General features: G+C 35.0%; 4 protein-coding genes across 26 annotated transcripts; 3 read left to right on the top strand and 1 right to left on the bottom strand.

Moving 5' to 3' along the window:
- Window positions 1-4,037: 4,037 nt before the first annotated feature.
- Window positions 4,038-8,269, top strand: LOC105336171 (tenascin-X). The gene is made up of 4 exons (XM_011440389.4): window positions 4,038-4,160; window positions 4,388-4,507; window positions 4,892-5,020; window positions 5,232-8,269. The coding sequence occupies exons 1-4, from the start codon at window positions 4,106-4,108 to the stop codon at window positions 8,207-8,209; spliced, it is 3,282 nt and encodes a 1,093-aa protein (XP_011438691.3). The 5' UTR covers window positions 4,038-4,105; the 3' UTR covers window positions 8,210-8,269.
- Window positions 8,270-13,625: 5,356 nt separating this feature from the next.
- On the top strand, window positions 13,626-18,347 carry LOC105336170 (cell death abnormality protein 1-like). The gene is made up of 6 exons (XM_066085280.1): window positions 13,626-13,753; window positions 13,879-13,982; window positions 14,334-14,459; window positions 14,842-14,994; window positions 15,259-16,326; window positions 17,647-18,347. Exons 2-6 carry the CDS (start codon window positions 13,928-13,930, stop codon window positions 18,345-18,347), a joined length of 2,103 nt encoding a protein of 700 aa, XP_065941352.1. The 5' UTR covers window positions 13,626-13,753; window positions 13,879-13,927.
- A 3,060-nt stretch (window positions 18,348-21,407) lies between these two features.
- On the bottom strand, window positions 21,408-27,695 carry LOC105336166 (MYG1 exonuclease). Its single transcript, XM_034460180.2, has 9 exons — window positions 27,564-27,695; window positions 27,182-27,278; window positions 26,923-27,091; window positions 26,512-26,607; window positions 26,056-26,286; window positions 25,115-25,193; window positions 24,562-24,684; window positions 22,671-22,852; window positions 21,408-21,709 (listed from the first exon to the last, which is right to left on the bottom strand). Exons 2-9 carry the CDS (start codon window positions 27,240-27,242, stop codon window positions 21,535-21,537), a joined length of 1,116 nt encoding a protein of 371 aa, XP_034316071.2. The 5' UTR covers window positions 27,243-27,278; window positions 27,564-27,695; the 3' UTR covers window positions 21,408-21,534.
- Window positions 27,598-57,420, top strand: LOC105336167 (myoneurin). Of its 23 annotated transcripts, none has more exons than XR_901402.4 (6): window positions 27,598-27,711; window positions 31,788-32,008; window positions 32,408-33,606; window positions 33,780-34,054; window positions 44,262-44,728; window positions 44,950-45,087. XR_901402.4 is itself a non-coding variant. In XM_066083630.1 (6 exons), the coding sequence occupies exons 2-5, from the start codon at window positions 31,874-31,876 to the stop codon at window positions 49,441-49,443; spliced, it is 1,965 nt and encodes a 654-aa protein (XP_065939702.1). In that variant the 5' UTR covers window positions 27,598-27,711; window positions 31,788-31,873; the 3' UTR covers window position 49,444; window positions 49,681-49,819. The 23 variants fall into 23 exon arrangements, 20 of the variants coding, with proteins under 20 accessions (XP_065939702.1, XP_034315939.2, XP_065939704.1 ...); XR_010713781.1 differs by lacking the exons at window positions 44,262-44,728; window positions 44,950-45,087 and adding exons at window positions 43,104-43,578; window positions 43,655-43,776; XR_002200442.3 differs by lacking the exons at window positions 44,262-44,728; window positions 44,950-45,087 and adding exons at window positions 38,794-39,218; window positions 39,689-39,815.
- Window positions 57,421-72,089: the final 14,669 nt, after the last annotated feature.

The following is a 72,089-nucleotide window of genomic DNA, read 5'->3' as shown; positions in this document are numbered from 1 at the left end:
TTGCCTTACCATAAAAATGCTTTGTGCCAAATTCGGTTAAAATTGGTCACACGGTTTTAGAGAGAAGTTCAAAATGTAAAAAGTTTACGGACGGACGATGGACAAAATGTGATCAGAATGGCTCACTTGAGCTTTCAGCTCAGGTGAGCTAAAAGTGATGAAAGTTACTGCAAGGAACAGATCCCTACTGCAAAGTCTCGGCCGAGCTCTGTCGAAAATGTTAAAAAGGTTGCTATTTGAACCACCCTGAAATGTTGCCATGTTTTTGCACTATATCACCAAGGCAAAAATATATAAATGGTCCGTTTCCGAGCTCTGTCGAAAATGTTAAAGAGGTTGCTATTTGAACCGCCCCGAAATGTTGCCCTGTTTTTGCACTATATTAGTAATGAAATCAAGGCAAAGATAGATAAATAGTCCTTTTCTTAACCCAGCCTGTAAAACAGGGTCAGTCATTCCGAAACATCATATTGTTTAAACAAGAGTTTATTTTATTCTCAAAGGGTCTTGGGAATAATTTTGCTTGAAATTTCCCTTTTCCCATTTGACCCTCCCCCCCCCCCCCTCGATCCGCGCTTTTAGCATCCTTTAAACAACCTATCCTTTGGACCTAGCTATCAATATTGCAAAATAGTAGAAAAATCTATGCCAAATTCTCAATAGGTGGCATTCTTCTCATGATTTCTGAATTGATTATGTTAATTGAAGTATTGGATGTTGAAATCTACTTTGGCTACTATAAATATCTATCTTCTTTGGATGTTTAGATATATTTTCTTTGGATGTTTAGATCTATTTTCTTTGGATGTGTGGATCAACTTTGGCTGTATAGATTTATCTACATTGGCTGTAAAGCTGTTTAGATTAATCATTTTTCAATCTTACTACCCTGACTGTTAAGATCAATCTTGGTTGTTTAGAACAATATTGTTTAAATTGTTTTGGATGTTCAGATTTATCCAACGTGGCTTAGGTCTGCTTAGATCCACCTTGTGTGTTGATATCGTCTATTTCACATCGGTCTTCCGTTGGAGAAACTAGATACACATGGTATCTGTGCTGTTGATGTCTACTTTGACTGTATAGATCTATCCTCTTTGGATGGTTTAATTTACTTTGGCTGTATAGATCTATCCTCATTATACGGTTAGATTTACTTTGGCTGTATAAATCTATCGTTGTTGGATGGTTAGATTAACTTTGGCAGTATAGATCAACCCTTTTTGAATGGTTAGATTTACTTTGGCTGTATAGATCCATTCTCTTTGGATGGTAAGATTTTTTTGGCTGTATAGATCTATCCTCTTTATACGGTTAGATTTACTTTAGCTGTATAGATCTATCGTCTTTGGATGGTTAGATTTACTTTGGCTGTATAGATCTTTTCTCTTTAGATGGTTAGATTTACTTTGGCTGTATAGATCTATCGTTTTTGGATGGTTAGCTTTACTCTGGCTGTATAGATCTATCCTCTTTGGATGGTCAGATTTACTTTGGTTGTAAATATCTATTCTCTTTATATGATTATATTTAGTTGGCGTCTTTATGCGGTAAGATTGACTTTGGCTGTATAAATCTATCGTCTTTATACGGTTAGATTTACTTTGGCTGTGTAGATCTATTCTCTTTGGATGGTTACATTTACTTTGGCTGTATAGATCTATTCTCTTTGGATGGTTACATTTAATTTAGTTGTATAGATCTATTCTCTTTATATGGTTAGATTTACTTTGGCTGTATAGTTATATCGTTTTTATATGGTTAGATTTGCTCTGGCTGTATAGATCTATCCTCTTTATTTGGATGAATTAGCTTCGGTTGTATAGATCTATCCTCATTATACGGTTAGATTTACGCTGGCTGTATAAATCTATCATCTTTGGATGGTTAGATTAACTTTGGCTGTATATATCTATCCTTTTTTGGTGATAAGATTTATTTTGGCTGTATAGATCTATCCTCTTTATACAGTAAGATTTACTTTGGCTGTATCGATCTATCCTCTTTATATGGTTAAATTTACTTTGACTGTTTAGATCTATCGTCTTTATACGGTTAGATTTTTTTTAGCTGTATAGATCTATCCCCTTGGATGATATGATTTATTTTGGCTGTATAGATCGATCCTCTGTGGATGGTTAGATTTTCTTTGGCTGTCTTGATCTATCCTCTTTATACAGTTAGATTTACTTTGGCTGTATAGATCTATCCTCTTTATATGGTAAGATTTACTTTGGCTGTATAGATCTAGTCTCTTTATATGGTAAGATTTACTTTGGCTTTATAGATCTAGCCTATTGGGACTGTATCATTTACTCTGGCTTTATAGATCTATCCTCTTTGGATGGTTAGATTTACTTTGGCTGTTTAGATTATCCTCTTTGGATGGTTAGATTTTCTTTGGTTGTTTAGATCTATCCCCTTAGATGATTAGATTTACTTTGGATGAATAGATCTATTATCTTTATACAGTTAGCTTTACTTTGGCTGTAGAGATCTATCTTCTTTATATGGTAAGATTTACTTTGGCTGTATAGATTTATTCTCTTTGGGTTGTTCGATTCACTTTGGCTGCATAGATCTATCGTCTATGGATGGTTAGATTTACTTTGGCTGTATAGATCTATCCTCTTTGGATGGTTAGATTTACTTTGGCTGTTTAGATCTATCCTCTTGGATGATTAGATTTACTTTGGCTGTATAGATCTATTCTCTTTATAAGGTTAGATTCACTTTGGCTGTATAGATCTATCGTCTTTGGATGGTTATATTTACTTTGGCTGTATAGATCTATTCTCTTTATATGGTTAGATTTACTTAAGCCGTATATATTTATCCTCTTTGGATGGTTATATTTACTTTGGCTGTATAAATCTATTTTCCTGGTTGGTTAGATTAACTTAGGCTGTAAAGATCTATCCTCTTTGGATGGTTATAATTTCTTTGGCTGTTTAAATTTAGCCTCCTTGGCTAAATAGATGTAGCTGTTTTGGATGGTTAGATTTACTTTGGCTCGATGGATCTATCCTCTTTATATGGAAAGATTTACTTTGGCTGTATAGATCTATCCTTTTTGGATGGTTTAATTTACTTTGGCTGTATAGATCTATCGTCTTTATACGGTTAGATTTACTTTGACTGTTAAGATCTATTGTCTTTGGATGGTTAGATATACTTTAGCTGTATAGATCTATCCCCTATATGTGCTTAGATTTACTTTGGCTGTTTTCATCTATCCTCTTTATACGATCATCTTTGGATAGTTAGATTTACTCTCGCTGTATAGATCTATCCTCTTTAGATGGTTAGATTAGATTTTTTTTGACTGTATAGATCTATCCTCTTTGGATGGTTAGATTTACTTTGGCTGTATAGATCTATCGTCTTTATACGGTTAGATTTACTATTGCTCTATATATATTTTTCTCTTTATACGGTAAGATTTACTTTGGCTGTATAGATCATCCTCTTTATACGATTTACTTTGGCTGTTTAGATCTAGCCTTTATGGTTGGTTAGATTTACTTTGGCTGTTTAGATCTAGCCTTTATGGTTGGTTAGATTTACTTTGGCTGTATAGATCTATCCTCTTTGGATGGTTATATTTACTTGGCTTGGGTACTTAGAAAAGCTTAGACTGTTCAGATTTCTTGGTCGGTGGATTTTTTCTATTCCGTGTTAGGTTCCTGCGAGAAACCAATATGCTTCAACACTGTGGTTCATATTCAAGATTCATCAGACATTGTACATGCTTAGGGATTTGGGAAAGGTTATATTACGTGCAGTCGGATATTGGACTTTTGATCTTGATATATGTAGGTCTGGTTACACTGTGTATGTATATAGGTGTAAAACATCGGAATTAAAATTAACAATGCTTACAAATTATCATAGAAACCGGCTCTTGTCCATTCACGGGGCGCTATCGACACGTAGTTATCTTTATCCAAGCGAGAAAACAACATTAACAACCCCCCCTTTTTTGTGTACTCACTTGTACTTACTGTTGTATGAATAGTAAGTGGTACCAGAAAAATGAGCCGAAACATTAATATCGATTCAAAAGGGTATAAAACACGACTTAGGAAAGACCCTGCCAGACTAAATGATGGGAGCAATAACAACTGCGTTGGTGCTCTTTGTCTTTTTACAATTAGCAAGTAATGCAGTTGTATCTTGTATTTCAATTAATATTCATTTTAAAAATCTTAAATTATCATAAATAATCAGAATTTCGTTAGTTTCTGTTAATTGTAACTGTTGCTGCTTGCTACTTTAAATGAAATGTGTGGTTTTTTTAATGAACAAAGTGTTCAGTTACGGTATTATTTGGTTAAAGTTTATTTTCTTAAAACATTTGTTAGAATTTATCATTTTTTTCTTTTAGAATGCAGTAATGTGTGCAAATTTGGCGCTCTGACTGACCGCTATGGAGTAACGGTGAAATGTGTCCACAAGAACGGGTGTCCTGATGGGTTTTACTGCGAAAGAGAATTTTGCTGCGCGGGTAGGTTTTTTTTTAATCACTTAAAAAAAGAAGTTATTGAATAGAGTTTATATTAAGGGAGACCATGTTGACTACATAAATGAACGTTTTTCCTTTTCTATAGAAAACGTATTTGTAATTGTAAAATATAAAGAAATAATAAAAATGCTTATTATATTTTTCTTCTCTCATTTCGTCTTCTATTAAAATCATATGCTATTCCAGATATATTCATTTCAACAGATAAATCAAAATGATCAAATTATGATTTTTTTCAGATTAAGATAAATGCTGACAGAATGAATTGTAGAATAACTTAAAAAACGACGCGTATAATACAGGATTACAAAAACTATTTTCCTCAAAGGCCAAGTTTTAAGTGTCCTATTTTCTACATTTTTTTAGCGCGAAATCCTTGTTCGTATAGTACTCCATATTTGACCACGAATGGCGCACTCTTCAAATGTTCCAAGGAAAAGTGTCCATACGGCTTTAGTTGTACTGACACCTGGAAAATCAAGGTCTGCTGCCCAGGTGAGTTAAAAGAAAAACAGCCATGTAGATAACCGAAATAACTGTGCGACAAATTTACATCTATCTAGAGAAAAAATTTTGCCATCTAATAAAAAATTCAATGAATCACATTGATTCATCTCTATTTGTTTGGATTTAGGAGGAAAATTGTGCACTAGTACTATTAGACTCCAATTAATATCCCAGCCTCTTTTCCTCTTCTTTTTAATAGAGCCTAAAAATAAATGTCCTCCTCCGGAACCCTGTCGAAAGAGGCGATTCTGTACGGTAGAGCCTAAACTAGAACAAACCAAATACGGGCTCTGCCAGACCGGATGTACATACAAGTGTACCTGTCCCAAACCGCCGGTCTGTCGACGCCCCCACTCCTACTGCACGGTATCCTATAGGTACATCAACATCTACGGGGGCAAGCGCTGTATGGTCAGGTGCAAGTATTCATGTCGACTACCACCTGTACCGAAATGTCCAACCTATACTGGGGAATACGGAAACCTGTGTCACCCAAAGTACACTTACGCCACGGTCTACGGAGGCAGGTACCCCACCAAGTGTAAACTTGAGTGTAGCTGCCCACCCTTCCCAAAGTGTCCTGCCTATCCCCCCGTATACGCCAATTACGGACAACTCTGCTACAGGCGCTATATCTATAAAGATATTCACGACAAGAAGTGTGCTGTCCAATGCCGAACCATCTGTGCCTGCCCACCTGCTCCAAAATGCGAGATCAAGTACCGTGGATATTTGAGGTATTGTCCCAGGATCTACAGCTACAAACGCATCAACGGCAGGAAGTGCCCCGTCAGCTGTGTGTCCAAATGTTTCTGTCCTCCTCCACCACAGTGCCCAGACCTGAAGTACTATAACCAATTCAGCCTCTGTCGCCACGTTTATGAATACGAGATGCGCCATGGCAAACGCTGTCCTATCAAATGTAAAGTGAAGTGCGGATGTCCCCCTGAACCAAAATGTCCAAAGGCGTATTCCAACTACGAAAATTACTGTTCTCCCGTTTACACGTACAGAGACTTTGACGGCAAGAAGTGCCCTGTCAGATGCGACCTCACCTGTAGATGCCCACCCTTCCCGAAGTGTCCGGTCAACAGGTACACCGGCGGATACAAGGGACTCTGTAGACCAGTGTTCTCTTACAAAGACATCCACGGCAAGAGGTGTGCTGTGTCTTGCAGGAATATCTGCCGCTGTCCACCGGTCCCAAAATGTCGCAGGAAGTACCGAGGCTATGTGGATGTATGCAAGCCCTACTACAAATATAAAGAAATCCACGGCAACAAATGTCCAGTGAGCTGTAGCTATAAATGTAAATGTCCGCGTATTCCAAAATGTCCCTCTCTCGAGAAATATGGCGAGTACTCCCACCTATGCCAGAGAGTTTACAAATCCAAGAACATCCACGGCAACTTTTGCCCCATATCTTGCCACATTAAGTGCAAATGTCCGCCTCTCCCTGAGTGTCCAAAGATGAGAGAAATCGAGCGTGGTGTTTGCAAGCCTCACTATACCTACCAGGAAATCCATGGAGAGCTTTGTGCTATCAAGTGTGTGGAGAAATGTTCCTGTGACCCTAAACCCGAATGTCCAGACATTAGCAAAGAGAACGCGCACCTGTGTCGAGAACGGTTTCTGTTCACGAAACCTAAGTACGGAATCAGCTGTCCCTACAAGTGTATTGTGGAGTGTCGTTGTCCTCCTTTACCGGAATGTCCTGCTCTTCCTCCTGCTTACGACAGCATGCAGGACCTCTGCTACCACGACATTAAATACGATTCCTTCCATGGAAAGAGATGTGCTGTTTCATGTGATGTCAAGTGCCGATGTCCCCCACTACCAAAATGTCCCACGAAGTACGCTAAAACATGCCACCCCGTCTATAGTTACAAGTCTATCAACGGTTTGATTTGTGCTGTCGATTGTAAACTGAAGTGTAAATGTCCAAAACCTCCAAGATGTGCTCCCACTACTTACCATTCTGAGTACGGAAGACTGTGCACAAGACAGTTTGTCTACGAGACATACCATGAAAAGAGATGTCCAGTCAAATGTATTACAAAATGCCACTGTCCGCCCTTCCCAAAATGTCCGGTAGTCAACAGGAAGCTGTGCCAGCCGACTTACGAATACAAGGTCCTGAATGGATTGACTTGCGCCGTCAAGTGTAACGTCAAGTGCAGATGTCCTCCGGTACCTGAATGTCCGACCATGCCAACATACGCAGGCTCGTCTAGATACTGCAAACCGAAATACCTGTACAAGCGTATCTATGGAAACCGCTGTCCGGTGAGATGCGTACCTGACTGTTTCTGTCCACCACCTCCCACCTGTCCAGAAATCTTGGAGTCGGATAAGCATTTGTGTACACCGAAGTTTACGTACAAACAGATTGGTTCCCTGTCTTGTCCCATCAAGTGTGAAGCCGTGTGTCATTGCCCACCCCCTCCTCTCTGTCCTTCCTTGGAAAAACACGAAACGTACGGCGCACTGTGTCACCCCGTGTTCAAATACAAGATGGTCCACAACAAGAAATGCGCCATCGCCTGTGACATGGAATGTACCTGTCCACCATTGCCTAAGTGTGAAAAATACAAAGAGTATGATAACCTATGTAAACCCGTCTACCAATACAAGACCATATTTGGCAAGGTATGCGCAGTGCGTTGCGTCAGGGTGTGTCACTGCCCACCCAAACCCAAGTGTCCCCCGGTAAAGACGGATGTTGGGTACCAGGGCTTGTGTGTCCCTGTGTACAAGCACAAGGTCATCCATGGACTCACCTGCCCGATCAAGTGTACCCACAAATGCTACTGTCCCCCGTCCCCCAAATGCCCGCCCATTCCTCGCTACAAGAAGTACACAGGTCTCTGTCAGCAGGTCTTCACTTACAAGTACGTCAATGGTCGACAGTGTCCCCTCGGCTGTAAACTGGACTGTAAGTGTCCCCCCAAACCTGTGTGTCCCCACCCAGACGAATACTGCACTGTCCAGTATAAGTACGTGAGGATCGGGAAGAAGAGGTGCCAGGTGGGATGTAAGTACTCGTGTCACTGCCCGGAGCCCCCACAGTGCACCAACCACCCCCACTGCGACGCCAGGTTCGTGTACAAGATCATCCACGGACAGAAGTGCGCGGTGGACTGCGCATACGACTGTAAATACGGCCTGCAGAAGTAGAGACAGTCTCCTCAGTTTGTGTAATATATGTGTACATGGAATAAAGCCATTCACATTGATGTCCACGTGTGCTCTTTCCTTCTCTTTTTCTTTGTCCTTATTTATTTCTTATTAATGTAAATAGAATCGGTAAGAAAGTGGGCCCACAGGATTGTAAGTATGCAGGAATCATTGGGATTTAAATGTCTATAGCCTTGAAATGCTCTGGCTCAAACAAAAATTGACAACTCAGATATTATAAGGTCTTTTTCATGAGAGTTCTTGTACAAGTATATTCCTGCTATATTAAAAAAACTTACACGCTTTCTGAAAAGGGTCATGAGGAGTAAATCAAAAAATAGTTGTATTATATTAAATTTTCACATGTTAATGCATATCAATTTCAATGCAGTTATATTGTTTAATTTAATTTTGTATCATAGTATATGCACACTGTTTTCTGTTCTTATTGCTAGTAATACACTAGCAATAAGAACAGAAAACAGTGTGCATATACTAGAAGCTGAAATCAATAACGACAAATTCAAACATTTTCAATAGTTCAACAAGTTATATCAACAAACATTTAAACACAATTTTTTTTTAAAAACACCAGCAGGATTTGTAACCAAAACACAAATCCAGCACGAAACCAGTGAGCCAAGAGTGACTTTGGACCTTTTTTTTTCCTTCCAAAAAAAAAATTTGAAAAAAGTATATCACTCGCTATCTCTGGGTCACCTCTATCTTTTTTTCTAAAACGCAGCAAATTTTATGTTGAAATATGACATCTTTACACTTTTCAAATTCGTTGAGATTGAACCAGAAGAAAACAAAATCATTTGAAAACAGCTTTAAATAAGTAGGATTTTGCATCAATTGCGTTGTGTTGCTATAGTCAGCCCCATATTATGATAAAACCGTTTGCATTTTAAATATCTTTCTACCTATTCCACTTCCCGAAAAAAACTAAATAAAAATAATATTCGAATAACGTGCAAAATAAATTGATGACATTTTCACTCTCCCTGTTCTCCCAGATTCCTGACCATTCTACATCTTTACCACTTTCTGTACAATTATTTTTATCATAATAAAGCAGTGAATATAACATTGTTTACCACTCATGGGTAATAATGAGGCGAGTAACTCTATATTGTAAATATGTGATATTGAATCCAGAATCTTCATTATATTTGGAGGGTAATTACATATCGTAGTAAATTATTCAACATACATACGTCGGATCGCATTATAATGCAATTTTTTCGTTGTCATTTTCCCCCTGTAGCCTACTATTCTATATATAACGCTAGTTATTGCAAATATAATTATCTGTCATAACTAGGATCATTCACATTTTTACATTAAATGTTCTTACTGACGAATTGGTCGATACTGCTATAAACTTCTGTCTTTAGAGACTATAGAGACGTTTTGTTACATGTACAGTTAAGAAGAATCTGCCAGATGTGTTTCATCTTTTGACCTCTGTATGCAGGAAATGAACAGCATCTGTGGATTTTTAGTAACCTCTTTTTCTCGGAATAATAATGCTTCGGGTATCATCTGATATAAGAATTATCTAATTTAAGACATCGTGTTTTCAATACTACAGTAGGTTTTCTCGCACTCTTGCGCAGTAGCGTTACATGCAAATGGCCGATAACATTAATATTCATCAGACGTGTAGCAAAGTTTAGAGACAAATAACTAAAAAAAGAACATGGTTTACGGGCTTAGAGTTTGTAAAGCGTTTAATTATAAGAAGCATGATGTATATTTTTACTAAAACTCATGTCAAAAAATTTACTCCAAATGCGCCACATATACCTTTAAACAATTACAAACATATTATAGTATTGAATTAATGCCAACACTAGACCCGTCAAACCTACATTTCACTTTGTCGTTAACCAATAGTAGATGACTCCAGAAATTTCAGCCCCTACCCTTGAACACTTGTATATTTGAATAATGAAATTTGAATTCCACAGTGCGGTTCCTGGGTGCCTACGATTCCGATGATTTAGCTTTATTTTTCCCCGGTGTTTTATGATAAAGTTAGTGAATAGATGTATACAGATTAAGGAATTATAAAAAAAAAAAAAAGAGAAGGTATTGTTAGGAAACGTGATATGCATTGGTAAAGTGGGAAAAAAAACAATAAAAATATTGATATCTATGCATGCACATAGATTATTTACACTATACTTGTGTTATCATATGCCAAAAAAAAATACGTTCAAATACATTAAATTGCTCCCAGAAACAGTATTGTGACTGTGACATCTTTGCAGGTGATTCATTTATTCTCATTGTCTATCTTGCTTCAATTACGCTATAAAAAGCACTCGAAATGATAATAGATGAATTTAAACCATTAAGAGTTGAAATATTAAAGCATGACGTTTTTTCAAACTCTATATAGGTTTGGTGTGATTTGCAAATAGTAAAAAGGTCCTTGCATGTTAAACTTTCGGAACCCCAAAAGAAGGAAAGAACAACAACAACTTCTCATCTGTATGATGAAATACATGGAACGGAGTCCTTAATGCAATCATGAAATAAGAAGACAGTGCTAGTGTTTACAGATAGATTTTCCAACAAATCCATCACATAATGCAAAATCTGACTCAAGCTGCATTGTTTATTCCAAATTAATGACATGTTTTCTCAGAAAGTTCAAACGTTGGTGGAATTTACGTCTTCGTCATAATGAAACCAGAACTTACACTTTAACTTATAAAAGTTTTTAAAACCAAATATAAATGAAAACTTAACAGCATAAAACATGTAATTAATGTTATGCTTTGTTGATTTTAGAATCAATATAAGTTCTTCTCGTTACATATCTAATGTAACATATAACATTTTGTTTTTATTGTATTCTCCATGAATATACACAAAACTAATATCCACTAAGTGTCCAGACATTATTATCTATATGTATTATGAATAAGTTTACTTATCAAATATGAATATAGGAACTTTTAATTTCTTATAGTTATTCTTATTTCCGTTGCCACAATCAACAAGAGGCCCATGGACAACATCGTTCCCCTGAGCAACAATGATCATAATGAAATCAGCTTTATGGAGTCATATATAACAAATATGAAGACAATGTAGTGAATAAATTCTGTATAAAAAAAAATCTAATTTCCCAACATCACATATTGAGCATTGTAGTTCTCAAGAAGATCTTAAACAACTGTTCATATATGTGATATAAACCTACATCAAACTTTGGAACCATTGTGGGGGCCAAGAATTGATCAGGGGCCATAGTTTAAACAATATGTCAAAATGCTTGCATACAAGTAAAACCATATACTAAGTATACCAGTAATAAAATTTGATTTCTTGAGAATGATTATTTTCTTCCTTTTAAAGAAGATGGGTGAATAAGGCGTGTAAAATGCCCATTTGAGGAATAATTAGATACTGCAAAATTAAAACATCATTTAATCTGATACTTTTAAAAACAATGATTAAAAACAATGTATATTTAACGTGACATCGGTTTGTAACCCTTCAAAATTTTAAATACTTGCATTAGGTTGATTTAAACTGGCGTATGCGTGTCAAAAGCTCCAAATATTGTCATTTTTATAACTTCAATGCCTTTCTTTTATAGAGTGGGTCTGAGCTCCATATTTTTGTCATAGTCTAAATGCAGGTTAATGGAATTTAAACCGATTTTAATCAACAAAAATGTGGAGAGATGACCCACTATACTTTAAAAATGTCATTTTGTAGCCCAACAATTGAACGTTATAGAAAAATAATGCCGTAATATAAGTCCGTAAATTCGTGGCCAATGTCTCATATAGCATTTAAACAACGCACTCTATTGTGAATGAAATGGCTCAGTGGTTAGAGCACCGAACATTTTGTAACTGTATAGAACTTGGGATTTTAGGTTTTGGGTTTGATGCCACTAAAACTTAAGGATTTATTATTTTTTTAATCGTTTTTTTGTAATATTTCAAACTGAATATAGTTGGAAATTATCCTTTTGTAAACTTGTATTATAACATATCAAATATATTTACTTGAAAAAAAATGTTAAATTTTAAGTTGTATTTTACGGCTAAACCAAATGGACAGTTGCGCCCTCTTCTTCCCCCATCTTCTTTAATCCCTAATGTGGCTCCACCCCTACCCTGAAGATTAGGATTTTGAAAAATTTAAATCTACACTATCTGAGTATACTTTCACAAGTTTCAGCTTTTCTAAACATTTTTGGGAGTTGATTTTAATCAACTCTTCTATGCAGTTACTCAGACAAACCGAAAGAGAAACAGTGTTTGGACCTCAGCACAAATCATTGCTGCTGACAAAACTTAGTTCTTGAAAATAATTGATAAATTCGATGTAATGTATGCTAAAGCATTGTTTTTCAAGGAAACTTATTTATAAATACCTTGAAAATAGTCAAATTTTAAATGGTACGAACAATTTAAATATTTTTTTAGTCGTATATATTCCTACGCCAGAGTTCAATATAGTCTCGTTCAACTCGACGCTCGGCTGTCTCCGTAAATCCTTGTCGGAGATTTTCGGTGTCAGCCGAGCGTTTGGTTGAACGAGACTAGAGTTCAATATTGCTTGGATCCATATAATTTTCGAGAAATATTTCTATTACTGATACATAGTTTGATTGAATTAATTTTATCTTTATATTATTTAACATGATCCATAGGGGGGTTTCTCGACATTCTTGTCGAAAAAGTCCAAAAACTCATATTATAAAAATGTGCGTTATTCTAATTAGAAACTACATGTACTTGTCATGCAAAATAACATATCATTGATTTTAAAATAAATAAACATGGACAAAATCAACTCCCGTCCGTTCTTCATTACTTTGATTTAAAAGAAGAGTTTTATATTACACTCCTTGTAAAAATTCTTCCCCCATTGTGACCCCACCCCAACCCTGGGAATCATGGTTTGATTTAAATCAAAATAATATAAATACAAATTTTAAAAAGGGGATGTTATTTGAATATTTTTGTACACTAATTCAAATCAATATAGTTCAAGTATTGAACCTACTTAAGGGTTACAAAACAATGTTATGTTTAACATACATTTTTTGACAGAATAATCAGACACAGCATGTGGTTGGGTTTTTTTTCACTTTTCAGTATCGTATCTGTCTTAATATAGACATTTTATTTGCCCTATTTCCCGATTTTATTTTACATAAAACTTTTTCTCACTTACTTTACATTTATATTTCTTCCATATTACTTCCAAATAAATTGACTACTTATTGTTAAATCGAACAGGTGTGTTTGAACTTTCTTTTTCATTTGATTTTCAGCTTCAGCCCTTTATAATCAATGATCCCCAGAGTGTAAGTATAAAGAGACCTATACTCGGTAATGCAGAAATCCTACATATACCAACCAATTGCCTTTTGTAATTCATCCTTGAATGAACACCAAACATGTTTGGGACGTTTCAGAAGTTACTCTCCGCCACATGTTCTAACATCAGTCGGTCATTACTCCAACGAATCGCGTAAATAAGAAAAGGAATTTACTTAGAAAGGTTCGGGATTTTCTTTAATTTACAATAGAATTTTCTGGGTTTTTTTAAACAGTTCTTTTCATTTCTTTAATCAATAGGAAATTGTCCTATGTTGGAATGCCTTAAGTTTCCGTTGTATTTATTAGGATTCGAACTCTCGACCACACAGTCGCTCCGTCGGTCGTCTCCCTGAAGATGACGCGGCGAACACTTTATATCTCCTTCTGTTTCTTCCTCTGCTGGAAAGCGGGTAATTTTACCTTCATAATTAGTTCTCTTAAGAGGACGGGAATCATGATTATAAATCGTTTAATCTAGTGACAGATGCGTTTTTAGAATTACTGTTTGACCAGTTTCGAAACATTGATTCAGTGAAAGTTGTTACAGTTTATCTAACGGAAGATTTTTGGTAAAGTCTCAGAAGTTTGAGCATGTTTTTTCTTTAAGCTAAAAAAAATCGTTAAGTGTTACGTTAGTCAAATATAACACAGAAACCCAGAGATTTAATTACTGAATAAATAATCTGCCGGAATGAATTATTGTGACCTGATACTTGAATATACATTAACAGTCATTATATTTTTGTAATCATTTCGTAAAGCTGCGTTTGATCCGGCCGCTGGACCATACGGGTACCTCACGGACAAAGATGGCCGGAAAATCCGGTGTAGAACTTCCAGATCCTGTCCGGAAAGATCCGTCTGCTATCAGAGGACCTGCGCTCTAGGTACGTAACGTGAATTTGAATTCAAAATGGCTAGAAACATCTTTGCAGTACAATTCTTTGCAGTTAGTGGTATTTATTAAACATTTTGCTTGCTTTTAAGAGTAAGGGGTGTTTTAGAGTATATGTAATGAGAATCGGTTTTATCAATCGTCTTTACAATTTCAATTTTTAGCAACCATCTAAATCAATAAATTTTCTTAACTAAGTCGTTGTATTCCTTGTAATATATATGTATACTTGAATCAAAATTTACAAATGTTTCTATATTGTTTTGAAATTGAATTTCATTTTTGAAATAGCAAGGATCATCTAACCTCTTTAAATATATTTGATTTTGATTGTGTATCTTTGACCTACAAAGTAGTTTTCCTATAACTTATAGCATTTAATCCTTGTGAAAGAAAGACTCCATTCCTAACGAAGGCTAATACACTGGTCACGTGTTCGAGTGACACACCCTGTCCACGTGGATACAAATGTACCACCGTGGAGGGATTATCGCTAACCGTCTGTTGCTCACATACTTCTCGTGCAGGTAAGTCTTAAATACACGGGCCAGCCTTGTGAACTAAAATCAAACATGAATACATAATCTGCTATGATTTGTCCCGTGGAGCTCTTAATATTTGTTGATATTTGTAGATAGTTATCTTGAGATTTAATTTTTCCCATAATACGTCAAATTTCAATTTTTCTAACAGAATATACGCAGGATTTCTATTACATTTCATTCCACTGTTGATTACATGTAAGGTCACAAAAATAAATCAGATGAAATCTTCGGGTTTTATTATTTCAGAATCTCGGCCGAGGCCAAGAAATCCAAGGAATAACTGTCCACCACGACCCGTCTGTAAGAAACCTCACAGCTATTGCAAGGTGTCCTTCACGTTAACCACAGTCGGCGGGAAACAATGCCCGGTGCATTGTAAGTATAGGTGCTCCTACCCTCCTGTCCCAACATGTCCGGCTCCAAAAGGTAAATACGGCCATCTGTGTCACCACCGATACGTATACGCCACCATTGACGGCCACCGTCGTCCGATCAAATGTTTGCTAAATTGCTTCTGTCCTCCTCTGCCAAAGTGTGCAACTCCTCCAAAGACCAAAGGTTTTGGCCAACTCTGTTTCGAGCAATACCAGTATAAGGAAATCAATGGTAAAAACTGTCCCGTCAAATGTAAAACTGTATGTTCTTGTCCCCCAAAACCGCCATGTGTGGGGAAGCATAAGGGCAGAGACTGTCAGCAGGTTTACGAATTTCTGAAGATCAACGGTAAGACATGTCCAGTGAAGTGTACACGAAAATGCTTCTGCCCCCCTCCCCCTCGCTGCCCACCTATTCCAAACGACGGAGAAGTTCGATTCTGTCAACCCGTGTATGAATATCAGAAAAGATTTGGTAAACTGTGTCCTGTTCAGTGCAGCATTCAATGCGGATGTCCACCTGCTCCAAAATGTCCAAAGCCGCCGAAAGGTCAAGAAAATCTGTGCTCGCCTGTTTACGCTTACAAACGTGTAGGTTCTTACAGATGTCCAGTCAGATGTAAACTGGATTGCAGGTGTCCTCCATTTCCAAAGTGCCCGCCTCAAAAACCTGATGAGGCCAAGCTCTGTAAACCTTTGTATACGTATAAAGATTACCAAGGTAGAAGCTGCGCAGTGAAATGTCAGTTGGTGTGTAGATGCCCACGTGTTCCAGTTTGTAAACCAGTAACGGGTCGATATGCTAGTCTGTGCAAACCTCAATACTCGTACAAAATGATCCATGGCAACAAGTGCCCTATAAAGTGCGACAATAAATGCGAATGTCCACCAATTCCAAAATGCCAATCTTTATCACACCTAAGCAAACACAAGGATCTTTGTCAAAAAATATTTGTAAATGCGAAGATAAATGGGATTTTGTGTCCAATAAAGTGTACGTTTCGCTGTCAATGTCCTCCACTACCAAAATGTCCCCCACTTCAGAAGCCAAAATACGGGACCTGCACTTCTGTTTATGCATACAAGGAAATAAACGGGATTGTTTGTGCTGTTAACTGTACGAGTAGTTGTCACTGTAATCCTTTACCAAAATGTCCACCGATAAGCAACAACGCCACCCATCTGTGCAGAACAAGATACATTTTTTCAAAACCGGATCGTGGTCTGGCTTGTCCCATCAAATGTGTGGTAGAGTGCAGGTGCCCGCCCATTCCTCGATGTCCCCCGCTACCGGAGAATAAAAACCATACCAATCTATGTAAGCACGTCGTCGAATACAAAACGATCAACAAAAAGCAATGCGCCGTGAGTTGTCATGTGGATTGCAACTGTCCTCCTTTGCCAACACTTCCAAAAGTTATTCCTAAAAATTGTCATGTAATTTATATATACGAAAACATAAACCGACTTCTTTGTGCCATTAAGTATAAACTGAAATGTTTATGTCCAAAACCACCCACATGTCCCAAAATAAAGCAAGATCCAAAATACGGCAACCTTTGTGTCAACCAGTTTACATACAAAATTATTGGTAAAAGGAAATGCCCTATGAAATGCTCCACCATTTGTAATTGTCCTCCGGTCCCCAAATGCCCGACACATGGACAAGGATTGTGCCAGCCTGTTTACAAATATGAAAAGATCAACGGCCTTACATGCGCAGTTGGCTGCAATGTCACGTGCCGCTGTCCACCGGTTCCAAAATGTCCGCCGATTCCTAGTAACAGCACGGCCGCCAAGCATTGTTTTCCTACGTACGCTTACGAGAAAGTATATGGTAACCATTGCCCGGTTCGATGTAATATGGATTGTTTCTGTCCCCCGGCTCCCGCATGTCCAAAAATATTGGAGCAATCCAACTCTAGTTGTACTCCAAAATTCACCTTTGAGAATATCAACGGGGTTCCCTGTCCCGTGAAGTGTGAAGCCGAATGCGAGTGTCCAAAGTTTCCCGTCTGTCCTTCGCTTGATAAGTATAAAGGTTTAGAAGACTTCTGTCGTTTTACCTTTACTTACAAGAAGATAAACAACAAGCAATGTGCAGTGAAATGCGCCGTGGAATGTTCCTGTCCGCCTCTTCCAGAATGTCAAAGAATTGATAAGCCGAGTGCAGCCTTGTGTAAACACGTGTATAGATACAAAGATATTGGGGGCAGGAGGTGTGCTTATAGATGTGACAGAGTTTGTCACTGTCCCCAAGCACCAAAGTGTCCACCCTTGAAAACTCACCCTAAGTACAAAGACATATGTAGCTACGACTACCATTATACCTATATACACGGTATAAGATGTCCAACCAAGTGTAACATTGGCTGTTTCTGTCCCACTTTACCCAAATGCCCCGATCTTCCCAAAACTTCTGGCTTTGAAAACCTTTGTCGCCATGACTTCGTCTATAATAATCTAAACGGCCGCATCTGTCCTGTAAACTGCACCGTCAAGTGCAACTGCCCCCGGCTTCCGGTGTGTCCGGATATCCCCGTGTACAAGGAATATCCGGGAGTTTGTCAGAAGGTTCTCCAATACAAGACCATCAATGGGCTTCACTGTGCTTTCTCCTGCAAAATCAAGTGCAAGTGTCCACCTAAACCAAAGTGTAAACCTCAAGGTCATGGTCACGTGACTTACAGATACGAAGAGTTTCACGGCCAGAGATGCCCTGTGAAGTGTAACTACGAGTACAATCCACATCCTTCCCGTCCTGGCCTCCCCCCACGGCTTAAAGTGGTGCCCCATATCATCACCCATGGCCGACGATTTGAGGGCATGTCCTATCCAGGATTTAGGTCAAGTCCTGAATTTGAAGACGAAGACGGTGGCCACGATGCTCATGGACAGTCCGAAGATGAACGAGAATCTGACAACGACCTGACAGAGGACAGTGGTTATCCCGAGTATTAATCAGTTTTCTGTACGATATACTAATGTCAATAAATCGTAATTCTCCTCTTTTTATGTTGCTACTGAATTATTTTAGTATGAAATACAAGATATTACCCCCTCCCCTTGAAAAAAAAAACTTGGTCCATTAATTTCTTGGGACTTAAGAATATTTTTGTAGCGACATATTGACTGTCACTAATTATGTTCTTTATTTCTAAGAAAATCGATCATCACTGAAAATACAATTAACAAAATCTAGTCAGATCAATTATTTAAAACATTTCGCCCAAGTATGGAAAAACTCATCACGTGAATTACTTTTATTACATCAATTAGATTATCGTGTTTATTGTTTAATGAATAAAAATATTTGGTTAACTTACTGGTATTCAAAAAAATTGAGATTTATTATTATGTTGGACTATTCTATTATCAATTATTATCAATAAATGCAAAAAATCAGACTTCCAAACATTGTAGTAGATTCCGTTATAACCTCCAGATTAAATTAACGATTTTTATCTCCCTGTACACATAAAAATTTAGTGGAAATTAAAAGAAACAAGAGACCCATGGGCCACATCGCTCACCCGAGCAACAATAGCTATTATGAAATCAAATTTATGAAGTCATATACAAAATATCTGGACAATGCAGTAGAATAGATCCTGTATATTCATTACTGTGAATTCCTTATCTAACGCAAAGAATAAATATCCGCATAAAATCGCGAGAAGCATTACTCGCGGATATTAAAATCTCGCTTTAATTTTTTAGACAGTTTTGAGCCATATGAAACTATAACAAACAATTGGTGCTCACGATTTCATTTTCTCGCGATTTGTTGCAAAACGGCGGCATCGCGGAATTAGGTACTCGCGTAAAATAAGGAATTTACGGTATGTTAAACATTAAGCCCCTTTTGTTACAGGATGATTTAATAGTCATAATACAAAATGAGTCTGAAAAAAATATCTTTTTGAGAAGATTTTTGAAAAATACCAATGTATTTTCAATCATTCTTTATCATCTTCCCTTGAAACAGGGCATTACTCTTCATTTTAACAAACTTGAATCCTCTTCACCCAACAATACTTAGTGCCAAGTTTGGTTGAAATTGGCCTAGTGTTTCTAGAGAAGAAGTCGAAAATATAATTTTTTTTATTAAAACAAGACACAAGTGTTCTGATCAATGTAGAGAAACTGAACCAGCTTATGCAGGACTTAATCATCAAATCTGACCAAAAACTTTTCTTCCAAAATACTACTATTTTCTTGCATTAATACAATTGAACTTTAATTCCTTAGATAATATCTCAAATACCACATATATTTTTAAATAAATCAGAATTCCCATGCACTGTTTCTTTGGCTGATACATGTATACGTTTTCCACCTTTGCATCTCAAATCCTTGTATATTTTGATGATTATGCTTAGTCATATTGAGTTTGAGAAAATAAGGTTTAAGTGTATTTCTGCTAGCAAACATTGGTTGTTTAAAGATACTTAACTTAAAACAAACCTTAATCTTTTGCTTTGTAAGTACAGAAATCAGTGTAACATTTGCTAAATACTCATCTTAACAATACATTAAGCTTTTGCAACAAAACATATCTGAAGAAAACAAAACTGATGCTCCTTATAAGTAAAACTGGACATACCATAATAAGTAAAACTGGACATACCATTCATAACTAGAACTGTCCTAATGGGACTAATACCCCCGCTAGGCTAATTTCAAATGGGACAAATAATTGAATTGAATAATAAAGGTTTGGAACACATACAAAAAAAAATTTCTAGAATTGTAAAAAAAAAAAAAAAATTAGTTAACAAAGAAAAAATAAAATCAAAATTGTCAGAATTTCACTGTAAATACATATCTATAACAGTAATACATTTACAAATGTATGTATTTGATGATATATTTTCTTAATTTAATTGATTTAAAGAAAAACCAACAAAATGACAATAACCCCTCCCTTTGCAGTGAATAGAAATACCGGTAGCCAAGCAATGCTCTTCTGTTGATAAAACTTTCAATATCTTACTAATAAGAGTCTTGACAGATGCAATTAGTTGTTTCAAATTTTCCTCACTTTCTCCTATGGCACAATGGAACTCCATATCAGAAAATTGATCCCATAGGACTATGATTTTCTTTGATGAACTTGTTAAAATTAATAAACTCCCAAAACATTACCATACTATGTAAAAATATGTAAAAAAAAGAAAATTGAATATTACAAACAATTTTAAAATTGCCAAAACACTACAATCATATCAGTAATTTTGAATTTCATTTAAATTAATGCCCAGTAGGGTCACTTCATCAATTTACTTGACAAATAAATTTAAACAACCTCTAAAAATAGTTTAACTTCTTTATTAATAATTATATTATTTATTTCCTTATAATGATAGACCTTTTGGTTTACATGAAACAGTTTTAAAATAGCCCCAAAACCATCACCCACTTTACAGATTATCAATTTCCCCTAAACACATGCTCCATCTGAACCATGGCTCAGATAATGGCTCCCTTGGGACAAATGAATTCAGCCACACTTGTCTTTGATGTTCTTATTAGCTCCTAAGAATTTATCATTGACAAACAAAAACTTTGCATTGTCAGTTGATAGAATACTTATAAAAAATAATTTTTTTTTATTAATTAAGACATAAAGACAAAAAACTTCATCTGGATGTATTTATATAAATATATTTTAGAGTGTTTTCTATTAATTAATTAATAAAATCTGTAAGGATTACCTCCCTTACTTTTCAACATTAGTGTACAATATATAGAATAAGGAAAATGAAAACTGTCATAAAATCATTAAATCTTGTCTGATCTTAAAAAAAATTGCAGGTGCACATCTTCAGATGGTGTTCAACATATGTACAAATTTTCAAACTGTTCCACGCAGTAATAAAAAATTCTATAGGGGGGACAAAGTTGCGTCTACGGACAGACGGACGGACAGACAGACGGACAGACGGACAGACGGACAGGGTGAAACCAATATACCCCCCTAAACTTCGTTTGCGGGGGTATAATAACAAACAGATTAACCAACTTTGATAGTTATTTTTTATTTTCATGAGATTCAGCTATGGCAGTGACTTGATACAAATACAATGCAATAGATGAAACAACCTGAGCACAATTGCAATGGAGTAACTGTCTTTGATGTTGAACACTAGGTCTTTTTTTCTGCCATCTTCAGACTTTTCTTTGCCATCTCTAGAGCACCCTCATAAGTGTGATTCCCACCAATAAAACCGCCCGCATGAACAAAGATACATCCCTCAATCCCAGACTTCTCTGTAAGGACATCATCTCTCAGGCCTCGCCAGTCCTCTGGCAACGACAGTCTGTACACATAAATACATGTATATACATATGTACACAAACAGCCAATATACATAAATATTTCATATTCATGAATGTCCAGCCTCTAATCCCATATACCGTGGAATCATTTTTAATTGTGGGGGTCATGATCAATATTCATGGGTAGCCAAATTTTTCTTGTTTTTTTTTTTTCGTTGGTAGCAAGTTTTATTTTGTAAAAAAATATTAAACATATGCTTGCAAATATGTATATATATACGTTCGTGGGAATGTAAATTCGTGGGCAAAGGTTACCCACAAACACATGTCACCTACCAACAATGATGATTCCACAGTTCATTACTTAGGGGTAAAAAAAAACTACTCTTTAAAGAGGCAAGGTCACCATTTTGGTCAAAAATTATTTTTCCCATTTTAATGTTTACAATGCTTCAGTAACGCATTGTTAATAAACAGTCAACATTTTAGTGTCATTCGTTGAGTTATAAGGGAGTTACAGTGCTTACAGTTCTTTGCTATGTAAACAAAGCTTAATTTTGTTTGAGGTGAAAATTCCAGTTTTAGATCTAAAATGTATGTATATAATGTTAGGAACTGTCTATTTATGCTTAAAATGAATAAGAAAATAGGCAAATCAGCTTGAAAAAGATTTTTTATTGGTATATTGAACAAATATAAACAAAAACAGGGCACAAGACTTGTTTACATGTCAAAGACTTGTGAGTCCTGTATCTTTCTTATAACTCTAATACTTACTCTCAAATGTCATTTGATCATTAGAAATGCATTCCTAAAGCTTTGTAAATAATAAAATCAGAAAAATAGAATTTGACCATTCCCCTTTAAAGTCATTAGTAAGATTATTGTGACTCTTTACCTTGTATGACAAAAGGAAGAATAAATTTAGATGTAGCATAATGCTAATATGGATAGGAAACAAACTGATTTCAAATTAAATTGTACGACTTTTGATAAGCTTACCTGTTTGAAAAAGACACTAGAGATTCTGGCACACACTGTATCCTCCATTTGTTAGCTTGGTCTGTGTATAGGACGTATTTGATTGGTGGGTTGATATCAAGCTCCGCCTCTAAGTTAAACAGGTGGTCCTTCCAGGGACAGCCCCCCGTCTTAAACACCACTATCTCCCCACTAGGGTCTACCTGTACAAACCAAAGAAATATAATCCGAAATTCCTCCCTCATTGGTAATTAATTGGATATTTTGTTGTGCTCTGGTTGGTTAAAGAAGTACTCCAAAGAATATGTGGTAAATGTATATGTGACAATGTCTAAAAAACAATTTTGCAGGTACCCATTGTTCTTAATACATGTATCAAAAAAATTCACAATTGTTATTGTGAACATTAAGGTGGCTCTATACACCCACAGTTTAATCCAATTTTCAATAGAAGACCACAAAACATATACTTATCAAATATTAAAATGATGATAGGGATACTATAGGTATTTTTAAAGAATTTTCAAATGTTTTTTCGTGTTTTTGTAAATTAATTTTTAAAAAGTTAACTATTAACAAATTGAGAGAAATTTGTTTGTCATATGATGGATATTTCATTCGGACACCTAAAAATAAATATAATACTTCTTACATTCAAAAATTTTATTATTGCAATTTTTTTTAGTACATGTATTTCCCCAAAACAGAATTTTTCATATTTTTTCTTACTCTGTTGACAAATCATCTGAAAAAGCTGCTTGATGTTATAAGAAAATGTATTTTAATAACTGTGACATAAAAAATTTGAATAAAAATCATTGCAAATAAACACAAAAAATATTTTAAATTTTATTTGGTATGAAAGTTCCTCAGGTAAGAGTTATCATTCCGAAGTCCCAAGGCCCAAACATCTTGGGGACTTTTCATTTCTGAGTTAAAGAAAATTTCCTAAATATCACGATGGAATGATAAATACATACATATTTCATTATAGGCCTATATAAGTGAATTTATTCGCTTTAATGCAAAACTAAGTCAAATAAATAAAGGGGAAAATTAACTAATAGGATTTATGTATCCCAACCTGAGAGAAATTCAAAGCCACTTTCCCATCCCCTTATGATGGTTAGGAACATATCTGTCAATATTAATGTGGATTAAAGTATATTATAATTAAAATACTTTCCTAGGTTTAGAATTTTCTTTCACAGTATTCAACCCAAAAATAAGTTTTATAAAATTTTGGAAAGTTAAAAATTTTATTGTCCTTAACAGGATTCGAACTCATGACCTACAGGTTTGTAGTGAACCCACTAACCCACTGTGCTACGCTGTAAGATATCGAAGATTGGAAAGAAACTATTTTAAAAAAATTAAACTTGATTTAATTGTTTTATATGATAAATAATACAACACAATGTGAAGGTGTCACATTACTTGTAAGTAATGATTTTTCCAATAAACAAATTAAATCTAAGACTATTCATTTAACAATTTTTTTAAAAGAGCGGTCCACATACGCCTCAGTTTAAATCAGCCAGTACCGGAATTGCATGCTTCCAGATTTACTTTTTTGCGTACTGCGTCATCAAAAAGTGGTGTATAGAGCCACCTTAAGACTTGCAATATCAACAATAAGGAATATGAAAAAAAAAATTCCCAGAAAATATTTTTAAAAATATGTGAGAAAGCAACATGTCTTTCATAAAAACAATTTCTACACCAGTAAATCAGCTGATTAGTTAACACAAGAGTTTATCAACCCCAAAGTACCCGCAGTTACATGTATATGTATTATCTTTTTCTGAATTTAACCGCATCAAAAAAATAATGATTGCATTTTCTCACAAGGTAGAGCAGTCTTAATACAAATCATATAATCAGCAATGAATACAACTTGAGAATTGTTTACCTCTGTTCTCCCTTTGACGGCTTCTTCCACTAGCTCTCTAGCTGGTAACCATGACTTCTTGTAATACAAGACTTTGTCCAGAAACTCAGCTCCCACCATCTTCATCGCTTTCAGAAAACCAGCCTATAAAACAGAACCAGTTTGCTGGACTTAGTGCTTCGTTAATATTTAAGATTTTTGCAAATTTAGCAAACAAAGAAACAAACATTTATTCTTAATTTTACATGCCCTTGTTATTTTCATAATTTAAGAACAACAGTTTTTCACAATTACTGATATTATTTCTGTGTGTTTAATTATTTACAATATTAAAATAATCTCAAAATAAGCAACAAAAATAGATTTTAATGAAAACACCTGATATAAATACATAGTACTATATTAAAGCAAATAAACAATCTATATTTTGGCAATGAAATTTACTTTATAAAAATGAAATTCATATCGCACTGTGCTGCACAGAAAAATTGTTTGTCCTCATAGATGGGATACAAATATTGTAAAGAAGTAGTTCTCTTTTCATATTAATGTTTTGTGCACTATGGCTTCTTACCATTTCATCAGCATTTGGTTCGTTCCACAGAGGATTGAAGTGACTGACCCGGATGCTAATGTTTGTGGATATCTGGTACCTGTATCAAAATCAAGAACACATACATTCATTACCTACTCTGATCGTACATATACATGTAATATATATAATGTCTACTGCTGCTAGAGTAAATCAAGAAGAGTTTGTTAGACTATTTAAATAATGTTAATTCCTTATTAAATGCTAGAATATTTAATTGTGTAAAATCGCAAGAAGCAACCCTCGCAGATTTCAAAGCTGAAACTCTCGCTTTTATATCTCAGATAGTTTGAACTTTAAAAAAAAATAACAAAAATATTGGTGCTCACGATTTTATATTCTCACGATTTGATTCAAAACTGCAGAATCGCAGAATTAAGCACTTGCATAAAATAAGGAATTTACAGAAATACATGAAATATACTGTTTAATTTATTTCCTAAAAGTGTAACTATAACAATAGTTTCAATTATTTACTTCTTCACCAAATAAAAGCCTTCACAGGGCAAGAAGATGGTACCTTGAAAATACAGTCAAACTTTGTTATCTCAAACTAAATGGGACAGTCGGACTGTTTAAAAACTTTGAGATATCCTAGTATCCAAGATAATTATCAAGGGTAAAATACTTTAAAAATAAGTGGTTGGGACTTACAAATCACTTTGACATATCCATTGAATTTGAGATATCAGGGTTCAAGACATTAAACTTCAATTGTACAATGTACTCATATGATGTCATATACATCATATACATACAATACAGAAGACCTTGATAAATAAGTGGAGTACATGTGCATGTGTGTATATATTTTCAAGGCCATTCAGTGTCACTAACCAATGCTAATTTGAGTTCAGACATGATTCAAAAATATTTTCACTTTAATTAATTTAATGAAAGGCCGGAGAGGATAATAGAATCACCTGGGTTCCCCGTCGTATTGATTAATTCCGTTGTCAATAGCATCAATCTCCTCCACGAAGTTCTCGTACACTTTGTCGTACACGACATCTGTTATTGGGTCTCCGACTGGAAGCTCTAGGATCTTACTCACGATCTCCCGCCCAAAGTGACAGTACACCAGTCCTGCACTGCTCAGCTTTGTTGTCCATTTCTTGGGCGGATTGACGGTGCTCATTGACTCGTTAAATGTCCTGAAATATTTCACATTATGCCAATTCAATAAAAAAAAATTTGAACCTCAAAAATCAACCTTAGGAGTTTCTAATACCTTTAAAAAAATGAATATCAATCATTCATATTCAATAAGACTAGCTAGTAGCTAAATAAATTTCATTCATTATATAAAGACAAATTTTAAGCCTCAACTAGTGTTCCATAAACAAGAATTGTAATTTAACTGTCCAGCATAACTCTACCTTTGGTGATGGTCAAATCTATTTTTAGCTGGGTCATACACTCCCCCAACATCCACAACCACATCACATGTGTCCAGGACTGCTGGGTCTCTAGTCCTAATAAAAACAAAGAAAGGTGTGAAGGTGTCAGACATGTTTAAAACTTATGCCTTCCATCGTGAATCAATACACAGTACCATAATAGTTACCAAACTGTATCTGTACCTAAAAAAGCAATGTCCCCATTTAGTTATCTCATTATCAAATTACTGTGGTTGTGTCAGGTATATGGCATTTCTACTAGCTCTGGCTAGTGAGTGAACCCTTTAGATCAATATTGGTAGAGTGTTAGATTTGCTTGCCACAGGACCCAGGTTCAAACCCCAACAGAGGCAATATTTGTCTCTTACATTACAATATAATCTGGTATACCTGATAACTTCAGCATCAGCATACTTTGGAAGCTGTCTCAGCATGAAGCATGCCAGAATCTCGTCACAGTGAAAGGAGCCATTGTGTGTCCCTATCTTCATGCTGTCTATAAGTCTAGGTTTCTTGTTCGGAGATTGGTCCTCGCTCATGAATGCTTGGGCTGTGTTCACTGTATTAAACATAGGGGTGTCAGTACATTATAGTTTCACTTTGTGACCAATCAAATAAAAGATGATCATATTCATACAACATCCCCAACCTTTCCTGGCAATTACCAATGTATAAAAGGATAACTTTGTATTCCTTGCCAGTAAGTACATCTGATGGTTCACTTTTAACTTTATAACGATGACATCCTAATAATAGAATCCACAGACTTTTGTAAAAATAAAATATAATCAATAAATTGCTAAGGAATTCAAATAAACAGCATTACAGCATGTTCTATAAACATAAACACTGTGAAAGTGAAAGTACACTGGACCGGTGTTAACACGAGGTACGTGACTGACATAAATCTACATCAATTTTAACAACATAAAATTTCTATGTACTATATGAAATAAAAGATATACATTTATTTCCAGACGACTTATCATTGATAGTATCAAACGTTACCTAAGCCCGACTAAAATCCTTACCGTCTGGAGACAAAGCAGTGTAGGAACAAACCACAATTTCCGGGTTACTGGTCCGCCGGTGGTTTTAACTATTAGTGCAAATTTTATGATAATGGCAGTTGTCGCAGATGCAGCTACTCCGAGTTTGCTATAAAATTAGCAAGAAGAGGTAACTTACAATTTCAATCATAGAAAGAATAAGCCATCTGATATTTATGCAATACATAAGCTAACGTTTGTCGTTTATTTCGAGGTATTTATCCGGATATTTGATGAATTTCTCAATGGCGCACTGCGCTATGACGTCACGCCTTTGTGTTTCCTGCAAAGAGCTCGCGTCCATATTTTTTTTACAGTTTTCATATAGATCATGATGCCGATTCAAAATTTTCCTTTGAAATTAAAGTATGTTTTAATGCAGAAGGAATATTTGAGATTATATGCTTACCAACTCAAAATTTTTATATGTTTTCCAGCTTTTATTGTTTTAAATATCGAATTTGAATATATTAAAGTTAAAATCTTACTATGCCAGACTAAATATATATCATATTGATATAAGTTATATAATTGTATTATAGTCATCATTTACAAATTTTTATTTATAGTACCAGTTCCAGCACAATCTCCTGATTAATAGCCATATAGCTTGAAAATCTATATAGCTTAATAAAGCTGTGCAGAATAGCTTGATAATGCTACAGAGTTCTTGAAATCTTTTTTCCACTGTCAGCCATTTGGACTGACAACCATCAGGAGTTTGTCAGTCCAGACTGATTTCTGTCAGTCCAAACATTTTCAATAGAAAGATGAAAAAACTACATGTACATGTATATTTGCCTTCTAATTTCTCTCATTTTTACCTTAATTGATCTGATTTCTCCTAACTTTCACATTCTGCCTCCTGATAACATTCTTATTTATCACTTCATTAATTATTTTTATTTCCTTCCCTCTCTCATTATCAACTTTCTTCTTTCTCGTTCTCTTTCTGCACATCTCATACATGTATGTAACTAGGGCTCGGTTGTCAGATAGCGGAGTTCTCATTATTTCCCGAAAAAAATTATAAATGATTACATTGGGATTTTTGTATGTGTTTTTCTGTGTATTGCAATAAAACATTCACTGAAAACCCTGTTTCGGTGTATGCAATGTACATTGAAAAAACGTACCGAGACAACACTCGCCATCTTTGATTTATATAGGGCCCTCAGTTCACGCTATGTTTTAAACAAGTTCTCCAATTTTTCCCATGATTTCTGATGAAATCTAGGTTGGAAAATGATTGAAAGACTTATTCCTATTGTCTGACTACATCTGTTAGCTGCATTATAAACGCACCGTTTCAATATTTACGAAATACTTGCCAAACTTATCGAAAGCAACGGAAGTAATAATTACTGAGGTGTTCCGAAAATGTATGATAAGTCTAGAGAGAGCGAAAAAACCGCGAAAAACTCCTCTAGATTTATCCTATGCGTTCGGATCTCCTCAGTGATTACACAGAGGCTAGAGTTTTCATCATATTTCTGTTGCTTTTGTACGAAAATTAGTTATATTTTCGCAAGTGACTCTGTCCATATCTACCGGTCATTTGGACTGACAGGCAACCTCAAGTAATCGGTCCTTGGTTATTTTTATCGGTCTTGCCGACAGGACCGAAAGATTTCAAGAACTCTGATGCTATTTATGTGCAGTTTTTCCACAAAAATGTAAATTATCAGATATATACAAAAAATCGCAAGTTAATTACTACTCATATTTATACCATGGATCATACATGTTAACCTCCAGTGATGAAAAATAGGTAGAATTTGAACTCAAAAGCGGTAGCATTGCTACAATAAGAAATATGAAGGAATGCAATAAATGAAACAATAACACTATTATCACATGCAAAGCAAGATTTATTTGTGTTCATTGGTGTATGATTTTGTAGCTAGCTTTGCTTTTCTTAGAGTGGTCTTTTCTGGAATTGATTCAAAACAACTTTTGTTATTATTTAACTTGGTGGCCAAAATTGAAGAAATAGTGTCATTTGATAGTTCAGATCTGAAACTTGTCTGTATTTTTTTCAAATGAGAAAACACCCTTTCACATTCTGCATTTGAGTTGGGAATAGTCATGGCCACTGTTATAATAGAACAAAGTTTGAGAAATCTAAGTTGATCGTTTGCCAACTTCATCCTTGACATGTCCAGCCAAAATCTGTTGATGTTTTAGTCTTCAAATGATGGTAGGTCATCATCAGGGGAAACAGACAAATCATGACACTCATCACCCAAGGCATCCAGATCCTCATCATCCAGAATCTTGAATCTCTTGGCCAAATTCAAAGCTGAATAAGATGTGCAGAGCACTGAGTTCATATTTAGGAATTAATAGAAAACACTTTTAAAAAGTTTATTCTCTGTTTACAAAATCAATGAAATCATAAAACTGTAAAGATATATTACCTGTTTCAGTTGTAACATTTCCTCTATTTCTTGGATCAATTATCCCATGGTCTTGTATTATGATATCTTTGAATGGAAATTTCTTCATCATTTTTCAAAGTTGACTGTTGAAACCTGCGCTTGTATGAGTCCCTGTGTTTCTCCGTGCTTCTGTGTTTTTCAGTGTCGTTTTTCCCCCTATGGCTTATTGAGAAATCGGTATTACAAAACGCATACTGTTCCACCTTTTTTTTATCTATGAAGAAAGTCAAATACTTTCAGCCAGTCAGCGTTAAACTTTGAATAATATCTTTTCCTTATTCGAGGCGGTGATGTCAATGACATTTTTGTAACTAATGTAATCAATGAGAAGTGTTCACCACTCATTGTCAAACGCATGCTTGAAACCCACATTATTATCACTATGTAAAAAACGTCTGAATGTTCCCGACTCAAGTCACACGATATCTAAAGAACTAGCGAGATTTTATAGCTAGAATGGCTTCCAAAATGGCTATCCAAGCGAGGCAAAATTGAATTTTTGAAAAATCAGTAGATTTTCAATTAAAAGCGGTAGGTGGGAAATGGGGTCAAAAAGAGGTAGACTTCCGCGAAAATCGGTAGAGTTAACATGTATGCTATGGACCATTAAAACTGATTAAAGAGCAATCCTAATTGAAATTAGTGCTGCTTTTGTACACTTCTAAGCAAAAAATATATATTTCCATTGTTTGGGTAGCTGTCCACAAACTTGTGTGCACTAAGACATGGATAAATATCTCTTTATATTGTGCTGAATGATTACCAATCAATTATCTTGTTTACCATATATCTGACCTTTATATTTCATTCAAGAAGTAACTGTGTGGTCATGAATCATTGTTTACAGAACAGTTTATAGTTGAAAACTATCACAACACTGAAGTGCGATTTTATGTACATGCTGAAAAAAATAAACATTTAAGAAAAAATGAAAGACAAAAAAACTTAATCAAGCTATTCTAAAAAGCTTTGTTAAGCTATAATTATAGCTTTTCAAGCTATATACCTAAATAAAGAGACTGTGCTGGACCTGAGTACACTGTCAGGTCCAGTACAATCACAAGATTTAGCCATTTGTAAGCAACATGGCTTGAATTACCTACATAGCTTTTTTTACCTGAAGAAGGTTTATTTGGCTACCTTTTTTCAATTTTGCTTTTTGTGTCAAACAGACAATAAGTCGCAAGAAACTGTCAACCTATAACTAGCAACTCAGAGCAAAAAAAAGTACCAAAAAACATCACTGGTTTGAGAGGTTTTAAGTAAAACATGAATTTCTATTGTCTAAGTTACTGTATGACACCTTGTGTGTGATGAGGCATGAATTAGTGTGATTAATTCACAAATTATTTCTAATCAAGATGTTAACCAGAACTGTTCTTCTTTGTTTGATATTTCATTAGGTAATTGAAGCTTTGTAGCTATATCTAGTGATTGTACTGGACCTGTCACTGTCATGTGGGGCAAATCCCTTTCTCCCTCAAAGTAAATAAAACTGATAAATGTAATGAAAGTAGTAACAAACAATGCAACAGATATATATATATACTTGTACATGTAAGTTCAGTGTATATGTATGTCCATGAAGTGTATGTAATAATATGCCTTGAGTAATGTATAGCTTGAAGCAATATTTAAACAGCATGTTTTTCCCTCGTATTATCCATGTATGTAAGAGATATTTATTAATTCAGCTGGTCAGGAGTTTTGTTATTTTTTTTCCTTCTGAAAAAAAAATTTTTTACAAATATTTTTTGAATTGCAGGTTTGAGTTTGGACTTGCAAGGAATTGTCATCTCTTGTAAACAAAATCACAAATTATAGTGTTGAAATTGGAAAATCAACAGAAAAATGAATCCACAAAACTACCACAAAGTTTACATGAACCATGTTCATTCGAGCACTCTTCTGTCCCAGTTGTCCACCATGTGGAAGAGCCAAACTCTGTGTGATGCCATGATAAAAACTGGAGCTGTGACAACAAGAGTAAGTGACGTGATAATGCTAACTGGAAATATCACTCCATCGCCATTATTTTATGTCATATGTTTTGCTTAGTTTTGTCATAAAAGAATTTATTGGTTTCTTTTTGCACTATAACTTTGGCATCATTGACGAAATTCCATAACAGATGAATTTTATACTATTGATTTGGTTTGTTGAGAATTTTGATGCAAAAAAACCAAGTTTTGAAAAGATAATGAAATATATCTGGTTCAATGTGGAATAAAATGATTGTTTGCAAGTAAACATATGAATATTTAGAATAGAGAGATTATTCTTAATAACTTTAATTGATGACCACTGTCTAGAATCTGAAAAGATGGAACTCAATGTTGCATAATTCCATAGCTTTTGTATAATCATGTACATGTATATTTTCAGGCTCATAGAGTAGTCCTTGTGGCAGCCTGCCCTATGTTACAGACTATGGAGAACGCTACATCTGGGTCTCACCTGGAGGTCCGGCTAGCCTCAGATATCAGTCAGGAGTCTGTCAACACATTTCTACAGTATCTGTACGAAGGCTACATGATTCTAACTGAAGAAAACTGCAGCGAAGTGGAAAAAATTGCAAGGCTACTGCAGGTGGACAGCATTACAAAGTGTTGTGCTGACTTTAACAAAACTATCAATAAATCAGCTGGCGCTCAGTTCCGGTACAGCTTTCAGGACCAGACAGACTTTAAACACATGAGAGTTTCAGACCTGTTCAAAAAGCAGGAGAGATCTACAAAGAGAAGCAATGAAATGCATCGACCCCTCAGTCCCAGTGTAAAAAGACAGAGGATACACACTTCATCAAGTCCAAAAATCCACGATACAAGCAGTATGGCGGAGAGCTATGGTGCCACTGCAGATCCATGGGACAGAGTTCCAAGGCTGGGGTCAGGATTTCAGGGTCCAGGAGTAGTTGATATCAGAGAAGATGGATTTGAATTGGTACAGACAGAGCCTCCTAAAAAAGATTCCAGTGGCAGTGTTCAGGAGCCAGTCAAAGTCCAGACCAGTGTGTCTCTCTCTGTGTCTAGTCAGCATAATCATTCGTCAGATTTACGGGTGGTGAATGTCTTAGGTGACCCGGGACCCCCAGCTCCTGACCGGGCGGGTAAGTCTTCACAGGCAGCTCCCTCATCCTCTGGTGCATCGAGTCGTGATCCCATCACTGTCAGTCCCCTCACCTTCCAAGACTCCCCATCCTCATCTTCATCATCAGTGGACATCAGCCGCAGCATGGGGCTACATGACAAAACGCCTCACAAAAAAGATGCCGATAAATCAACCCATCCCAAGGTACACATACCAGACTACTCAGAGCAGCAGTTCAGCAGTGAGATGATGAATTCCAGCTCCATGCCTCGCAGCAGTGAGGACTCTAGCTCCTCTTATAGGGCCCCATATCCAGTTGCCATGACACAGATACCAAGGCAACCAGCTCCGAAACCATTTGCTAGTGGAAGTGCTTCTCAGTCCTTGCCAGTCTTTCCAGAAACTCTCTGTTCTCCATCCTCACAGAAGTCTCAGTCCACCCCTAGAGAAAGCATTGAAAGGCCACCATCCATTGGCAGGGGTGGAGAATCTGGGTGAGTCAAGTCTTCATGTTTTACTTTGTGTCTTTTTTGCTTATTTTTTGTTTAAATGCTTTAATTGATTATTTGTGAATCTTTATCCAAGGCCTCTAATTTTTACTGACTCTAAATACCACTTTTATGAATAATATCTAATCTTACCATTTCATTTATGTTTCTACCTCCAGTAAAGAAAAAGGTGATGAGCAGCCAGATTTAAGTATTGTCAAAATAGAGACAGCCACCGAGAGAGACATGAGCAATCTTGAAATGTACATGGGAGGGGAGGAGTCATTTGGTAGTCATGGGCACCCACCAATCCGGACCGAGGAGGATGACCCTGGTCCTGACTACAGTGTAGAGGAGCCCCCCACAGACTGGCAGAGAGAGGACGCGTCCAATGAGGGCAGCAATGTGAGCGGGATGGACAGCAGCGGCAACTGGTACATGGGACAGATGAAAGGTAAGGACAAGATTTCTTGGTGTCAATGGTGAAGAATTCACACAGGTCACATTGGAATGTCAGGAGGAATTGTAAATATTTAAGGAAAGAAATGCAATAACTGCCCTCAACCAATTTAATGTTTTAACTTTGGGATGGTATGCAAGAAATTTAATTTGTTTTCAAAGCTGCACAAAAATTAAGATAGAAAAATAACAACTTGATATTAAAAAAAAAATCTCACATTGTTAAAAAATTCCGGTTTGGGTTGCTTTCCATAAAGGACGAGTGCACTTATGGGCCCCGGTAAAAAGTGAAAAAATAAAGAATCAAATTAAGCATATTTTTTCCCCTAACATTATCTATTGATATCTATTCCATAAGAATTAACAAGTTTTAGCGCTGAATTTATTGTTTATAAAAAGCACGAAGCTTTAAAACATATTAGGGGTCAGCAGACATTCTTGATTTTGTATAGTAAATCGAGGACAGGCATTCATTTTAAAGCCTTTGTTTACTGTCAGCCTAACCGAGTACAAACGTGTGGAAAAGACAAAATACGCATTATACATTTAGAAAACTCCTGTGAAAGTAAGAAGTTTGTACTCGGTTAGGCTGGTACCTAAAAAATGAAAAACGTATGAAAATTTCAAAGTTTTTCCTATAGCAAGCGAAAGCTATTACCTGCGTGACCCATGTTTGAACTCACGCATGGATTAAATTATTTCAAACAATCACGTGGTTTCTATCCAGGTAAACGTTTGTCAAATGTGCTCACTGTAAAACATTGACACGTTTTAGATCGCTTTCCATCATCTTTGTATTGTCAGGAATGTTTGTTTGTCACTATGGAAATATGCAACTTCCAAGCTTCATTCGATTTTTTTTCAGACGTAAAATAATACATAAAGTATAATTCAGCAAACGCGCCAATCGATCCACCAACAGAGCAATGTTGATTTAAATGTCTCCTCCCTCTAATTTAAATAGACACAATTCAAGTAGGTTCGGTTCGATTTTTCCGGATTTAGATTATTTATAGGCATTTAAAAATCCTCAATTTTTTACATTGTATGCTAATTTTGGTAAAATTAAGCGTGCATATAAATCAGAAGTATCCATGAGTGCTTAACTTTTACGAGAAAAAAGCAATTTGTTGATATTTTCTACATATAAACGGCACTGAAAAAGGGCCCATTCTCTATAGCTTAAGTGCACTTGTTCTTTGTCAGAGACGGAAAAAACTTTAAAAAGTTGGCTCGTCAGTTGAAAAATTTAGTGGATTTTAGCAATGAATTGTTAAAAAGAAACCAACTGCTGATGTCAAATGGAGAAACAATGAAAAATGTGGGGGAAATTAATTTGTAGTTTAAAAAGCCTGACATTTGGTGACTTCTGTGAATTCTCTTTGTAAAACTCATATGTAGGTGTACAAGCATTAAATCTAATGTAAGACTTGTTAAAAATAAAGTAATAATTGGCTAACCAAAATCACTTATAAACACTACATGCACAATCTAAATTCCTTACCTGTGGAAAAATTTGGGGGAGATTGTGTAAGAAAAATTACATCTGTGTAAAGATATTTAAGAAATCAATCTAAAAAAAACCATAACAGCATGTACAATTACATCATGAGTTTTACAAAATAAAATTTTATAATGTGTTCTAGAATTGAGAAAATTTTGTGAAATATACAAAAAAATCTAATAGATTTTCTGTTTATTGTAATTGAAATATTATTTGGAAAGACTCACCTTTTCTCAATTCACTAAAGACCACTACAAGCTCAATTTTGCTAACATTATTATTATTACAAAGAAAGTTGTATTAAATTTGAATAAAGGTAGATAATGATCAAACTGTGATGCATGACTTAAAGGTAAATTGTTTGAAAAGTTGTGTAAAAATCAATCAATTGAAGCAAAGTTTGAATATTTGAAAAATCATTATATATAATATGGGTAAGTTAAAGCAATATTCCATAGAGTTGATCACTGTCTGCCATTGATTTGAATGTCTGAAGGGACACATGCTTCAAGTATCCGTCACTCTAACCTGTAGATATTTTTTTCTGAGAACTGTAAGAGATGTTTTACAAAGGATTTTCTATTAACATGTGACAGATACTAGCAGAATTCCCTACAGATTGTTAACTTTTTGTGTTTGTGTACATGTAAGCATCTTCTTGGTCACTAAGTGAAGTGAATCACAGGTGTATGAAAACTAGCCTCAGAATACTGTATCAGCTTATTAGAACATAACTGAGAGATTTGTAAATAGTTAAGTACATGCTAAGTTCCCATGAAGATGTTTACATGGATGTTTGTTGATCATTCTTCACCATCCATTGCTCTTCCCAGTCTCTGTCTGCTTTGGTTTTATCTTTTATTTTTATAAGTTTCATTAACTTTGGTTTGCTAGGCTGGCAATAGAATCTGGTTAGGTTCAGGTCTTGATTTCTGTCAGGAGTAATGGTTCTTTACTTGATGAGGATATAATGCAAGATAAGTTAGCATTGGGTATGGTTTCTAAAATCTTGATTTAGTAGTAGGTTGTGCAGGCATTTAAGGAAACTTCCTAGTGTGTTCAGGGTTTATTGTGGATATGGTGAGGAATATATTCTTTGGTTCTTGAAGACAAAAGTTAAGATTTGCTGATTTTGATTGCTACCAGTTCTGAAGTTAGTCAACTGTGGTATTTTGATGTTTTGATGGTATTTTTGAGTCTGTGTAAGGAGTTCATAATAGGATTCTTTGGGAGAGAAAATCTGTTGCCACAGAAAAAGATCCTGTGAATCTTGTTGCAAACAGACTATCCTATAGGCTAGGGAATAAGGAACCAACCCATTGACACATAAGAGTAAAATATCTGGGAATAGCATTGGATATGGTCCTGAAACAGAAATCGCAAGTGCATCTTGCACAAGATCTTCTATTGAAAATGGAAACAGTATCATCAGAGCAGGAGGATAAACAATCGTTGCATAAACATAAAATCGCGAGATTTTTTTATAACCTTTACTGGAAGACAAAAGAAGCTGTGCAGCTGTTCAAAGGTAGGTTTTCTTTATATGTTTTGTGCTGTATATGTATGTACTTTGATAATGTTGTTGTGGTTGTAATAGATCAAGAGTAGGTAATTGTGAAATAAGTTTAAAACCATATGGAAGTAGGAAAACTTCATTCATGTACAATATTTTTTAAACAATCCAGTTCCCATATTTCGACACCAAGTGCTGAGGATCAGTTTTGATCTTATTTTGATGGTGTAATTTTCTCTATTCCTTCTTTGTCATTTGGTATTTTCTGACAAGATTGATTCTTTTTTCTCTTTTACCTTACTTGCATACCATCTTATCAATAATGGCTTTCAGTTAAAAAAAATTATAAGCATTTACTTAATATGAAGTTTTGTTTGAATGTAAGTCTCTTTCGTTAATGAAAACAATGTAGCATCTTTATCTAATGGATGCCACCAAATTCACTTTTCTTAGAGTAGAGGTAAATCTGCAAGGAAAGCCCATGAGGAATGGACATTTACAAATATCATATTTACATGGATTAAAATTAGCATCTCTTTTCTACAAGAACCCCCTTAATGTCTAAAAATGACACCACCACCCCATTTCATGAATATAAAACTCAACATTAATAAATGGCTCTACTTTTATTATGCTGAGATGAAAATCTCACTGAATATTCAATTAATAAAATTTTGATTATTCTATATTTTTTTCATAAAAATCAATCTTGATCTCAGAGTGGTCAACTGTTTATCATTTTCTTAGCACCCTAGATGCAAGATAGTGATGTTTTGGTAAGAAAAATAAAACTTATTGAAACACAAGTGATATGATTATACAATTTTTTTATATGATTCTTAATCTAACAATAGGATAATTTCTCATTTCCTATTTATTCAATAAAGATCATTTGAGCAGAAAAATATCAAGACCTTTAATTTAAAAAAAAAAGAAAAAACAAACAAAATTAAAATAAAAATGATGAAGAAGACGTGCTCTTTCTGGTTGAGAAGTGGAATGCACTTGTGTCATCACCTTGGGTAAGTAAAGTCTTCAACCAAACTGCACACCATATTTTTGTAATAAAAAAGCACATTAATTAGTTTCTTTGCAAGTTTCATGAAACTTTTTTATACGTTGAATTTTATCTTACGTTCTGTTAGGAGCAGAAAATAATACAATGTTCGTTATCCTCTGGTGTTTTTTAATATGTGTAAATAAGTGTTTGTTATTAGTACACAAAAACTTTTAGACTAATTAACCTGAATATTCAGAATTATCAAAGGCTACCTCTTTAGTGTAGTAAACAGTCAAATCTTTATTCATTATCAAAGTTAATTCGGAAAAATTAACAAACACAGTAGCTCAATTCTATGTATTGACATAGGCCACAGTAGTTCAAAGAATAATTTGGTTAAAGGTACTACCTTTCTAAAATATATGTCTAAAGAGGATGTTTCCTTGGCAGTGCACTTATTTAGTTTGTTTCAAATCATAGTGAAATTTTTGTGTTGGATATAATATTAGCCCTTTGTAATGTTAGTAGATTGGCACTTTCAGTCGTAGTGGTTCAAAAATGGAGTTTTTTATCCTCTTTTTCATTAAAAGAGATAACACTAAAGGAACAAAATTTGGATGGTGCTGAAAGTGTACAAAATGCATTTCTTTTATATTCATTTGATTCAGTGAAAAAAGTGTTTGTTATTCACATAGTTTTTTAAACATTTTTTTATAGTTTCAGACGAACGGATAAAATGGACAGCTTTTGAGTTGGAAGAAGTCCGAACATATTTTGCAAGTTATTTTGATGGAACAGCACAGCGCCGTTGTCCTGGTATCCAGGAATGTCAGGAAGCTATATTGCTTAGTAGATTACGTAATGGAACCTTACATCGACGAAAATGGGCATCCATCAAAAAGAAAGTGTCTTACCTGATGCACTCTGTGCAGAAGTAAACACCAGATAATAGATCTTAAGTTGGCAAGATGTGGCATTCTGCGCAGACGTGAACACAAGATAATAGATTTTGAATGGGCAGGATGTGACATTCTGTGCAGAGGTGAACAACAGCTGATGATAGATCTTAAATAGGCAGGATGTGACAGTTTCTAGTTTCTTTTGAACCCAAGTGATATTTTGGCTGCTTTCATGATTTGTATGTAAGAATTATTCCTTAATTCACTATGTAGATCATGTAGATGGTTCTCTTATGTCTGATGACACCAAACATTAGTGATTATTTTTATTAAGAAGGACCTTGCATCTTTTGATATATAAAGTTTATACAGTTTTCCTGTTTAAAACCACTGTGTAATGAGTTTGGGGTTACTTTTGTATATGAAGGGAAAAGTTGCATTGTCTGTGTTTATCAACGCTGTGTAATGAATTGTAATGTAATTGATAGAAAAAAGGTGGAGAATTTTTCTTCTTTCATTCTTAAGACTACATTTAAGTCAGATGGGGGTGATAAATTGAGTTCAATTAATTGTTCAATCTTTTTTACCTTTAGTTTTGATTTTCATTTGCTCTCTTTCTTGGTTGTGTGTTCTTGTGTTTATCTCTTGTGTATCATCTTGATATCATGCCGATTGTTTTCCTCTAAAGAAGGAGCCTCTGATCTCTTTACCAGGTAAAGGCAAGTCTCACAAGGAACCTGCACCAGATGATCAGCCATTGCCAAGTCCAAGCTCTGCTAACAAAGTACCAGTCTCGAGACAACAGGAAACATTTTCATGTGTGTTCTGCTCCACAACCTGCAACAATCGAGAAAACTTGAAAAGACATGTAGAAATTAATCATAACAATCCTTTTGAAACATACCTCCATTATTGTGAATATTGTGGCAGGGGATTCAAGTCCAAGGAAGGGTTTGTGCTGCACACGAGAATGTTCCACACAGAGACGGAGAAATTTCCTCAGTGTCAGATCTGTGGGAAACGCTTCCACTGTGCTTCCTCATATAAAACGCACATGTATAGTCACTCTGGACAGAAAAGATATAAATGTCTAAAGTGTCACAAGTCTTACAAGAATAAAGTAACATGGACAAAGCATGTCTGTCGGAGATAGAAATTAAGAAGTAAATGAAATGGGCACAGTGTCTTAATTTGTCATGAATTGTTTCTCTCATATTTGCATGTTGTTTTGTTGTGTCTTTAAGAAAGACAAATATTATTCTTTGAATTTGCTAAGATTCTCATTTATGATGCGTTTTTGAGGTTGAAATAAACATTTTAGTATTGATATTTGTTTATTCGTATTTTATCGTCATTGAACTCAGACAGGGACTGTTGGATGCCAGTAAATGATCGCAAAACTAACCAATTGATATACGTATATTCACAATTTTTCACAGAACACGCAAGTTTACAAGTCAGTTCACAACTGAATTTTAATTTCTTCTAGGTTCGGTGCAATTGGTTTCAGACGTTTCTCAATTCCACGCCCTTCAACATCAACAATACCTTTCTGCCTCTGTTGGATTTGACGAATATCGTAATCGAAAAATCCTGTCTGGCAAGAACCCACGTCAGTGCAATTCATGCGGAAAGTTTTTCGGCTCGCATTCGAGTTTGCATCGTCACAAACAAATGTACCATTCTAATAAAGAACTGCCTCAGTGTAACATTTGTGGGAAACGGTTTTCCAGTTTATCCAATCTTGGAGTCCACAAAATATCTCATACCAATGCCCGACCGTTTAAGTGTAACCAGTGTTCAAAGACTTACAAATATAAACATGATTTGAAAAATCATCGATGTAAAGTTTTAGAGCAGACTATGTGACCAATGTACTGAAGTATAAATGAAGAAACCTGCAAAATGTTTTATTTTTATTCAGAGTATCAGGTTACTAAAGGCATTTTTTTACATGATATTTGGCAGCTGCAAATGAAATTATTCTAGGAGCCTTTGTCAATATATTTGAAGCAAATAATCGGTTGTCCGGTAATCCGTTTCAGAAGTTATTTCCTTTGTTTGATGTTTTGGGAGTTTTAGTTGATCACTCCTCCCCAGTTGTCGTTAGTAAAGGTGTTTGTACTAAGACATACAATAATACTAAACGGTCCTTTAATTGCTTGTAGGTCAAGCAAATGAAGGCTTTGAGGACTTGGATATGCATGTTTCACCTAGTAAAGGTTTGACCTCTGCAGATCAGGATGATAGCCTTTGGGAGTCAGGTGAACCGACGTACCAAAATGAGAGGGTTATCGTCAGTAGCATATACAGCCATCCCTGTCGCCTCTGTCATGAATCGTTTGGTTCTTCTTCAAGCCTTTGGCGACATAAGAGATTAAGACATTCCGAGAAGAAATTGCCACAGTGTCGGTTCTGTGATAAGAAATTCACAGATTTGCATAATTTGAAAACTCACGAGATTTCACATACCAACGAAAGGCAGTACGTCTGTGTCTCATGCAACAAAGCTTACAAGTATAAACAGGATTTAAAGAACCATAGGTGTAAAAATATGGAGCAACCCCTCTAACGAATGTACCGTATGAAAAAAACTAAGAAGATGACATGTCATCCTTATTCATACTAATATCTAAACTTCAACAGAAGAAACCCATGTGTGTTTGGTTTCAGACAATAAAAATGCAATTATTTTTTGTCATATGATTTATGAACCAATTTTAGGAACTACACTTTCAAAATACATCCTTGCGTATATAATGCTTCAACACTAATTTGTTGTAGCTAAGCTTTTAATCATCATTTAAGACTTGATAGACATGTATGTATGTAACGCTTAGCCAAGGTTTGGCTCTAACATTTGAAAATTATTCATAAGTGACCAGTAGTACGAAAATAAGATGCTTGTTGTCTGTAGTTCGTAATTAAAATCCTACAGGATCTGCTTTGGCACTGCATTTGATTCTGAGGCGATGCACAAGATCAACAAAATGTCGATATACGGTACTAGTTAACTGGATTTCATAGTCTACAAAAAATCATACCACCAGGACCACCAACATAATAACACTGGCACCAAAGTTCCCGGAATTACAGTGGGTTTAAAGTAGTTGCGTGTGGAATGCTTGTCAGACAACTTATCCTAAAAATACGTCATTTTATGTAGTTTTGGGGTAACTTTGAAATAGTACCAGTAACACACACGTTGATACAGTGACGATTTGAATTTTGTTAATCTTTATCCCAATATAAACGAATTGTTAAGAACTGTGAAATATTTTACGTTATATCAAATGGAATCCGTTAAACTATTCTTAAAATTGGATTACCTGGTGTATAATTAACTTATGTTTTTCCTTTGAAGAAGTGTTCATGTATTCTTTTTTCACGAAGTTCATACTTATGGAAGTTTTTTGGTACCGTATCATTTCATTTATCATATTCTTAACAATGGATGGTGTTGAATGTGATCTATACAATGTAAATTCTGGTTCGCATTTTTGAGGTTTTTTTCTAACTTCAAAAACTCAATTGGGTATTTTTCATTTAAGGATATAAGTTTCCACCAAGGCAACGAGTAAACGTCGAATGCGGGCATCTGTCATTGTTTGATAGGAGAGGAAGTGAAATGAAGCAGAGTGTCAGTTGGTGTTCTTCGTGTTCCAAACAGTTTTCATGTGCCTCTAGTCTGAGGCGTCATCGGGATATTTTCCATACGGATAAGGAACTGCCGTCGTGTACAATTTGTGGAAAGAAATTTCCTACGTCATATAGTTTGGCAATTCATATACGGTCACACACTAACATTCGACAATTTGTATGTCCTATGTGCCAAAAAAGTTACAAACATAAAAAAGATCTTCAAAGGCATAGGTCTTATACATGTGACGCTACAGTTTCTGAGAAATAATGTATTGTTTGTTTTAATGTGCTCTTTTTTGTAATTGGTGTGTTTGATTTTTTAATTTTGCTTATTTGTTCGGATCAAAAAGGTACAGAAATGACATTTTCTATAATAAATATGTTATAGTTCCGATTTTGCTGTTGTTTTAGTAGAAATTAGATATTAATGGCCACAGTGTATTAGAGAACCAAAGACGCTACAGCTTGATTTTTTTCTATATTTAGATGAGAAAACACATGGATTACAGTTACAAAATCAAAGAATGTTCTCGGTTCCTACATATTCCTTGATGCAGCAATCGTTTCTAAGGCAGATGCAAGTCAATGGGGAGAGACATAACTGTGACGTTTGCGAGAAATCATTTAGTTCAGTTTATAGTCTTGGTCGCCATAAACAAATGTTTCACGTGCAAGGAAAAACAAACTGTTGCAGGGAATGTGGAAAATCGTTTTTTAACTCCTATCTGCTGAAAAGACACTTGTTATCGCACTCATCTGACAGACCATTTATATGCCCAGTTTGTGGGAAAACATACAAATACAAGCATGATCTTAAGAACCACTGCCTTGCTCACGCCAACTGAGGACATCCTGCGTGTTGTGTTATTAATTTTTGTAAAACTCCTGATCATTTTGTTAGTGACCGCAAGAAGTGTTTTTTCTATGCTTGATTCTTGCTAAAATGTGGTGGCTTTGGATGGTTAGTTTTATCTTACTGACAATGAGATTCATTGAACTCTCCAGGACTTCCTAACAAAAAAGTTTTTTACTTTTAGGGAATGTCAGTTCTGCCGCAAAAGTTGGCGAGTTCCTTGGGACAGGTTTAAAGAGGACGATGAAGTGTTCCCAGAGGGGAACCATGTACTTTGAAGAGTGCAAATTTTGTGGAAAGGGTTTTCAGTCTCGATACGGCTATGAATCCCATATCAAGGTGTACCACTCTGACACGCAATCTCTACAAAAGTGTAATATTTGCGGAAAACCGTTTGTGAATCGCGCCAATCTGTTAGTACATTTGGCGTCACACACGAACAATCGACCGTTCAAATGTGAGGTGTGTCAAAACACTTACAAGCTGAAACATCATCTGAAAGGTCATAGGTGTTCTGGTATGAAGAAATAGAAGGATCGACATGGAGTGATCGAATATTACATTTCGAGTGTACGTTGTTTTGATCTGTTCTTAATAAAAAGAAAATTCATCGGGTTTAATTTTTTTGTTGGAAAACATCCAGTTTGGAAAAAAAAGTTGATAACCCCATTTAGAAAACTTGGTTCTTTATTGAGGCGGAATTGTGTTGAATCGTGTGGTTATTTCCAAATAAAAAATAGAATTGCTAATTTGACCCAATTTGTGTTCAAGTTATGATTTTCTTCTTGTAGGGACGACAATGGTATTGACCAAAAACTCTCCAAAGGCAAGAGTTGGTTTAGAGAGTTCTCAGTTGTTGCCCATTAATCCAGATTTCCGGTCGCCGTTTTGTTCTGTTGATCCGCTGGATGTTTCTATTGTAAAGAGTTGTGAACAGTGTGGAAGACAGTTTCGATCTACGCAAGGCTATCGACGACATATTCAAATGTACCATTCGGACAGACAGTTTCCACAGTGTAAACTTTGTGGAAAGCATTTTGCAAGTCCACATAATTTAAAGATCCATCACGCCTCACATACAAATTTGAGGCCCTTCAAGTGCGAGATATGTCAGAATACTTATAAATTAAAACATCACCTGAAAGATCACAAGTGTATTGGAAAGACTAAGCCACCTCAAGAGAATTAATACTCGCATATAAATGAAGACAATAATAGCTTAGTAGTGATTCGCCTTATGTTGTTAGCAATTTACTAGGTAGTGTGTTCGTTGAGATTCTCGGCTTCAAATAAATTTAAAATAACTTCATGTTTGTTTTTTTCTTATTACACAATTAGAAACAGATTAAATTTGCAAAATGAAAATATTTGGGTTAAGCTAATTTTTATTTTGTTTACTAATGGTGGAGGTCGCGTAATTTAACGGTTACATCAGGGTTAATACGAATCCATCAAGATCTTTTATTCTTGCAATTGTAGAGAAAGATACTACATCATCAAAAGGGCCTTTGGAATTTTTGCAGAACGTATTCGGAAGACCAAGGCCACCCTTTCAAGGATCAGAGGCTATGAATAAACCAAAGTCAACACTCACCGGTTACGATATAAATGGAGACCCTCGATTACAAAGCCAACAAATAAAACACTTTTATCGCCCGATAAACCCTTCCATGTTTAGCCCGACATTACCATTTAGATCTCCAAGACCCCGGGCACCTAGACCAGAAATAGTTGCACGAAGTCACGAGGACTTCGAGGCTATGGAAAAAGCAGGACTGAAGCATAGGCTTGTGCACATATTAGATGGCAAGGATACAAGGAATTGTAAGATGTGCGAATCGATGGGAGTTCGAACTGGGACACGGATTGTTCGGTCGTACTACATGTGTGAAGCATGTGGGGTTCCTTTGTGTAGGCCGCAAAGAAGAGACTGTTTTATACAGTATCATAGTATGGTGGGCTACTTTGGACCTTTAGAAGACATTGGGAATAATGCGCCATAGCTATACTTTAACTCACTACGATAAACCTATTATTTAATTTGATTGATTTTTCCCATCTGTAAATACGTTTTGTTTTGTTTACTTAGAATTGCGTATTTTTTTGTGATTTCTATAAAACGATTTTGATAAGTCAAAAGTGTTCATTGTTTATTATAAAGCCAGAAACATAAGTAGCTGTAAGGGCGTGACTTGTGAATTTACATCTTTTAAAACTTTTGATCCATAAAATCATGAAGTATAAAGATATGTTCATAATAATTAAACAATAAACTATGAATTCCTAAGGAATGAGGAAAACATCATATACCGTATAATAGAGAGATTCATCATGGTTGGTTACTGTTTTGTTTGGTTTTTGTTTTCATTGCTATTAGTTGTTTCAAGTTGGTTAATATAATCTGGAAGTGTGAGTCCTTTAGTTGAAAAACCAAATAACACTGATACGAAGCAAATACTAAGGGAATCTTTTCATGTTTCAGTTCAGAGACACTTTAGAAAAAGGAGTGCAGTCGTCCTTCCTATGAATATGGATGGGGAAACCACTAACCATCGTCTTGTGCTCAACCCAGGGAATGTAAAACGGAATTGTGTTTACTGCAGACAAATGGGTTTTCGCTTTGCTTGTGGAAATTCTAAAACGTCTTACTATCGTTGTGAGGAATGTCAGGTTTCACTCTGTAGGATATCTGTGAGTGATTGTTTCTATCGATGGCACGAAAATCTGAAAAACTCCACACCATGTTCTACTGATTGATGTATAGACAGTCTCTAGTGGGTACTTTTGTTAAGCTTCTAGTGGACAGCGTGCTCAGTATCCAAGGAATGACACCTCTCTCTCTCTCTCTTTTCTTTGTTCCTGTGTAATATTGATGGACAAACTAATGGAATGGGTAATAAATTTCTTTTGATATTTCAGTCGGAGAATTGCACCCAAACCATCCCAAGGATACGGTTAAACGAGCAGTCGTAGCGTCCGTCGTGCAGACTTTGCCAGATGGCGTTATCCGATGCCATAATTTTGAACCTGGATATAGTAAAAAGATGTGTATCGTCTGTAGGGAAACAGGTGCTCGTTTTGCATGTGGAAAAGTTCGATCTTCGAACTACCGATGTGACGTGTGCCAGTTGGCTTTCTGTCGCGTTAGCGTCAGTGATTGTTTTTATCAGTGGCATAAAAGACTAGATGGGATTGACCTTTCCACGATGTCAAGTGTTCAGTTGAAGTGACGATGATTTTTTGCCTTATTACAGAATTCTGTGCGCTCACGTCATAAATATCATAAAAGAAATGTTCGCATGTGTTGTAAGCTAAGCGTAGGCAACTTTGGTGTTCTGAGGAAGTCTTATCAGACTATGAAGACTTAGACAATTTTAGAAAATTGGATAATCAATGTACCTTGAATGTGATTTTATATAAAAATACTAAAATGCTTTCACTTTTCAGTACCTACAAATGTCGACGCTTACCCTAGAGGAAGGCATAGACAGTCGAAATTCGAAGCAATAAAAGAAGTCACAAACGAAAATACGTTGGTTTACCATCAACTCGTTCCTCACCCAGGTTATATGAAAAAGACTTGCGCCTACTGTCGAGATCATGGTATTCGCTTTGCGTCAGGGTGTCCCAAGACATCTTATTACCGTTGTGACCTATGCCAGGTGGCGCTCTGTAGACCATCAGTTAGTGACTGCTTTGTTAATTGGCATAAGGATAGAAAAGATGGACAGTTTTATATACCGCCATTCTAGATGTTTCGCGGTGTCCAGAATGCAATCGCAGGGACTACCTTTTTTCAAGAAAGATTATCCCATGGTCCTATTGATTTAATACTTGTTTTCATATTTTCAATTTTGTTTGTTTCATGTCATATGGCATCTTCATAATGAAAGTTTTCGAATGTGAATATTTTGTTTGATTCTACTATATGTTTCCAATATTTTAGAGATTTTTTAAAATATGTTGAAGCAAGTAGGTTTCATGAACATTAAAAGCTGTTTAATGGTGTGTATGAACTGCTTTCTTTCACATCCCTCTATCCCTCCATAATGATTTGTATTTCTTGTTGATTGTTTAGGGCATTTTTGATACATAGAATTATATAACTTTTCAAGGGATATAGTCAATTTTGATATTGTTTGATACATTTCAGCATTGATTTTAAATATAACGCGTTGTAGATAAATCCATATTAGACGTATCATGCTCCACTACTTGTATAAATATTACATCATTGGTCTTGTTAATGTTTATGTATTAAATCGTGTATTCACGTTGATGTTACTTTTAGAAAACGATTATTTTCTCTACTCTACATATGTGAATAATGTATTGTATCTTTATATTCAATTTGCAATAAAAAAAAATCAATCTGAAAATGGTTTTGTTTATAAAGCGACTTCAATTCAGTGGGGAAGTTTGTCTAAGGTACATTTGAGGTTGAACTATGCTGTTGGGATTTTCCTTGTCTATATCAGTTAAAAGATTTTCCGGTTGACATGCCTTGAATAAACGATCGACACATGGTCATTTATGTGGTCACCTACAATATGCTGACTTCGCTCGGTTTCATTTTCTTCTGTTAGTTAATTAGGAGAAGTAATAAACATTATTTTGTCACAGAATTTAAAAGAAGGACCAATCACCGAAAATCACTAAACGTCATTCCTCTCTTTGTAGCGATGTTTCCTTTCGGTGTTGTAAACCGACAGCTAGGATCATTTGCTCTGGGCTACAGATTTCCCAGAACCCGAACAACCTGTGGCAGCACCCGGTCTCGCCCTCCAGTCGCATTAGTTGAAGGAGAGAACAACCCTTCTCTAACTCTGATACAGAGTAAAGAGGGGAGGTACATGCTGTTCACGAAGGAGGAGTCGGAAGAACCTGTTAAGCATTTCTTGGTGGCCAATACAGGATACTCTCTACGTGTTTGTCAGTATTGTAAGCTGAAAGGTGATAAATTCGCCAACGGGAACACAAGACAGACGTACTACAAGTGCGATGCCTGTGGGGTACATCTCTGTAGACCGCAGATAAGGGACTGCTTTGTGAATTACCACCAGTTAAAATTTGCGAACAATTCATAAATGTAAGCATACGGGTGATAAAAGACAAACAAATTTTGAAATCATTTTTCTCAATTCTCAAGTGAGTAAACTTTGAAATAATGGACAATACAGTAGTGATAGCTGGATGTTTTTCCTGATGCATTGACTTGTCTTGGACATTTTACTATGTGATGTTCTGTAATTGTTATTGCTGTTTAGTTCATTGCAGATGTACGTAATAAATCTTTAAGCTGTGTCATCTTTTTGGTTTCTTTCACAAGTCAGAAATTGTGTGAATCTATTCCAATATTTTATGGAATTTCGAATATTTTGGTATCAAGTTAACTGAGCTTGCATGGTTATAGTGATGCTTAATGTTTTAATCAATTTCGAACATGTGCGTATCTAAATTTAGAAGGTCGATGGGTCTTCATTCATTTTGGCGTAGCCTTAAGTAGCTTGAGATGTTGCCTAGTTTTGAAGGGCAGCAAGGTGTATTGTATCAGCATCATGTTATCGTCACAGTGATGAATATTAACTACCCAGAAACTATTTTCCATTTCCTTTAGGTAAAGTCCAAGGATTAGACAGAAAAGTCCAAAGGTTAGACAAACGAATGGCAGAACCCGCTGCTATGAAAAGGGGAGTTATTGAGGCGCCAGTGCTTAATACTGTCACTACAAACTTAGAAGGCCAGTGTGAACTGTACACGATGGAGGGAGGGAGATTGATAAGGCATACCCTCAAGTCAATGCCTGCAAGGAAAGTGTGTGCCTACTGCAAATTCACGGGGGAAAGATTCGCCAATGGAAACATTAAACAGACCTTTTATCACTGCGAAACGTGCAATGTGCCTCTCTGCAGGTTCCAATCGCGCGAGTGTTTCCTCGTTTATCACAAGCTGAAGTTTCAGGGAACCTCTTAGGGTTTTTATTTTTCATTTTAACCTTTGGATGTTTATTGCCCATGTAGGTTTTGAATTCAAAGTTGTATAAATTCATGTCAGTGGTTTAGCTTACGCAAAACAATGCCTGGTTGTTTTCTGTTCTTCTTCCTTTCTTTATTTTTCTGTCGTTCACACGTGCTGATGTTGTAACACTGTTAATTTGCCTCCATCTCTGTTCACTTGTTTAACCTTTTGACTGATTTTTTACATCTATAGGCAAGAAGGAAACTGCTTCCCCGGAATCGCCAGCTCCAGAAAGCGCCGTTCTCCACATCCTGTCCACAATGCTTTCTGAAGGAGATCCGGAGTTAGTGAGAGTAGATCGTATCGGGAACCATATGTTATCACCCATAGCATTTCGTATGCAGAGGCCGTGCGCATACTGTAAAAAGAGAAATGGACGATTTCGAGGCGGACAGGTGCGCCGGTCTTATTATGAGTGTAGCATTTGCCAGGTGCCACTCTGCCGGCCTCAAAGCAAACCTTGCTTTCTTAAGTATCACGAGGACCTGGTCAGTAAAATGCACCGCAAGTGATTGAGAGTACATACTGTACGGTCTGCTTTAATTTCACCATACGTATGTCCAGACTTGTTGTCAGGAAATTACCAACTACTATATTAAGCTAATGTGGTATTATCGTTCGTTGACTAGATATTTAGAAAACATTGAATGTACAAAGCTTAGATTTAGCATTGTTTTGCGTTTAGTAAATATTAAATATAGGAAATATTTGTTTTAATTTAGATGTATGTTCGAATAATAAAGATGAAAAAGTATCCGGTTTTTCTCGTTATCTTTGCAATTGAAAAATTATAAATATGTATCTTTGATATGAAGGCTTAATGACTATCGTTAACCTTCCAACCATCGTTGAACCATCGGCATTGTGACTGCAGTCCAATGTAATTATACAGTTTCAAGTAATGTAAAACTTGTTTAAGTGACGTCTAGCAGTTTTATGCACCATTTCGCTATTTAGAATAATAATGTTACGGTGTTTGCCCCTGTCAGTAAGATATGTGTTGTCCGTTCAAAATAGTAAAACAAAACTTAGTTAAAAGGAACGAATTACCCACAAATGACTATCATTCTCCTGACTTTTAGATAAAAGATAAATAGCCAATTTTTAAGACTTGAAAATTCTTACCGTTTGATTTCTTTCTTTAATTTATTAAGAACAGATTGATTTGGAAAACATGTATCCCCTAGAGTAGATGTCATGTAGTTATTTAAACTTACAAGGTGTTGGTAATGCTAATAGTACACGTTTACTGTCTTGAAAAAGATTTTTCAATTAAATTTGGTACACAGCGGGTTCTCTTAATGAGTCGAGGATCATTGAAAAATTTGAGTTCGCAAAGTTGAGGGTCCAACTAACTAAACGTTGAATGGTTTTGTCTACTCGATATCTTGAGAGAAGTTTCCTTGTCCTTTATATACACTATATAAAAAATGACCTTTCAAATACTAGTACCTCATGGGTAGAATATTATCAATTTATTAAACATTTTCTAGTTTTTCCTCACTTTAATAGGAGTTATTGTTCTTTGCCTGGTGCAAGTCTCAGAAGTTCTCGTTTGGTTTTTTGGGGGTTTTTTTGTTTGTTTGTTGTTGTTTTTTTTGTGATAAGCTGTCTCCAGGTGTAAAGTACAAAATTGATTATTCCGTACTTCTAATTATTCAGCAGTAACTTTCATACACGCACAATTTGATATTTTACTGACATGTCGAGTGTTTTGTTGATTCTAATTTAGAATAATTCCTTGACCTTTTATATCGGAAAGTCTTTAGAGGTCCCATAAAGTTGTTGAATGTCTTGATATATCTGTCTTATATGGTATATGCGTTATTAATACGTGTGCATCTATCTGCTTTCTGATTTTCCTCATAAACATGGTGTTTCATTGTTTACAGAAAAACTACTTGTAAAGTCGACTTTGCTAATGACGTATTTTGCGTTGCTAACATGAATCATAAAATTCACACCTGGAATACTTTCAGGAAATCAAAATTTCTTCATCAATGTTCACGATGATTCATCGAAGACGAGGCTACGAAAGATAAACGACCATTCCCTCGTTATCATCAAGAGTAAGACGGACTGTTCATTTCAAGAAATTCATCCATACAAACGTTTTGGCGGGAAACGCTTTCCTTGCAAATACTGTACCATCCACGGCGTGAGGGCGCCCATATCGGGCCGTATCTTGAGATCTTATCACGGCTGTCAGACGTGCGGAGTGGCCCTGTGTAGGGACGCCGACAGGAACTGCTTCTTTAACTATCACAAGGAGATTCTTCAGAACAGTGAAGAGGGTGACCGGTACATTTCGGAGTACAAACTTTACCCTAGATAGGACCACTGTCTCGTGTCATATTATAAGCACCATTGTATAACACAGGGAATCTAATTTCTGGTGGTGAATCGCATTAATTGAAGTCGAAGTCACCCGTTGGTTCGTTAGAATTCCTTCTATGTTTAAGGATTGTTATCTCTTTACTTTGGTGTTCAATATACGCCATTTCCAAAGCCTGATTTTCCCTTCTTCTTTTTTTTTTAACTTTGTTTCAGCTGTCTCGTTTTGCAAACCTGGTTCTTGACAGCAATGCATCTAACCTTGATAAGCACTCGCGGTTGAAATGTGCAAGATAGTTAATAACCCATCCAGGGGCGTTTGTTTGCGTTGTAAATGTTCTTGTAGTTTTGAGCCTCCAACATGCTTTGGAGAAAATGTGTCTTTGATTGCTTTTTATGCCAATTCATGTATATCAGAAAAAACTAAATTACGCGAAAAACATTAGTGAAAGTTGTTATAACGGAAACGCGAAATTGTTGAATGTGTTGAAATTTTACTTTGATCTCAAAGAACGACACGATAAGTTATATTACACAGTCAAAAAATATCGCCTTTTAATATATCACGACTTACAAATATGAATGATATGAAAAAAATGGGACATAAGACAATTTTTGACTTGACATGCTTTTATGAATAGGTTTTCTTTTTATTTTAGTTGTATGATTTATTTTTATGATGAAATGCATATTACTTGTTTCTACAATAAATATTGCATTTTTGTGTCAGGGTGGGTTTTTTTTTTGGTTATGTTTTCGAAAATCGCCTTACTACTTAAAAGATCAAAAACTTGTGTTGTTTACAAATGGCATCTGTAAGAAGAGTTCTGTGGAGTAAGCAAATGTTTGTTATGACCCCCACAACGAGAGATATTGCCCAGCGATAGCTCAACTTTTATTCTGGTTTTTTTAATGTTCTGTTAATGTATGGTAAATATATCTTTTACCAAGGACAGTTCCAAGACATTAATTTAAGATGTTTATTTTTGGATTTTGTTGGATGATGTTGAGCTATATATGTCGTTGAGCTATATATGTCATTTCGTAATTCGTCTTCCATTCTTTTCAAGGCTCGGTCACTGACAACGTTTCTTTTGATCCGGCTATGTTTCATCCACATCGCCTTGTCTCAACAGATTTCAGCAAACGGAAGTATTGTGTTGTCTGCCAGAGCATGCGCAATAAGACGGCGGGAGGCTATCGCGTGCAAACGGTTTTTAAATGTGGCGTGTGCAATGTGCCGCTGTGCCGGAGTAATAGAAACTGTTTCTTTATGTTTCATAAAGACATAATCGGAGATTTGTATAGTGGTTTTGGAAATTCCAGTGACAAATGACATCTTATTTTAATAATGCGTCTCTTTAACACTTTTTGATTCTTGACCACTTTGTTTTTTGTTATTCTTCCTTGGTTTTATCTGTTTATTTTAACAATAGTCTACACTATAAGTAACTCTTAGATGATGATATGTTTGTGATCTGCGTGTATTTTACGAGAGAACTGACTGTTTGTTTGTAAATCAACAGGCGTTAGAAGACACCGCCATCTTCCTGTGGTGTATAGTAATCCACACCATCTAGTTCATTGCAAAAGGAAGCGCTGTCTGAACTGTTATCTAAACAAGAAGAAGACTGTGAAGGGCTGGGACATTTTTACCTACTATAAATGTGAGCTGTGTAACGTCCCACTGTGCAAGACAAAGGACTGCTTCGAAATGTTTCACCAAAGAACCGATTCACAAAGCTACAATGAATACCAAAATAGCTGTTGAAACACTTTCAGAGTATGAGTTGTTTACCAAATTATTTGTATACAGAGTGATTTTTTTCTATTTTACAGCCTTAACACCACTTTATCGGACTATTCTAGCTATTGTACTGGTGTAAATGTCTCATGTTTAGATAATTTGCGGAGTAACATAAAGTTGAATTTTAGTATTTGAGTATAATGATGATGAATAACAACTGTGTGTCTCAAGCGGGTGGTCGCTAGTATATCTGATATATTAGGATGAAAAGAAGATAGGTGAATAAGCTAGTGAAATGCCTAAATTGTGACGGATAAGAAACGGAAGAATAAACATTTCAATGTACATGTACTTTACATTTCTTTCAATAATCTATTCTCAATTTTGTTAAAGTGCATCCGTGCTATTTTTTTACCCATGTTCTTAAGGTCAGTCTAGGAATACTTGTTTTTATCTTTATTCTGTCAAATAACATGCTGTTATATGTGTTTCATGTATATTTCGAAACAATTAAACTTTGCACAGGACTTTTTTCAATTTATTTGCATTATTATGTTATGCTTTACTCGCATGTATTCATAACACAAGAGTTGTGGGTTCGACCCCCTATCACTGCAGAAGCGGAAACAATTAGGTTGCTATTGTTTCTTTGCAAAGAATAGAAAGGTACGGATGTCGAGGATTTTAATCTCTCTCTTTAAAATAAATATGGACATTTGTGTGGTAAAAACCCTCTGCGGTCAATGGCCTGAGGTGCCAAGCATAGATCGATATTTGAAATTGTTTCTAATGACGATTTATTATGAGCGAAAGAATCTAGACGTACATGACGTAATTAAAAAGTCAATTCTAACTTTTCTGGTGCTAGACTATTTGCGTTACTGTACGCTTTAAAAAAGCAGTAACTAGTACATGCGTTTTATATATGTATATGCAGTCTTGTTGAGAAAATTTCGGTTAGTTAAATTTCCCACTTCGAAGAGGAAGGGAGAGCATATTGCTTTGTTGCTGTCCATTTGTCTCTCTGTCTGTCAGTCGATCCACAAAGTTTCCGTTCATTTTCTTTCCGTCCATTTTCATTTTCCGTTCAGAGGTTGCACTTCATCAAATAAAATTTGGAATGCAGATTTATCATAATATTTAGGTCAAGTTCGATTTTGGGTACGATCGAGCCATTTTCGAAAGAGTTGTGTCCCTTGGACTTAAAAATTCCAATTATTTGCACTTCCATTCATTTTCTTTACAGTGGCATTCAAGGGAGGGGGCATAAATATTTCACAAACATCTCTTGTTTCAATTTTACTTGTTAATATCTGTTGAAATGTTACATATATGAAATTTCATTCTACATGTTATTTGATCACATGTAAATGGTGAGATACGACACTTACTCATATTGAATTGTCAAGTGAATTCTCCATGCATTTTAAGATGACGCAGGGTGGTTTGGTTTTTTTTTTTAGATTTTCCATTCCTTCCTCCTATCCGTCTTTCAAAGAATCCTATGAGGAACACGCGACCCTTCGGGGGACACGTTCCCGCCAAAATCACACAGGAGGAGACTCAATCAGGGAGAAGACCATGCCAGCTGTGTAAGACCAAAGGGGAGAGAACTCCGAATGGCGGCGCTGTGATGACGCGGTACAAGTGCACTGAGTGTCAGGTGCCCCTGTGTTCCGGGGACAGACGCCATTGTTTCTTTGTTTATCACAGGGACAGGTTTCCCGCAATGGCGCTGTCGGGGGCCGGAGAACAACGTCCCGCGTCGTTTTCTGTTTCCAATCAACCAGAGTTAAGCCCATTTAGAAAACAGAACTATCAATCTTAAAGTAAATAATGCCTCTTCTTGTAAAGAAACGCCATTTATACATGTATAATTATACTATTCATTTTATGTAATATGTATCATCATGATTTAAACTTTAAAAGTTGGATTATGCTGCAATGATGTATTTATGATAGATAATATCAGTCTTGTGGTGCTTTATTTACTTGTAGACTGTTCATGTAGGAATCATGTTCCTGATTTAACACTAGTCGTGATTGAAATTATGTCCAAATGTTTTCGCAGTGAGGTTACGGTTGCATATTGGAATGCTCAATTAAATGTTTTGGTGTTCTTCGTTTTAGAATAAATGTTTTAATTAAAAATCTTGTTTTGTTTTATTGATGCTGTTTTGAAATTGATATTTCTAATAAATCATGAAAAGTTTATTGAAAATATTGATGAGATTTTTTGGTTTAATTTCTAAATGATAAAAAAGAGTTTTCCCCCCATTTATTTTAAAGATATTTTGTAACTGTTGATAAATTTATTACTGTTTACTTAAAAAAAATTCGTACTCCGAAGTAGAGACTTTGTTTTGAATTCTCTCCATGAATACCTGAAGGTTTTAAATTATACATCCAAGCTTATCCTACAGTGTAAATTGTACTTGGAAGAAAGTAATGATTAATCGTAAAAATTTACTTTAATATATTTGATTCAACATAAACCAAATCACGTTAGTAAATAAATTTAAGGTGAATATTTGATATTTAAAGTGACCGGCATTTTCCCGCCCTAACCCTTCCTGTGTAAGATTAAACCAAATATCTACTTTGGGGCACTAATTCAAACTATTAAGTATTGACTTTGGCTGGATATTGATTTTTTTCCATTCACGTAGATATATAAATACGATTTTTATTTGTTCTTTCCACCTGACGCACGAAATTAATATATGTAAAAGATATTGTCTATATTTAACATTTAACTATATCATATTTCATATTACACTGGTTATCGCTTGCGTCAGTGTTAAATGTCACCCGCTTTGATGAAGCTTTCATGATAACAACCAGTATTCTATTTAAATGACGAGCTTGAGAGTAAATGCAACGGCAAGATTTTTAAGTAAAAGACGAAAAAGAAGAAAAAAAACCATTTTATTGGTGTAGAACAATGCATTGGCAATACAGTGGTCATGTTTCAAAAGAGTAAATTGATATTAATGAAAATTTGTGCGACACGTGTCTTTTCGAGTTTCCATTTTAAATTGGCATGTAAACAAAGCTTACGTCATGATTTGCTTACATTTCTAATATTAAAGTGAAAATTTTAGCTGTAGACCCAAAATAAATGTGATAAGCGCTTAAAACTTTATTTATGCTTAAAATAAAATAGAAGAGAGAAAAATCAGGTCAAGAAAGAACACTGTTATCGGTATATTAAACCATTGTTTACAAAAACAGGGCACGAATCTTGTTTACAAAACAAAGATTTGTGAGCTCTGTATCGTGCTTATAACTGTGCTACTGACACCCAAATTTTGTTTGAACATTAGAAACGCGTTTCTAAGGCATTGTGAACAATAAAAAGGAAGAATAAAAATTTGACCAAGATCATGACCATGCCCTTTTAAGTAATTGATTGGACATTGTGTGTACCATAGGGCCAGTGCTATATATTTTAAGCAAAACGCACGTATCGAACAATATATTTTCAATGCATTTGTATATTTTGGTATCCAGACATTGTTTCCTAAACGCTTTTAAATATTTGTGTTTCAGATCACCCATTCCAATTGCAACCGTCGCGCCAATTTGTGTGTCACGTGTGTGGGAAAGGTTTCAAGTTAAGGCATCACCTTAAGGAACACGTGCGTATCCATTCCGGGGAAACACCTTACCAATGCAGCGCGTGTGGTAAAAAGTTCACTCACTCGGGAAACTACAGCAGACACATCTCCAACCCGAACTTCTGTCCTCGAAGACCCAAACTATGACGTCATATTACATGTTCTTATGTTAACATAATATTATGTATGAATGAGAGAACTTTGATACATGCAAGAGAGAGAGAGAGAGAGAGAGAGAGAGAGAGAGAGGAGAGAGAGAGAGAGAGAGAGAGAGAGAGAGAGAGAGAGAGTTTATGTAAAGTGAGTTATCAGCTTTTCCTCCCAATTAAAATATTGTTAAATTTGGCATATAATGCACAGAATATACACAATAAGATGCAAACATCACTGTCATTAAATTGTATTGCAAAATCAAAACACGTGTCACGGGAAATGAAAAGGTGGCGACAGGAAGCTGTAAGTTTCTCGTAATAGCGCGACAGGTTTTATAGATTTATTAAGTTACAATCTGCTAGATCGAGTAAATATGGCATTACTTTTAAATTGAAGATGTCATTTTCTCAAATTGTTCATTTTCTGGCGACAGAATGGTGATTGGGTTTTTTTTAACCTGGATCTTCTTGCTCTCAACCTGTCTGAAGCCGTGTATTAGATGAACTGTTTCTTAATCCGTTTCACACCAAGTCACCCAGTTAAATATAGTCCGTCAAGGACAGTTTCGCTTGCTGTCGTAAATTATTAACCGTGATTTGAACTAAATCTTGAATATAAAAGTTGTTCTGTGTTTATGCCGTGTTGTGTTTTTAACGCCAGTCAATCTGAGTATCAGGAAAACTTAAAATTATTGCAATTTTTTTTATGTTCCTGGTGGAGGAGGCTTACATAGGGATTGCCTGCCTCCCAATCCAATTATGTAATGAAATACGTTTAAATCAAATCAAATTATTGCAAAATTTTGTTTAAACACTTCGAAGATTTTACACGTATTGTTTACTTTTTACAAAGAGATCTGTATGAAAATAACTTGTACTGAAAAAAATGTACTTTAATAATAGACTCGTTTGTCGCTATTCATGTTTTTTTTCTAATTCCAAAGGTGAATTCTTTATAAGATTTAAGTGTGATCAAACTTAAAATATATGAAATATGATTTTTATAAATTGACTACCATAAGAAATACAAACAGATTTGCGAAATAATTTAATGTTCATTTGATAAAAGGAATAATTATGCAAGTTATTCTTTTTGTTACAATAGAAATACCAAAATAAACTTGTAAGTGTCAGAACTCATGCAGGCACTGAATATATGGTTTATATATATCTCTCTATTGTATACTTCCTATATGTACAGCTACACTGCATATTCTCCTGTTCACCTTCCTATAGATGTTAACATTATATCTTTGTATATGATCAAACAAGCTGCACAGCCTAAAGCTAATGAACTCGACAAAGTGAACTAAACGTACTAATTCAAATATTCTCGAGCAACCTTAGTTAAAGTTTATATAACAAATGTAGAGCAAATATGCACTAAGAAGTTACATATTAACCTTGAAATAAAGATGTTAAACGTTCCTTGTGGATATAAACTTTAAAATATATGACAGAGCTACTCTTGCTGTTAACATCAATACGAGCTGCTGACTTTTCCAAGAAGTGGAAAGTTTTTCTATAAATCGGTATAATTTTAGAAACGGTAATTTTAATTCGCCATACGAGACAGGTAACTTGAAAATTGTATAGCTCATACGATACGGAAAAAACATGGCAATCAGAGAACTTAAGATATGTTAAATATAAAGTCATTTGTTCGTATATTATTCCCCTACCGGTTTTCACCGGAGGGGACTATAGCTTTCCTCTGCGTCCGTCAGTCCGTCCGTCTGTCTGTCCCACTTCAGTTTTCCACATTTTTTTCTTTATGCGTTTGAGGAATAATATGAAATTTGCTGAACAGCTTCAAAATATCAAACTACAGATCAAGTTTACATTTTTGTAGCGTCTCGTTAACATATTTTCGAGAAAATTATTTTTTTATAATCCAATTTTTTAATGTTCAGGTTCGTTATCGGGTTTGGTATGTAGTGAATAAACGAGGAAAGTATGTAGTCAGTAATAATATCGTGCCTTACTTGTACCATTCCTTTTATTGTTTCTAACCAACAAATATTAAGTTCTGTAAAATATTACAATCAGGTTCGTTATCGGGTTGGTCTGTTGATTTGGGGTACAGAAGACGGTAAGAAATGATATTTTGCATAACAGTGCATTGTTTTCACAAATTTCTACAAACCGGTAACGGGACGCGTATTGCTTATGCAATACTCTCAGAATGTTTGTTCTAAAAGAGAGTTAGTTATATTTTTAAAGCGAAAGAATTCTTAGTTACACATCCAAACACTTTAAGGCCACCGATCTGTTTAGAATAAAACTTTTGATACGTAGGTACAATCTAATTTTTTCGTTGATTTATTGTTTATGCTATATTTTCGTTACACTACATTGGGGAGTTAATGAAATTGTCATGTGATCTCATTGTAATGGTGATGACGTGTATCTAATGTGTTATATCGGATAACGCAGTTTAAGGTTCGACTTTTAACTATTTCAAATTGTTTCCTAATTCCTGTCACGTTTACGTTCACGAGGAATAACAAATAACACACCCAGTAACTGATGGACAACACTTAATGTACCACAAGAGATCTTGTTGGGACAATCTCCATCTCAGATACTACGTTCAACAACATTTCTCATTACGGTTTAAGAAACAGTTTTAATATAACTTGTTGCTAAAATCTTATATCCGATTTATTATAATCAAGCTTAATGGGCAAAATGTCAACAGCAAAAACTCAAAGGCACTCAAATGAAAAAAAAAAATTCTTTGATAAAAGAATTTATTGCAGAATATCGGCATCTTAGTTATTGCAGCTCATCATTAAATAAATTGGACTATTGGTATTCAGAAATTACGACATTTTTGTGATTCTGTAGACAGGTTTGTAGAAATGTCGCGTCCTCGGTGTATTACGTCTAACTCCGCATTAAATAGTTAATGACACAATCAGCAATCTTTATGCAAAATCTAAAGTCAAGAAACGTGTGCTATATGATTTGTCATTACTGACACTGTTGATGGAAGCTGACGTCATTAATGCGTTTTGTAAAACGCCCCCATGCGCATGTCTGTTCTATTTGGTCTTTGTCTGATTCTGGACCGTTGAGCATGTCATCAAAGCGAGAGACTGCCTTTGATGTTAGTTTTAGAGTAAAACAAGTTTAATTCTTTTATCGGAAATATTACCCACCAGTCTGGCGAAGACAATGGGTTGGTAGTCGTCTATGTTAGGTAAAACAGGTGAATTGCATGTTGGTTCATCAGACACTGATATTGGAGTTGTTTGTCGAAAACCTTGTTTTTTATCTATGTTTTACATCAGTCGAGTTGGTACAAAGCCCAGAAACTGGTGAATGAGGATCGTATAAAGTCTTATTATCTCATTTCTTGACATGAGTGATTTTGACAATAATTTAAGTTAGCATATACATGTATACACGTGGTTTGTGACGTTAACGTTGTCTGAAATCGTCTAGTCGTTCGATGTCTATCTACATTAACTTGCTGAGTAAGGGTGTGCCTAGGCTTTGACAATCATCAATATTTGATTACATGCATTTGCATACATTTAATTTTAATTACAACTTGAACGGATGTTTTACAGTAGATAAAGGTTTGATTATTTACAGATACAAAAAAAAACAACCTAATAATGTAATGGTGCTTATTTCCTTGCGTTCAAAGTGTTTAGAAGATGAAAGAAAAAATAAGAAGATTTATGAGGAAAAGTGAACAATTTTTCAATTGTTTTTGTTATTTTTTAAAGATGATAGTGAAAGACAAAAATGAAGTTAATATGGTATGATGTGCTCTTCTACCGATCATTTACCAAAATTAAACCAGACTATGGTGAAAGGTATACGTATCCTGCTTGATATCCAAGATACAAAAATTTCAACATTGGCCGGTGAAATTGGATAAATTTTTTATATTAAAGTGTGTTAGCAACGTAATTATGTAATGCCTTTCTTTTAGAACAGATCGTATTAGAAGGTTTAACAATAACCCATGTACATGAAACGATGCGATTCCTAGGTACACGGAAATATTCACGGATAGCTGACCTAACTAGTAATCTTTCGTAATGGAATTATTAATTCATCGCAAAATGGTTCGTAATGCTTCAAAGCTGATTAAATGCTTTTCGTTACCCTGGAGACGGGTTCTACCCCGAACACGGATCTCCCATAACCATAAAGCTAGTGTTTGACTCAGCATCACCCGCTAATCACCATAACCGTTATTGCATCTTCGTCAAAATCATAAAACGGATGTCCAATTTTTGTACTTTAAGACAGAATGAGGCGGTCGCTTTGGAGCGACACATTATGGATCTCAATTTCAGACTTCACTGCCTCGCCTCCGGATAAAATATTAAACTTGTGCTTCTACTATTGTCCGCTTTGCTTTTGAAGTCATTTTTGCGTTTTTAACAATACGCGGTTGGCATATAAATGTCACAAGGCCAGTGGTTCGTGCTTGATGTTTGTAATCAAAATTTTAGTGCTTATAGAATAGAATGGGATTCCCATGACACCATTTATATAACACACCTTCCAATCCTAATGTTGATTGTTTAATTGTAATGAATTTACATTAAAAGAGACGGAATTTCGGTTAATTGTATGTTGAATTATAAAACAGCATATTGTTTTGAATTTTTTATTCATTGATTTTAATAAATTTATCAGGTGGGTTCGGCAAATGGTTGTGAGAATGAAATACGGCGCATGTATGAAAACACTGTCCCGTTCTCTAATGCATTATCTTTTAAATATTGATTGGTTGCAGGTTTCTTTTTATTTTGTTTAAAAATCTTTGATAGGTTTGGAGTTTACCTGCCTTTTTTCTTGACTATATTTAACAATAATTAATTTGCTGTACATCACACGATTCTGTGCGTTTTTATTAATCATCATGCATGGTAAATGCAAAAAAATATTTTAGCGTTAACTATTCAAGAAAGGTGCATATGTATATTCTTTAGATATTGTTTCAAAAATCGTACATGATGACGCCATGTTGGAACGTGTGTCATTCCTAAAATATGTTTATAAATAAAAGATAAAATCAAATCGATCTCATCAATTAATCTACCATTTGCACTTAATTTCCAGGTAGTGTGCACGCAATAAATCTCATATCAAAAGCTGTAAAGCGGAGAAATGGTGCAATATGCACTATAATCTTATTTGTCAACGCAGCATATACTAAACGTTCAAAGAACCTGGAGTAAAGTCACAAAGAAGCGAAATAAGGGATTTCCACATGACATTGACTCAACCTTCATATTTAAAGGCAGAAATATCAGCTTTACAGAAATATACATCACAGGCCTGAAATATCTTGGTCCATTCCCTAGCATGCACCCGTCATATTTCCTCTTTGCAAATATCTAAATGTCACAATCGTCAAAACCTCGGTCCTCGGGCTAAGATCAGTTGCTCCAACATGCCTTAGTACATGTACAATTATTGCATCGTTAATCATTTTATCATTTAGGCACCATAAAAACTCAATTAAATTGAACTATTCAGTAATTAATGCTTTTATTTTTTTTTTAAATCAAACCTTTTCGGTTATTGAAACTTTTACAACAATGTTATTTAATCTGTAAATACATGTGTTGTTCCGTAATCTGTAAATCAATTTTGTGTCCATTTTTCTTTTCCTGTACCGGCTCTTTTATAGAGAAGAAAAAAAACTTTAAGCAATTATACTACATAAATTTGTTAGAAACAAGGTGAAATATTTGGGTTACAAGACACAGATCATTAAAACAATGTCTGGTTATCTGATGATTGGCGATTTTTCATGTTTACCTTTCAAAGGAGTGTGTGGGATCGGACAATATTTCAACACAACAGAAAAAAATGTAGGAAAAAGGACATTGCTCATCTGAAAAACCGGATGTATCCTCGGTTACACAACAGTTTAACAGTACGGGACAACCCTATAAAAACTAGGATCACATTGGTATTTTTAAAAATACTTGGGCATCCTATTTGAAATTATTGTTTTTATTTATGCAGAATATCTGTCGTTAAATACAGATTGTTTTTCACCCATTCAGGTCAAAACGGATATAAATTTACTGTAAAAATCTGTAATTCATTTGTTTATTTTAAAGATATATAAATTTGTTTGTCCAATATATTTTTTATATGTATCTTTACTCTAACTCCTGAGATAATTATCAATGAAAATAATTGTAGTGTTTTTTTATTTTGGTATCCTCTTATATCATGAATTTACATGGTATTGAGAGGTTGAATGAACTAGAATAGGTATTTGTATTTGAAATGTTTATTATCTTCATATTCAATGTAAGAAACAGAAAGAAGTTCAAGATAAAACAGGATAAGGAAATGATATGAAGGTTATGTACATCAGTTTTAACGATAAACTTTCGTATGTAATTTAAAATGCTTCGTTGATTTACACAGACATTGAATGCATTGTTTCATTCCTTCACTGTGAGTCAGGATTAATTTTCTTGAACCACGTTCTTTGAATTGTTTAATATTCTTTATAAATTACAAGCAATATCTATTCCTATGTAACATTTATATGAACAACCTTAAGTTAGGACTCCCTGAAAATAAATTCTCCCATTAAAGTCCCTGTCACACTGTCATGATTTATATTATGATTGCCTACGAATTACTAAAAGTTAAAAATCGACATTATTCGTCAGGTCAGTTTTGCGATAATTCTACAGACGGTGATTTTTTTAAATCTAGTACGACTCGACTACGATGTCTGCTCGACAATGTACGATGTTTGTGCGATAACAGGACGAGTTGTGGCGATTCATGTACGAATTAAGTATCGAACGCTTTGAGATCTTCCCACGAGCAGGTACGATGGAAGACGATTTTTATTCGATACTCTTACGAATGAGTACGAAATTGTACGATTGATACACGATATTACCACGAATAAATACGAGTTTTTACGATTATATACCTGGAGTGTTAACTTATAAGGTGATTATTAAACAAATTAATGATTGCATTTTTGCATAAAATACTTACCTGAAAATATGTTTTAATTTCAAACATTAGATGAATAATGCAATCAGAGTAATATTCATATAGCTGATAAAAGATGTATCAAAACACGTACAGGTAGAAGTAAATTTGTGAGTTGAGATTACCAACAAAATACATATTGTGACAATGTTTGCAATTGTGAGTAAATTGTTTTTATAATTTGCTGACGGGCATTTATCACTGTATTTATAAACGAACAAGAAGGTCGTGATATTGTTTTCGTTTATGAATTGTTTAAATAATCATGAAAGTGGCAGCAGTAATGTTTGATTTATTTCCTGAATAAGATTATCAATGGAGAACAAAATTCATTTTTTAGAATGAAGAAATTACAAGCATATGTAAAATTTCGAAAGAAAAGATTCTGTAATAAACGTCCATAATTGCTAAACGATGTACTTAGTGATTAAAAAAAGAATACTATTGCTAAACATTAACTAGTCTCGTATTTTCGTACTAACTCTAATTTACTCCAAAGGTTCTCGTACTGCACTCGGCCCTAATCGCCTGTTTTCGTATTGTATTCGCATCAAATCGAACTACATTCCCACTCACTCGGACGACACTCGGAGAAGAATCAAGAAACAATCGCATGAACTCGTAGAATACTCGGAGTAGATCGTAGGATATTCGTAGCATCGTAATTACTACGAATTTACGAGAGATTCCAACGAATGTAGAAGATTTAATGCGACTATGTGTACGAGTGCAGTGCGAGTGTCGTGCAAAAGTCTACGAATATTTAAAAATTGTACTGTTTGTTTTGAACATGCTCAAAACAATCGTCGCGTTAGGCGATTTGCTGAGATGAAGGAAAAGAGCGTACGACTATCTCTACGATGAACCCCGAATAAGTGCGATTATTGAATTCGTACACTATCGTAGCTCAAAATCGTAACAGTGTGACATGGGCTTTAAAGAGGGCCTGGTCCTTCATATGAACAAACCTGAATTCCTTTTACCTATGATGATTGGTGATAAATGTTGTTGAAATTGGTCCAATGGTTCTGGAAGAGAAGTCAAAATTAAGAAAAGTTTACAACGGCTACAGACAACGAAGATAGTACATTTAGAAATACCCCCATTCCCCATATCTGGAAATTGACTATTTGTGGCAATGGTCGGGAAATAAATCAAATCTTAATTAATAAAATTATCTTTAATTTATATATCGTTTTTAATTACATGTACTAGATATACTGGGGCTCGTAACATAAAGGGTACTTAAGTCTAAGACAGTGCTTAAGTAGGACTTACGTACATTCTTAGACTTAAGTCCGTAACCAGAAGAGTGCTTTGCTAGGACAATTTACCCAAAACTTAGGCGGCCGGTAGAGGTGACTAAAGTATGTCTTAAGTATTGTTTTCACACATTTCGAAATTTTATTGTTAATTATTTTAATTCAGCATTTGCTTATAGAGTATTAGTCACATATTTACACAGAATCAATATCTTAATATTCAAAAATATAAAAGTTATAAATATTAACAGTGGTTAGTGTAACATTTTCCATAAAGTATCCAAGTGGGCTGGGGCTCGTAACATGGAGCATGCCAAGATTTTGACTTAAGTAGGGTCATAAGTAGGACTTAGGCGGAATCTTAGGATCTACATAAGTCCTGTTTAAGTGTGTCTTATACTGTAACATAAAGCAAACTTAGCAATGTCTTAGCTAAGTCATGTTTATGTTAAAAAGTAAAAACCTGTTTTCCATTTCTTTTGTCTAATTTGAATGTCTTGGTAATAAAATCATATTTTTATAGATACAGGTGCATGACATTTTTAATATTAGATGGGGTAGATGTAAATGTACAGACACAACATTCAAGGTAGCATGAGTATTCATACATGTGTATCTAATTTTTTTAAAAGGCTCAAAGCCATGGATCTCGGTCAAAATATTCAGTCTATTGTTGTTCCTTCTTTGTTTTGACGAATATTCACTCTTTAAGTCGTTCTCGAAGAGTGCCTGTGGCATAATATCGCGATGCCGTTAGAACTTTATAAAATTATTTAGTGGATTTCTTTTTATCTTTTGTTCTACATCTTACCCCACCAATAAGGCAATTTACAAACTCTGAGTATAATTTCTTCATTAAGTCGATATATTGAAATGAGGCAATCGTCTTCTTTAAAATCACATTACCGGTATATAGAAAATGTTACAGATCACTTAAACCACTGTTAATATTTATATCAATTAAATCAAAATTTTAATATTGGTGAATATTAAGATATGGATTGTGTGTAAATATCGCAATGTGATTAATACTCTGTAATCAAATGCTGATTTGAAATAATCAACAATAAAACTTCTAAATATGTGAAAACAATATTAAAAGACTTACTAAAGTCACTTCTACCGGCCGCTGAGTTTTAGGTAAATTGTCCAAGCTAAGCATTCTTCTAGTTACGGACTTAAGTCTTCGAATGTACATAAATCCTGCTTAAGCACTGTCCTAGACTTAATTACCCTTTATGTGACGAGCCCCTGATGAATAGGCTGTATGTACATGTATATGTAAACTCGTTAAACTTGAGAAATTAAAAAAGGGACGTTTGAAGACCAAACAAAACCCTCGATGATTTTAAAGACATTTTTCATTTTAATATGTCGACTTAATGAAGAAATTATACTTTTACTCGGACTATACTCGGACATTAATGAGTGAGGACTACGTCTAGGGGGTCTCTGGAGAGTGGGTACCCAACCAAACCTCACGCGCTGCTTTCTACAAATTAGTTTGTTGTTGTGATATTAGTGTGTTTTTAATTAATCCCCATCAACGATAATTATCATTAAATAATTGTAATGAAATGACTTCGCGAACATTTACAAAAATATCTTATCGACTGTTTAGTTGTGACATGATTAGATCGATAAGGTATGTGAATTTTGTAAAGCATAATGTGCACTGAAAATAATTATTCTGCGCAGTCATACTATTTTCACAAAAAATATTAAAAGTAATCAAATAATTTGTATTTACCTGAGGGTAAACTCGTTTGATAAAATCTATTGATAATAAATTTCAAACAAAAACAAATCTTTTTTGTCGCAAACAGAAGCCATTAAATCTTACTTACAGGAGTGCAGACCCTCCCAGTCTTTTCTCTTGGGATCCATATGCCCACCCCTCTAAACCGCACGCGCACTTTCCTTAGTAATATTTTGTAAGATAGCTCTACCCCTCTCTTGGCAATCTTCGTCATGCATGCTGCTAAGCATCCTCTGACGATTTCGATCATACATTCTCCATTTCTGTTTCCAGATACAGATTCACTAATGAGATTTTAATCAAGCTACCTTGGTTTTATGGTGACTTATCAAAGGATTCTTTTTTATCTCTTAATTGGTTGTGCAAGATAAACACACGTATATTCTTTTGTAATATCCGCTGATCTTAAGTTACATGAATGGTTTTAGAGCTGGAAACTTTTACTTGTTCGATTTCCATCATCTTTTCGTACTTCTCAGTGCCGATGTCACTTTTTGTTTGTTTTGTATCATTTAGATTCATTTGATATTGATACAATTAAACCTTGATTATAATACCTTGATGAATTGCTTAAATTTTATTTTGTAATACATTTAACATAAACTGGTGTTCTTTTAACTACTTTTTAAAGCAATATGAGCTGCAATTTTTATGTTGAATTTTTTTAAAAGAAAAGTCATTAAGAAGTTTAATTTGGAGCAAAATTTAATAATTGTCGTCCTGTACAAAAATTGATCTGCTATATATTCCTTATAAGTGAAATCTTTTTCCTAACAAAAATTAATGATTTTTACAAATCTTATTTATTATAAAAGTTTAAGTTACAGGCAGACGTATCATTATAGCAGGTTTTTGCAGCTTATATTGCTTTAAATACAATGACTGTCTTGTGGGGGGGGGGGGGGGGGGTTGTTGTTAATTTTTTAGATCTGGCGATTCCTGTGGTATCGTTTTAAAAAGAAAAATTAGTTTTTAATGATGTGAACAGGGATGACTTTGATATGAAAATTGATTACCTTAATGACACCTAAGCCCTACTCACGGGATAACACTAACTTACGCCCGACCCGTGGCGTCAATCCTCTAGTCTAGGTTTGCATCCATGTCTTTAAAAATCTTTCTCATGTGAATATGTACGGTTTGGCGTTTAATGCGAGTTGGTGAAGTCCGCTCTATCTGTAGGAAAGAGCATATAATCAGAAAATATTTTTTATTATGTGGGGCCAATTTTGGTGTTAAGGCCTTTAGCTCTGTTTAGGATGCTCAAATCATATAACGTCCAATTCCAGACTGTGTCACGTGTCCGCTCATTACCGTCTTCCTTGGAAGACGGTATAAAGAGTTGAAATAATTTACAGTCTCCGGGTTGTGCACTTCCTTTCCTCTGTGATTGGTTGAAAATACATGATGTGAAAATTTACATTTATTTCATTGGTTGAAATACTGTTCGGCGCAAGGGAGATAATTTTCTGATGATCTTTTTCATGTACGACTTAACAAATTTCGTAGATTTCAAATCTTAAAAAGTGAGAAAACGAAAAAGCAATACAAATTGCTATGAATGATATTCAGCCTTTGGTTTTCAGGTCCAACTAGTTGAAAGTAACATTCTATAATATCTGTTGAAAATATTTGTTTTTCTTTTAGCATTGTTTATTCAAATATTTAAAGAAATAAAAAAAATTGATGCGGTATGCCTAATATCGGTAAAGTTATTTGCATCTTAGATAGATAATGCAGTGGTATAACTTTGATTTTGTAAAAATAATACGAGTCTACGACCCTACCTAAGATCTCTTTTACCCTATAGTCGATCTCAACTTACAAGCTCGGGTACGCAGTTCTCAATTTTAGACACGCAGGCTTAAACGACACATGACATAAAATGTTCCACTCGCCATGCTATGTAGAGGAAGGTGACATTTATATAAAAAGAATTTAACTGTCTTTGATAACTAATTGCTGTTTAGGGTTTGCTCTAAAGAGGGTAAGCTTTTTAAAAAAGCTTAACTTGTATTAACTGAGTTTTGAATACCACTCACAAAGACAGTTCCTGTTCTTGAATGTTCCGATATACGTTGGACAGAAAAGGATAATTATAGAAATAATTTCGCTTTTCATCAAAACCGAATTTTGTGCTAGACTTTTATTTGTTGATTTGTGCCCGTTTTTTCCCATAGTGACATTTTCACTTTTATTTACTTATAATAGTTCAGAACTTCATAGCTTAAAATGGGGGAAAATGTCTTACTCTGCTGAAGATTTAATTATGTAAGGGGAAAACTCTTAAACGTCGGCAGTTTTTAGGTAAACCAATTTTCTCCGAAAAATATTTTTGTTGCATTTATAGTGTGTTCAGCTATAGATAGTTTCTTTAACTTTACATCTGAGACCATAGCGGAATAAAATGAAATGTGGCCATCAATTATTTATTAGAAAATTTTTGAGACAAAGAGTTGTTAATTAGATGTGCACACCCACACTCAACAGTAAGTAACAAATACGATGCCATATAAATATATTGAGTTTAAAGACATATTTTTAAAAGCCTCAAGAGAAACATTCATTATTTATAAATACAAATATCTATTAACAATTACTAAAATAGGAAAATTGCTGTGAACTATTGTAGAGGTAGACGCAGAAAGTTCTTCTGAGAGTCTTTATGGAGACAAGGAGGATTGTTTTACTTTGAAAGATAGCATTTCATACTTAGGATAGAAATTTTATATTTAATTTTACATTTAAGCTGGTTTTAAACTCATGACTTAAAGATCAGTAGCTCTTACAGTGACACGGTGATAACAAAAATGCTTCACTTTTTGATTTTGACAACGAAAATAAGAAGAAACATTTTTAAAAAGTATACGGTAGGTTTCACGCATTATAAACCATCACCTATCAGTTTACAAGTCTCTAAAACTCATCCGGAATTACATATGTTAACAAACCAAGTTGTTCTGGACATTAATTTGAGTGTCACGTGATTGCGATTGCTGTCTAAAAATAGTTAGAGTGGGATTGACACACTGAGAAAAGAATTTAAATTTGAAGATCTTAGAGTCTGTTTTAGGAAATATGCATTCATAGAGAGTACATTTTAATAAATATATAGTTCTTGAAGACATCAGGTTTCACTAAGAGGCCGCAGGCGCATGATATACATATGTCACGCTGCAGTATTTACATTCCCCTGCGCTTGCGTTGCTATGTTAATTCAAACCGGAAGGGAAACTCAATATTTATGGCCCAGCGCTTAATTCTATTTTTCTCTATACTTTTTAAACACCGTATATTTTCAAAGGTTCATCTCTTCATATGATAATAAAATTCGACACGTGGTAAATCAGGGGTTTGTGCATCACTGTGTCTTTTTAGAGGGCTGATGGTCGTAGCCATTTTTAGACTCTATTAATCTCAATTAGATGGAGAGCTCTATGTGAATTAAAAGGGTAAAGTTTTAATCTAAAATATTCAGACTTTTCATTTATTGATAAATATATATAATTGGCCAAAACTATATCAGAATTTAAAGCCTATCTGATTGGTAATTTGTTGACAATCCAGCCCCCTTAAACTTATAAAGCAACTCTGCTAGACTTTAACGCTGTGAAAGAAAACGGTACAAGATAATTCTATTTTATTCTTTATTTCACAAGAAAAGTACGCCATAATATGTCCCACGCCTCCTTATAAGTAAACTTTGATCCGCATTGCTGGTCATTGAACACGAATGTCAAAATGTCAATTCAATAGCTGGTTTTGGTCAAATAAATGCAAATAAGTATTGATATCTAGTAACAACGCCCCACTGATGCCATGATAGGGAAGACTTGTGATCACCTTTTATTAGATGAGGTTGTAAGCTGACCAGTTTCTGATGATTGGTAAACTGTAAAATCGAATCACAATCTTTCTGTTGAAGGTATTGACATTGTTGTTCTACAAGAAGATATGGGGAAATAAAAGAGATGTATCCTTCGTCTTGTTTTTGTGTGAAACCTGTTCTCTCTACATGTACCAATTGAGTTGATGTGGGTTTATCTTTTATTTTTAACTTTATATCTGCTATGGTCGGAATATAAATAAAATTTGTTTAAAAAGTCACATTTCTTCTCCTGATCTTTGATCGTTTTAAAAACAAAGACAACAAAGCAATTTATTGTAGTAATGAGCTACTAGTATTTCACAATGGACCGTCAATGTTAATTAAACATCGAGAGATCAGAAGAATGCCCTTTTCCCTTGTTTTAAAAATAATTAGAAGTGCAAATACTTCCTTTCATTTATAAATCGTACTTACACATGAAGATATATTTCAATGAAATCTTGTAATTTACAGTCAAGAATACTTCTGCTTTTATGTGAATGGTCAATGTCTTATCCCTAAGCGCTGGGTTTTAAGTGTTGGGAGAAAATATTGTTTCTGAATATTTTCATACAAAATATATTGTTTTTAATTTAATTTAAGTTTAGTTAAAACGCAAAGAATGAACACTTCTCATTTGCAAAAAAACTTGTACAAAAAACCCTGTTCGTGCATGGTGAAATTGTGTCCGATTCATTGTAAAATTAATAAAACTTTTCAAGTATCTAATGCTTAGTTTTAATCTAAGATTGTTTTGAAACGCACGTCTTTTCTTTTTCTTTAAAATTGTGCCATTGTATAAAATATTAAGTAACCAAATATTAATGATGGCATATCTGACTCCTTTCCTT

Source organism: Magallana gigas, chromosome 5, assembly GCF_963853765.1.
Source record: "Magallana gigas chromosome 5, xbMagGiga1.1, whole genome shotgun sequence".
In the NCBI taxonomy this organism is placed as follows: domain Eukaryota; kingdom Metazoa; phylum Mollusca; class Bivalvia; order Ostreida; family Ostreidae; genus Magallana; species Magallana gigas.
This window is presented reverse-complemented; position numbering and strand designations above follow the sequence as displayed.

What these genes read in the sequence shown, in the direction of transcription:
- LOC105336171 (XM_011440389.4), top strand. Translation starts at nt 4,106, where the DNA reads ATGATGGGAGCAATAACAACTGCGTTGGTGCTCTTTGTCTTTTTACAA. An exon ending in AAGAGAATTTTGCTGCGCGG is followed by an intron (nt 4,508 to 4,891) that starts GTAGGTTTTTTT and finishes ACATTTTTTTAG; the next exon opens with CGCGAAATCCTTGTTCGTAT. An exon ending in AATCAAGGTCTGCTGCCCAG is followed by an intron (nt 5,021 to 5,231) that starts GTGAGTTAAAAG and finishes TCTTTTTAATAG; the next exon opens with AGCCTAAAAATAAATGTCCT.
- LOC105336170 (XM_066085280.1), top strand. Translation starts at nt 13,928, where the DNA reads ATGACGCGGCGAACACTTTATATCTCCTTCTGTTTCTTCCTCTGCTGG. An exon ending in CTTCCTCTGCTGGAAAGCGG is followed by an intron (nt 13,983 to 14,333) that starts GTAATTTTACCT and finishes CATTTCGTAAAG; the next exon opens with CTGCGTTTGATCCGGCCGCT. An exon ending in CTCACATACTTCTCGTGCAG is followed by an intron (nt 14,995 to 15,258) that starts GTAAGTCTTAAA and finishes TTATTATTTCAG; the next exon opens with AATCTCGGCCGAGGCCAAGA.
- LOC105336166 (XM_034460180.2), bottom strand. Translation starts at nt 27,242, where the DNA reads ATGTACTTACTGGCAAGGAATACAAAGTTATCCTTTTATACATTGGTA. An exon ending in AGATTTGACCATCACCAAAG is followed by an intron (nt 26,287 to 26,511) that starts GTAGAGTTATGC and finishes GAAATATTTCAG; the next exon opens with GACATTTAACGAGTCAATGA. An exon ending in CTAGTGTCTTTTTCAAACAG is followed by an intron (nt 21,710 to 22,670) that starts GTAAGCTTATCA and finishes TTATGTGTACAG; the next exon opens with ACTGTCGTTGCCAGAGGACT.
- LOC105336167 (XM_011440365.4), top strand. Translation starts at nt 31,874, where the DNA reads ATGAATCCACAAAACTACCACAAAGTTTACATGAACCATGTTCATTCG. An exon ending in GGCAGGGGTGGAGAATCTGG is followed by an intron (nt 33,607 to 33,779) that starts GTGAGTCAAGTC and finishes TTCTACCTCCAG; the next exon opens with TAAAGAAAAAGGTGATGAGC. An exon ending in GTACATGGGACAGATGAAAG is followed by an intron (nt 34,055 to 44,949) that starts GTAAGGACAAGA and finishes TTGCAATTGTAG; the next exon opens with AGAAAGATACTACATCATCA.